We start from the raw sequence: 69,105 nt of genomic DNA, 5'->3' as shown, positions 1-69,105 counted from the left end.
GGTTAGGGAGTCGGGCTAGAAATCTGAAGGTTGCCAGTTCGATTCCCAGCCGTGCCAAATGACGTTGTGTCCTTGGGCAAGGCACTTCACCCTACTTGCCTCGGGGGGAATGTCCCTGTACTTACTGCAAGTCGCTCTGGATAAGAGCGTCTGCTAAATGACTAAATGTAAATGTAAGGGTTATGGACAAAAAGGGGAACTGGGGACAGTCAATGCAGGGCTTTGTTCAGGAGACCTGGATAACAAATTGAGTTCTAACAGGAGTCAACCGTAAACAGGGATGCAAAAGGAAAGAAGGGACAATGAAACACATTCAGACACAAAATCACAGAGGGCATTCTAGTCTTGTGTGTGTTGCATCTATGGGATATAATTATCCAAATGGCTGACATTGTGTCCAATTGAAAAGGTTTTCAATCCACAGTCTCCAAATTATTTTGCGGTTGTTCCAACACTAACACACCTGAATCCACCCATGTCTGATTAAAGACATGCAAAGCTCATTAGCTGATTAGAATCAGGTACGTGTGTATGTAGGAGTAGCACAAAAATGTGATTTGGAAAATCAGTTCCAAGTTTATATGGCAGTGCCTATACAAGTAGGGCACTGCTACTTAGTTATAACTGGCTTTTATGATATTATTAATGCTTCATTAACAGTGTAGGTCTAAGCTTTGGCTTGTTCGTTTAGTATTAAGCCTTTCAGGATATAGGCTGTAGACCTCATCTCTCTGCATTTTTGTGTCTCTAACTTCATTCCCGACAGAGAGGTCAATCCAGTGCATCTTGGCAGGATCACCCACTCAGCCAAGTTAACTGTGTGCGTGTGTGTGTGCGCGTGTGTGTGTGTGTGTGTGTGTGTGTGTGTGTGTGTGTGTGTGTGTGTGTGTGTGTGTGTGTGTGAGATAAAGAGACAGGGACAGAAATTGTGATTGCCAACAATACCTTGCATGGACTCCGTATTGCACCCTTATGGCCAGAGAGGGGAACACACTGACACTTTACGACAGTTCAGCAGGTTCTCTCTTCCTTAACACTAAACACATGACAAGCTGGTGCCCACACTGTTTCATGTAGATTGTAGTATGTGTAAAGCAGCATGGTAAGATAATGCTCGGTGGCAACACATAAAAAAAGCTGCCTAATTGGAAAATAACTAATGTGCAGGCGTAGGCAAACACACACACACACACACACACACACTCACACACACACATTACCATGCCAACCATGATACACACCATGCCTGTTCCATTTTCAGAAGCATATCCCTAGCGCATTAAAACAGCTTGACTTCTAGCTACTGAGAAGCCTATGTGCTTATAGGCAGCACATAAAAAAAAGAAACCAGTTTTCCTAGCTTGCCAGGTCAAGGGTAGAAGGGTAGGGTGCACATAAGAACGGAATGAGCTTTGAAAGAGCTGTTACCTGCTGCCGAGATGCGATGCGTTCCAGCCAGCCCCGAGTGCCTTGGAACACCGGGGGAGACGTTAGTTCCTGGGGCTCGCTGGTTCTCTGAATGGTTGCCCTGAGACCCGAGCGGCGCGCACCCCGCGTTGTGCTGCTGCTGCTGTTGCTGCTGCTGCTGTTGGTGTTGGTGGTGGGTAGGTCCCGTCCCCCCGCTGGTGTTAATTCCATTACCGATCCCACCTCCACCGCTCACGCCGTACTGCTGGTAGTATCCAGACCGAGAACGCGATCGAGTCCTAGGAGGCTCCATGTTAATTGGTTGAGGTTGTTGGTAGAGGTGGGGATAGAAGATAGAGGCGGCAAGTGGGGAGGACGTGGGAGGGGATTGCGGCGGACAAACGTTGGCGGATCCGGGCGGTAGAAAGCCCCTAGCGCCGCTCTGGCTGAAACTGTAGCTCCCGAGTCCTATAGCCCCCTCCGCGCCCCCGTATTCTGTTCGCTCCGGCGACTCTGCCCCCGCCTCGTCACATAAATTACCCCCTTTAGGCACGGGCTCGGGGGTGGCGGGTAGCCGGGAGTAAATTCGGGGCTCCTGAGTCGTTGGTTGACCAGCGGCTGCGATTGGCATTTCCTTTCGGGGATTTCCTTTCTTTCTGTATCTTTTTTCGCTTTCCGCTACAGAAAAGCTCTTTCAAAACTGTTTAAAAACAAAAGAATGAGCTGTAGACACAATGCCCAAATTAATACAATAACAACGCGATATATAGTGATAAACTAACAATGTAAAGCACCCCTTTGTAAGTGGCAATTCGAATTATTGTTATTTTTAAACAAACGCCTAACGTTTATCTCTTAGGAATTCAACTCGGTCAGAATATTGTTTTGAATGCAAATCCCACTGAAAGTTCAACAAACAAGCAACATTGCTAGTTTCTCCCCGATTTCCAAAAGTGATGCGTTGATGGTTACAGAAACTGAGCTCATCCTTTTCCGTCAGTCTCGTGTCGGGCGAGATAAGTCCTTTCAGAAAATAAAAAGTCGTTCAATATACCTTTGGAGGTAAAAGAACAAGTTACAGCAACTTTAAAGAAGTTGAACTTATCTACTAAGTACGGATAGTCAACTTCCGTAAATCATTGTTAAATCTCGGGTTTGGCTACAACTAAACTAGACTAGCAGTCTAGCATGCTAAAACACATTGGAACTCGATAGCCCACAAACGAGTTTTAAAGAGTTAAAATTACGTAGCATTACGTTGTGTATGTATAATGCGCCCACTGTATCTGCGTAGAGCTATATTTTTACGTTCAGTTTAAAAGTTACTTTAGCTAATTCGATCGCCAAGGAAACTTATTTTAACCAGCCTGCGTAACGACGTTAGCTTGTTGGCTAGCTGGCTGGTTAGCTAGCTGAAGAAGTCAAGGCAAGAAAGCCATCTACTGCTGTCAACCCCTCCTCCCCCGAACTACACTAGTCTACAGAGAAAGATCCCATAGCTTTCTAACCACCAACGCCTAGAATTATTATTCTTTGTGAGACAATAGCTGTCGAAAACTTACTGTCACTTGCGATGTGTACTGAACCAAGATTTGGTATGCTGTCCCATTGAAAATAGTACCACTTAGCCCGGCCAGAGAGGCAGACAGAACGCAAGCAGGATGGTAAAGTGGTCAACCTCAAATTACAAAGAAAGAACACGGCTAAAATTAATGCGAGCTAAAAGTAGGACCCCGCCTATTCGTCTGGATTGCAAGTGTCTCATTTTTTTTTACTTGTTCTGGTTTCTGGAGTGACTTACCTTCAATGTGTATTCCCCTACAGTACTCCCTGCTCCGACCTCTCGATAATATTCGGAGCCTTGTGTATGTATGCTCCCCGTGTTCGCTTGGTGTCAGCGTGAAATGTGACAGACGATCAACGCTCAATTCAGGTTTCGACCAGACCTAATGAGTAGAAAACAGACTATGTGAAGTGTTCGCAGCTGTTTTCACACGTCCTTCCTACATTCTAACGTGGATTAGAAGGTTACAAAACTCGCCCGATAAACATCGAGGGTGGAGAATTATAACTGTTATCAGCTATTATTACTACAATCTGGTATTTCTAAATGCATATTTACAAACTGTATCAAACAAGGGAACTCCTCCTTGTAAGGTATCAACGCTCGATTCGTTTTGTCTAGTAAATCAACCGCTATGGTGAGACGCAGAAACAAGGCTGAAAGGGGATTTAAATTATTTATTTACAAGAATTGCCTATTGCAGCCTAGAACCCTAAGATAAAAAATAAAAATACTTGATTACGTCAAGTAATCAAGTAACAAATATCAAATACATGGTGTGAAAATAACATGCAATATCTGATCTTGTCTTGTGTTTTAAGAATTTCTGAAATAAACTAAACAATTCAACCAAAATACCAAATCTTTCACAAACTAAATAACATTAAATATGTTTCTCTGTTCTTACAGAGAATCGTAAATGATCATAATTCACAGACATGCTTCCAAAATGGAGGCCTTTAAGAAAGCTTTTTGGCCATAAGCGTACAAGATTTCAGAGTACCAGATAACTAATGTGTATGTACAGCAAGACCACATCCCTTTTCTTTAGGAACGACACTCATCTTATTCTTGTCTTATTTATTGTAGGTGTCTTATTAAAACTTGCTTTCACATTTTATTGCTATAGTTTACATAATGAATTAATGAATGAAAAGGTGTGGAACAACACACACACCACCACCAACATGCAAACACACACGCACACACACACACACACACACATAGTCAGACACACACACACTAAAGCACCCAACCCATCTCACCTTCTAAACCCTATTCCTTTTTGGTTTTGTTCTCTCATTTTACACACACTCGACCCTCCCACCTCAATGCACACACACCCCCACCCCCCATCCTCATCTCATTACTCCCTCTTTCCTTACTTTGATGATATGCAAATATCCCTCCTCCCCTCCCTCCCTCTCTCCCGCAAGCAAGCAGCGAGCCTCCACACCCCCCCATACACACACACACACACACATACACAAGCACACACACGCATACACACACACTGGCTAATGCACTGTGGCAGCCTGCGTCCGTCGACAGGCAGGGAGGATCAATTTTTCACCCAGTGTGCTACCGATATTCATAAGATAAGGCCGCAAAGAGAGATGGGGGAGGGAGGTTGAGGCTGGGTGAGGGTGGGACAGAGAGACAGTGGGGCAGATTGGAAGGAAGCGATGTGATGGAGATATGGAGAAGGGTAGAAGGATAAAGATCGGCCAGGGGGAGACAGAAAGGGGGAGAGCAGGGGAGACAAGCGAGGCAAGGGGTGAGGAAGCATGGTCGTCTCTGGGGTGTTTGTGGTGGAACCGGCAGGGGGTGGAGGAAAGAGGGTGTACGTAAGTGGGTTAGGGGCAGAGGGATAGGGGGATGGGGTGGTGGAGAGAGAGTCAGAGGCCTCTGGGGGGTGGGGTTAGGGATAGATCGGGTTGAAATTAGGGGGGGTGGGGGTTCTGCTGACGTGCATGCTCATTGGTTTGTTCAAACAGCGCGGGGGAGGGGCAGCCACGACCATGCACTTGCCAGCTGTATGGAGGGAGGGGAGAGAAACAAAGAGAGAAAGAGAGAGAGGGGGGGATGAGAAAGGAGGGTGGCAGAGACAGATATGTGTTTTAATATTGATATTCTGCCCTAATTAAATCCCAGCCTGGGTGACGGAATGAGAGCTAGGTTCCATGATCAGAGATGAGGCTACACCTCTAATACAATAGCGCACTGCTTTGTTGAATGGGAGTGTGTGCGATGTGGCTGTTTTACCTAGGGGTCAGGAACCACAATTCAATCCCACTTGAGATGCAATCAAGATAAATTTACCTCCCCTGTTAACGTCCTTAAGATGGCATAACCAGTACAACAATAGGGTTAGAGTGTTCTCTATTATATCATAATTCAGTTTCGGTTTTTTATTAGGCTCAGGGAAAGGCCATTATCTCTATACCTTTTATTTAAATTTCATACATGAATATATCATTTTACTATAAAATAAAACATTGAGGATATTTTTAAATGTATCTTTTTGGAAGCCTCTCTGTGAGCCTGTGGAGAATGTGTGGTGGGTCGGTGGAGAAAGAATAGACATGCCAACACAGATACTAGAGCATGTGTTCAGCCTTGCCACAAGCTTGCTCAACCAGTCTGTACAAAGAAGAGAGAGAGAGAGAGAGAGAGAGAGGGGGGGGGGGGGTCGAGGGGGGATAGAGAGAGAGAGATAAAGAGAGAAGGAGAGGGTGAAAGAGGGAAAGAGAATTAGGGGGAACTGTCACAAAAGACATAGACATACAAAGAAATCCACACCATCAGTTACGAGCAATAAGAGAGAAATAAAGTAAAATAATTAGGGAGTTACAGAGAAGAAACAGACAGATAAAGGGAGTCAGACTAACTCAGACAAGACAGGCAGAGAGAAGAAGGCAGGGAGAGAGAGAAAGAGAGAAAGTAAGAGATGAAGAAGGGGAGTTGAAGAAAATCAATTTACAGCCAACGAGTGTGAAGCTCAGCCATAATGGAGCAGTGGGACTTGGCTGTGGCGTGGACCCTTGGCTTGGGGGGGGTGGCGGGGGGGATCTGAGGCACAAAAAAAAAGAAAAACAACTGAAAAGGGCAATGAGCTATGCCAAGAATGCATGGACAAGAACCAACACATTAGAACCCTTCCTTCGTTCTATCCTTCTCTCTCATGTTAGTAAATTCACAACAATAGACAGTGTTCCCCCTCTAAAACCGTATTGACGCATATATCAACACATCACTGTACACAGAAAACCAACAAAAAACGTATTAGAAGAAACACTTCTAATACGGGGTTTGAATTTTTTATTTATTTTTATGCAACTTTCTTTGTTTCTAAGTTCTCTCCATCTTGGATCAATTGTGTAGCATGATGACTGTAAGCATAACAGAAGTTTCAGAAAATGTGGCAGCCATGTTGTTTTTGTGTCACATCCTGTGGGTGTATGGTATTAGACCCTGTGTCAGTATGTGATACTTCCCTGCCAATGTCACACAGGGTATGTGTGTATGCATGTGTGTGTGAAAGAGACACGTCATATGCCCTGTTTTGGGTTAGCTTGGCACCCCACCTCAGCCGTATGGAGACTTGAAAGTTGCAACTGATTCAGCATCTGCTTAATTTATGCTGTTGGCTGTCACACACACATCCAGTGGTCTACACATAAACAAAGATTTGGCTGTCAATGCTATCAGAAGGACCAGGCCGTTCACATTAACTAATCGTGGACTAATAGTTCCTGTAATCATATCACTATGTGATGCCATGAGGGGATTTGAGGCTTTGGCAGATTAATGGTGAAAAACAAGGCCTTGTTGCTCAGTCTTTTTCATCTGTTGATATTCTAAGTCTGGGATTAGTAGTCATCAGATAGCTTTGTTCCACACTGGAAGCAACAAAGGGGACGTTTCTGGGAAACCTCCCCCAAAATGGCTTCTAACAGTGAGCCTATATCCCACAAAATGGCCTACAAACCTCCACCAAGACATCTTTGTAGGTCATGTAAGTTTTCCTTGCTTACCATCAGATGTGATTTTAACATAGCACATAGTGACACAACAAAAACCTTCAAAATTTGATTTTTGACAGCATTTTCCAACTGCTGTATTACATTAAACCTGGTCTTAGCTTTATAATACTGGTCAGATATACCAGTACTGCTTAGCTAGCGCTGCAGGACTAAAGGCTCGGGTTGTAGCCCCACTAACCCAAATCCAGGCTCTGTGTCCTACCCTGGCCCATTAGGGGAACTATGCAGGCCAGCAGCTGAAACGTGATGAGTGGGTGAGTGGGAAGAAAGGGAATCCGTCCAGACCTCTGGAGGAGTGTGTGTGTGAATGCGTGTATGTCTCTCTGTGTGTGTGTGTGTGTGTGTGAAGGAGAGAAAAGGGAAGCCTTCCAATCGTCTTTTCCTGAGCCTCTTCCTGTGTCTCTTCCCCACAATCCAGTGCGACGACAGCGTCAGTGTTTGGCTGCAGCCTGATCCAGCCCAACCAGGCGAGAGGACGGAGAGAAGCCAACCCTCATCCCCCTCTCTCTCCCTCTCTCTCCCTCTCTCTCTCTAATTTTCTCTTACCTGTCTCACTCCCGCTCTCTCCACTTTTTCTCTCACCACTCCTCTCTCTCTCTCTCTCTCTCTCTCTCTCTCTCTCTCTCTCTCTCTCTCTCTCTCTCTCTCTCTCTGTGTGTCTCTCTATTGCTCAGACACACATGTCTGTATTGGTTTCACACACACACACACACAGAAAGAGTGGGCCCTGTTTTCATCCTCTCTGGTAGCTTGGCAGAGAAGAGCTGAGCATGTGCTGAGACTTTTGGCAGTTTACTCGATGCAGCCCAGGAAGTGAGATCCTCTGGGATATGTGGTTTCTTAGCTCACTCTCCTTCTTCCTGCATCTTCTTTCTGTTTTTGGCTCTATTTTTTTCTCACTCTCTCACCATTCTTTTTGCACGGAATATACTGCTCGTCAACTGTCCCACTCTCTCTTTCTCCCTCTTCTGTTTTTCTTTACTCTTTCTTTTCAGTCTGTGTGTGTGTCTAAGAGAGAGAGGTCAATGAGATAGAGAGGAGATGGAGGTAAGGAGATCGAGAGAGAAAGGAGACAGAGAGAGACACAGACAAATCGATGGACACAGATAGATGGAGGGAAAAAGAGAGACAAAGAAAGGGATAGAGAGAAAGAGAGTTTGTCAACAGTTACATTTACATCCCCTAACCTTTTTTATTAATAAACACTCTGTTCATAACACAATCAAAACTAGATTACCTTTTTTTATAAACCAAACAGATTTATTTTGAAATGTCATTCACCACATCCTGGTTTTTAGTTTGAAAGACAGCGCATGTACAGATAACTGTATTTCCTGGCAAGTTTGGTCTGTTTCAAAACTCACTCTCTGTCTTCTACTCGTACAGGCACACACACACACACATACTTAGTTGTGTTCGACAAGCAGCTTAAATTACTTTTTGCATCATGGTCGGCTACTGTCCAATCTGTGGGAAGCCAGTCTACTTTGGTGAGTATTGTGTGTGAATAGTATGTGTGGACAGAATATTTGAGCATGCAAATCTTTGTGTATTGGGGTACCCATTCATGTGAATGTACACACATGCTCAAATATGTGTGGAATCAACATTGTTTTCCAATATAATTTTTTAACTCTTTCTGCAAAGTAAAGGTTTATTTGTGAATTGTATTTGTCATTGACCTGAACTAGAGCTTTTGTTTGTTTCGAGAAAGAAGCAATACACGGGATGTTGTCCCACTCTCAACTGCCATATGAGACACACACACACTGGGGAGGAAGTGGTTGTGTCTTAAAGAACCAAACATGATGTACTTTCATACACAGGCCACGCTCCAGAACTCGACCTCAGTCTCCTCCTTATTCTCTTCTCCTTTTCTTCCTCTCACCTCCGCTTCTTTGTGCATGACTTTGTTTCTTCATGTTGCTTCTTTGTCACTCAACAGCAATTGCGTAGAAAGAAACAGACACATTTGTAAAAAAAAATTGCAGGTGTCTTAACCAAAGGTTTTGGCCAGTTTGACTCACAAAACAAACTACCTAAAATCCTGACTGGATCATTTTGTCCTCTCATCCTATTGGTCCAGGTGAGAGAAAGAGGTCTATGGGGCGAGACTACCATCCTCTGTGTTTGAAGTGCCAGACGTGCAACAGACAGTTGACAGCTGGACAACATGCTGAGGTGCAGACACGCAGACACACACACTTGGACTTAGGATCACAAAACAAACACATACACACCGACTCGCTTTACAATAGATTTGATGTCTATTGATGCCACATTTTCATGCATATTTCATGAACTATTTTTCTATTCCGTGTGTTTCAGCATGATGAAAAGCCATACTGCACCAACTGTTATATGAAAATGTTTGGTCCAAGAGGTATGCCTTCTGATGTCTCTGTTTACCAATAATAATTTCAACATTGATCAGATGATATGCTACTGTATGTGTCTGCATGCCCAAACAGTGTCTTCCGATCTCTCTCACTAATTCCTTGTTCTCTCTCCCTCCCCCGTACCCCCTACCAGGCAACAGGAAGTTGGTAACATATTGCCATGCAGGTGCCTTCTTTTAGATACCCAGGCAAACCTAGGACTCACAGGAGAAAGCCCATGTAGTATGTTGAAGTAACCTCTGGCCTTTACATGTGTTATAGTATCCTTATCTTTATCAAATAGTCATAAATGTATGTACAGTTATGTATGTTTTGAATAATAAAATACCAGTTTCATAGCCTGAGGCACATTTTAAATTTGTGAAAACCATTTGACAGTACACACCCTGTATGCGTGTGTGGTTACGTGGGAGGCAGGCTGGGGGAGTGGGCTCGTGTGCTTGCACATTTGCACGTTTCATCACACAGCGATTGTCTTCTCAGTTGCACAACTCCTAGAAAATATTCAAAATACCACTGAACACACACACACATGCGTCACAGGTGCACATACTCACACCTGCAGCCTCACTATGAACGTTGTCATCTTTCTGTCATCAATCAAAGCCAGAGTGACAAAAAAAGAGTTGAGAGTGTGAGAAAGAGTTGGAAAGATTAAATGAGTAATATGAAGAGATAAAGAGAGAGAACGTGAGAGAGAAAGAGAGAAGAAAAGAGGTAGAGAGACAGAGAGTGAAGGAGATGGGGTAGGGGTAAAAGGATGGAACACAGGGAGGGGGTGGTGGTTGTTGGCAAGCTAGCCCCTGTCTCATGCCAGCGGAGTCTGCTGGAATGGGCGCTAGAATGAGACAGAGGCAGAGTTGGCAATGCACGCACACACACACACACGGCTGGGTGCCTTGAACTGCTGCAGGGGCCTGTCACCCTACAGAGGGTTAGGCACACGGATTATACACACAAACACACACACAGTACATACACAGAATGTTACCGTTGCTGTTGCTTGTGTAGTCTGTGTTGGTGTAGTGCTATACCAGTAGCACCTTCTCTCAGATATTTGTCCTTGAGATTGGACAAAAAAAGCTGAAAGAAAATGTTTTAAGGGCTCTGGAGAGGATGTGGAAGTAAGAACGGGGAGGAGGTGGGGAACAGAAGGATGGAGAAAGTAACAGTGAAAGACAGAGGGGGAGAGGGAGAGAGGGGCTGGAAAAGGGATTATTTAAGAAGGCTGGATGGTGTCTCTGCTCTTCCTCCTTGTCTATTTGAACCCACCTCCTTCTCATCCTTCACTCCCAATCCCACCTTCATCCTCCCTCCTTCCCTCTTTCATGCCTTCCTTCATCCCCCTTTCAATTCTCCAACCCCCACTTTGACAGATCACATGACTCATGTGATACCAGCTGTCTGGCAGCTCATTTGCATGTGTTTTAACTACCGTCCACCATTAGAGAGAGAGAAAGAAAGAGAGTGGAGAGAGACAGCGTGGAGAGAGACAGAGGAGAGAGAGAAAGTGAGAGAAGAGAGGAGGGAGAAAGCCATATCTGAGAAAAGAAGATGATGAGAGGGAGACAGAGATGGCAGAGGGAGTGAAAGGAGAGTCAAAAGAATGGCGAGGGGGGGGGGGGTGAATGAAAGACAAAGACAGAAGGTGCTGGGTGTGATTGATAGAGGAGAGTAAAAGGAGGCTTCCTCAGTCTCCACAATCCCCCAATGAGAAGAGAGAATGAGAAAAAATGATGAAAGAAAGAGAATTAAAAGAGAGACAGCAATAGGGAGATTAATTGTTTTCGTGTAGACATGTATTTGTGTGATTGTGTGTGTCTGTGTGTGTCTTACACACATACAAGCATATGTTTATAACTAGTGTGTCCTCCAGGGCACTGGCTCATCCAAGGGGTGGCAAAGGGTGGCGGCTACCACCCCAGCCAAAAAGACTTGCCCCCCCAATAATGGTTTACATTAGAGTACATTGCATTCAATAATATGAATATTATAGGGTTATACTACAATGCTATAATAATTTATGGTGGCATTGCATCACACCGTCCCTCCATGCCTCCATGCCACCCTACTACTATCTCCTGCCACCCCCTTATCCACCCCAGGTGAAAATGTCTACATCCACCCCTGGTCCTGGGCAAACCATTAAGCTCACATACACTGCATGCATGATGCATGATAAGGCATCACATGGTTCTATCCCACCAAGGTCTTATCAGTAGGCAAGAGTATATAGCTACAACACGTGAGCTTCAGTAAACATGTTAAGTGGAAGAAGCATCATGGAGGGGACATGCGAGAAAAAGCGGAACATGTCGGAAAAAAAATCTAAACCTACATAACATATTTACGTTAATTAATTTTTTCAACCTTTCAAAACTTTTTTTCTTCACACGGGAAGTGAAAGGAGAGGATAGGAGAGTGGAGGAGAGGGTAGAGGAGAACAAGAAGCCTAGAGCAGAATACAATAGAGTACAGTTGAGTATTATAGAGTCCTCATCAAGTACTCAATCAATGAGTGTGTGAATGTGTTTCACATGCACCTGTGCCAGTGCAAGGATTTCATATGTAGGCCTATGTATATGTAAGTTTTCAGTAGTATGAATGCGTGTGTGAACATTTCACATGTGAATGCGTTTCATATGTGTCGATGCGAGCATTTCAGATAGCCTATGTGGATATGACTTTTCAGTAGTAGTATGGAGGAGTGTGAACGTGTGGATGTGTTTCCTATGTGTTTGTGTAAGGACAGTCTGAATTTTTTCCTAAACGGACCCTAATATAGAACCTCCCCTGAGTTTAAAAAAAGATAACAAAACTTGTATTCACGGTCAGACAATACATCAGAGCAGACTAGGGAAATGGGATCTAGAAGGCCTGTGAATTATTGACAGAATCGTATGTGTCGATAACCCCATCTAGTGGTTGAATGGACTGTAACGGTAGTGCAAGTTCGTGCTGTTATTTCCGAAGTCTTATAACAAAAAGTACACTTTACTCTTATGTTTTCATAGAAATAATCTTACCATTCTCCACACGAAAGTCTAAGTCGCTTCGAATGAGGAAGTCTAAAATGTTCCTCAGTATCTTTGCAATGTCGTGTTTCAAAATATAAAATGAATGCTTGTATCTTTAAAATTGGTCAGCTGGGTTGATTGCATGCGCAGTGGCAGAGAAGGAAGCCAGTGAGCATTGTCGGATGATGTGGACATTCAACGGGTGAAAGCTCTCTTTAGTGTCAAAGCTGTTAGCAGCCAGCATCAAAAGAAAGAGGGACATCGGAAGCTATGGAACGGTGAAAGACAATATATAGCGCTTGTTGCAAACAATTATTTGTACTCTTATAATCGAAAACCCGACAATGATGTCAGAATGCGACCCAAACGAGACCGAGGGCGAGCCGGTGGTGATAACGTTAGATATCACACCTTCGGTGGCGGTTTCCAAGCAGAACTTATGCTCGCTTCAGCCCCCTTCGGTGTTGTTCGACAAGAACCGGGCTGGGCTCGGAACAAACCCGGGAATCGCTGTCCGGATATCGGGCTCTATGGAAAGTGTCTTGACCGAGTTAGAGACAGACGGTTCCGGGGAAGAGACGTTGTTGTTGCCTTGTCTGACAGGAAGCACATCGTCTCCTCGAGGCGCAAGAGAGAAGAGGTCGAGGCGGAACAGAAACAGCTCTTCCTCGGATAAGGACAACTTGGCCTCGCCAGGTAAGCCGGTGACAAAGGGAACGCAACAGCTTGTCATGCATAAAATGGCACAACAAATCTAAGATTGGTTTGCTGGCTATCTTGCAAGCTAACCAAGAACCCAGTTCCTAAGAATGTCTGATTGTCGAAGGAGTAACATTGTGGTCGGTGGGCAGTGACAGATTAAATTCTATTCGGGTCTTCATGGTTGCAAGTATTGCTGACATGGCAAATGGGCCAAAGGTCAGAGCTTGCTGGCAGTTGATGTGTGTGTATATATGTATATGTATATATATATTTATATATTTTTTACCCAGTATCATTTTTTCTTCAGCGCAAACACACAAGTAGCTTAAAGATTTTCAGAGAAGTTTTGAAATAACTTCAGAACTCTGACAGGTATATCTTGCCTTACTTGCTGCTTATCAGAGAGGCTGTTTTGCGTGAACATCAATTTCAGCTGATCGCATGTGAGCAACTATAAAAAGGTTTAGGTAGGGAAGGAGAATAGTGGATCTCGTTGTCTCCATGGAAACTGTCCCTGTTCTGATTTTATTGCTAATTGGAAATCAGCACTCCTCAGTCCCCCCCCTCCTCCTCCCCCTTCTCTGTCGCTTTTTCTTTCTTTCTCCCTCTGTCACACACTCCTAGCAGTCTCTCTTGGGAGCACAGTGTGTGACATGGTCATATCCTGTCAAAAGTTACCCTCTCTTCTATCTTCCTTTTGCTTTCTCTCTCCTCTCTTTCTCTCTCCCCCTCTCTTTCTCTGTATGTCTCACACACAGCCGGAACCAAAGAGAGAAGGAAGGCAGTGAGGCTTTTGTTTTCTGCCCTTACAAGGTCAATGATCTGGGCTACAGATAGGCTAGGCTGTGGAGAACCTCAGGTGTGGGTTTCCTCTAACAAACGGCTGTATTCTCTGCGAGGGAAAAAAAAACCTGAACGAGAGAGAGAAGGGGGTGGAGTCTGCACCTGCTTGTTCTGTCTGCCTACGTACAGGATTTGCAGTGGGTTGACTGGAGTCCTGTGTGTGAGAGCTGGCCTTATGCATATTTAACACCCATCTTCCTGGGTTAAAGGCCCCAACACAAAGTACACCTTCACATTGACACACACACACACACACACTATCCAATGCGCACTGCCCACACACGGTGTACCTACACACAGTCTGCCCACACAGTCCACAGACTGTTGTGCATCCACACAGTGAAAGAGTGGCCATGCTGGTCCAGTATGCAGGCTATCAGCTAACATGGCCTCTGGTCTGGAAGCCTGATGTAACTGAATTAGCCTGTATAAGAAACACACATGGCCTTGGCGCATTCGTGTTGCAGCCTGACCTAGGCTACAGTTTGCCGCTTTGAATAGACACACACCTACATACTGAGCCCAGTAAATCAGTATTAAGAACCAGTATTATTCGATCATGCCAATGGACTCCCTTTTCCTAGGCCTTACTCCACCTCAGACCCAAGGCGACGTGTTTATTATACAGCTGAGTGGGGTCATTACTCTATCTCTCTTTCTCTCTGTCTATCCCTCCATCTGACTATCTCTATCTTTCTTCATCTCTCTCTCCCTCTCTATGTCTCTGTGAGTCAGCGTCTGATTAGTAACATATGGGGCTGTGTTGTCATCACCTGACTGTTCTGCTCACTGGAGGAAGCGTCATCTGATCAGAGCATATGCTGTCTGTGTATACGTGTGTTTGTGTATTTGGTGTGCACCTGTATATCAATTTCAGCTTGTTAACCATCCTTTTCGCCGCCCTCCCTTCTCTCTCTGCCTCCGTCTTTCTCCTCCCTGCAGGTAACAACGGCGGAGACTTCAACCATTTCCCAGAGGACCCTGAGTTTGCTGACATCATCCAGCGGTCGGAGCAAGCCATCGAGACCGGGGTCTTCCCTGAGAGGATCTCCCAAGGTTCCAGCGGGAGCTACTTTGTCAAAGACCCCAAAGGGGTGAGGGGAGAGGACAGAGATGTTGTAGTCTTCTTAAAGGCCTCTTTGTCATGAACTCTATTCATAAGCTCTAGGCTTGTATCCCATGTCTCTCTCTCTCTCTCTCTCTCTCTCTCTCTCTCTCTCTCTCTCTCTCTCTCTCTCTCTCTCTCTCTCTCTCTCTCTCTCTCTCTCTCTCTCTCTCTCTCTCTCTCTCTCTCTCTCTCTCTCTCTCTCTCTCTCTCTCTCTCTCTCTCTCTCTCAGTTCAAAGGGCTTTATTGCCATGAAAACAACAATTGTTCATATTGCCAAAGCAACGGTAGAATTACAGAAATATTAATCAATGTAAATCATGGCCTTATATATACTTATATTTCACACTCTCACATACAGAGACACACACGGCAGTTTAACATATACAGTGTATCTACACCACACAGGTGTACAACTTGTATCCATGTTATTATTATTTAAGTTGGTATATCTCTCTCTCTCTCTCTCTCTCTCTCTCTCGACTCCCTAGAAAATCATCGGTGTTTTCAAACCAAAGTCCGAAGAGCCTTACGGACACCTGAACCCCAAATGGACCAAATACTTCCACAAGGTACCATACTCAGTCTATCTATATTTATCTATATTATATATTAATCCTTATTGCCTCTCTGAATTGCAAATGCTAAATTTCAAGGCTAAGTGGCCCCCTCGCACCTGACCCAATCTGGGTGAATATGATTAGCATTTAAGACAAGACGGCAGTCCTTAAACGTGATGTCGACTTATTTCCCTCTCGCTCGCTTTCCTCGTCCCCTCTCTCTCTTTGTCTGTCTCTCTCCGTCTCTCTCTCTTTGTCTCTGTAGCTTTGCTGCCCGTGTTGTTTTGGCCGGGGCTGTCTGATTCCCAACCAGGGCTACCTCTCAGAGGCAGCTGCCTCCCTGGTGGACACCAAGCTGGGCCTGGGAGTCGTGCCCAAAACCAAGGTGTGTGAGTCTAAGTGTATGTGTGTATTTGTGTGTGTGTGTGTGTGTGTCTGTGTAGGTATTTTTCAGGACATGCATTTTGATAAAGTCGTTAGATCAATAGGATCAAATGTATAGTGTGTGTGTGTGTCAGGTGGTGTTCCTAGCCAGCGAGACGTTCCACTACAATGCCATCGACAGAGCCAAGTCCCGGGGGAAGAAGTACGCCCTGGAGAAGGTTCCTAAAGTGGGCCGGCGCTTCCACAGGGTTGGCCTGCCCCCCAAGGTACACACACACACACACATGTATGTATGTGCACTATCACAGCAAGCTCTCACAGTCCATACCATGTGGTAATGTTTCATATCATCATTAATACATATAATTGAATGCCATTCATTTACCCACCTGTGTTTAAATATTTACAGTCTCTGTATCTGAAAGCCATTAAAAATGAAAGCCGCTGGTTTATATTTAGGTGGGCTCGTTCCAGTTGTTTGTGGAGGGCTATCACGAAGCAGACTATTGGCTGAGGCGGTTTGAGGCGGAGCCTCTGGCGGAGAACATGAGGAAGCAGCTGCAGTCTCAGTTTGAAAGGCTGGTGGTGCTGGACTACGTCATCAGAAACACAGGTGTGTGTCTGTGTGTGTTTGTTTGGGGTAGTGGTGTGCCAGAGGATTTGTGTTTGGTGTTAAATAGGGTGCTGTGTGTGTGTTTGAGGCAAATGTGTGTGCGAAAGGATTTGTGTGGTTGACAGCAGTGTGGTGTGTGTGTGTGTGTGTGTTTGGACTTGTGGTGTACGAGAATATTTGTGTGCGGTGTACAGTTGGGGTGTGTGTCTGCACACAGGGGGTGCGTCACTGTGTTTGCTGCCACAAGGATAAGAATATCCGACTGTGCCCCCCTGTTACATAACTTCTGGAGTGTTGCGTTTCTAAAAGGCTCCAAAACAATGTCAAGCTCTTGACGTTGTCTGTCCTTCCGCGGTTGTCTCGCCTCGCCTGTTCTCTGTAGGACTAAATGTCAGGGAGAGTTTCTCAGTCTCCATTCTCTCCTCTGAGGCGCGTCCTGCGGCACGGTTCCTGCCATCTCCCTCCTCCCTAGTGTAATGGACGCTCTCTTTTCTTTCCGTCTCTCTCTTTGTCTCTCTCTTTCCTGGCGTCAGACCGAGGAAACGACAACTGGTTGATCAAGTATGAGAAGGCGGGGGCCGGAGAGGGGGAGAAGGTGAGGGGCTGTTTACTGTAGCTGGGTCGTGTGGGACGCTGGCTGCCTGACAGAGGACACTGTACACGTGGACTCCACAGTGCACATTGTGTACCCTGAATGAGTAATACATACACACACACACACACACACTTGGCTAGTATTGAACTTTATCTCAACACGCATACATGGACTTTATATATACACACACACACACACACACCTCAAGAGACTAACCCACCCAGACAATCAATGCAGTTGTTGATGATTGCCTTAGACTGGAACTGATAACTAGCTGAATAAACATAGACAATCTATGTTCAGTCATTCATTTCTTCTTTAAGTGAAATCCCTTTAAAATAAAATAGGGATGCGTGTGTGTTTATATGTAATGTGTCCCCCCCCCCCTGCAGGACACAGAGTGGACAGGGTCTCCAGACTCGGCCATCAGAATAGCAGCCATAGACAACGGCCTGGCATTCCCCTTCAAGCACCCAGATGAGTGGAGAGCCTGTAAGAAACAACACACACGCGCGCAAACACACACACTGTTGTGAACACCGAAGACGGTAAACACTGTTTCGAGTGACGAAGGCAAACTTGAGGACCCTATTAGCATCTCTCTCCCTCCCTCTCTCTGCCCTTCCCATGGACATAATGTTCCTCTTTCCCTCCACCCCAGACCCCTTCCACTGGGCCTGGCTTCCCCAGGCCAAGGTGGTGTTCTCCCAGGAGACCAGGGAGCTGGTGCTGTCCCGCATCTCCGACATGAACTTTGTCCAGGACCTCTGTGAGGACCTCTACGAGATGTTCAAGGTGAGCCGTGTTCCTCTCTTCCCCTTTGTCCACCTTTTTTTTGTTTCCATTTGTTCCTGCTCCTTCATCGCACCTCTCCGTGACTCCTAACGTTCCTCTCTCCTTTCGTCTCCTCCCCCGTTTAGTCGCTTTCTCCTTCTGTAGCTCCGTCGTTTCCCCTCTTATCACACAGCCTCCATGTCCGCCAGCTATTTCTTCTCCGTTATAAAGAACGTAGCAGGAATGTCCCATCCGTTCGCGGGCAGCATCTGTCGCTGCCTCGTCATGTTTCCATACACGCGCGAAAGAGAACGGCTAATGCCCCTCTAACCTGCCCTGCCCGTCTCTGTGTTCCAGACTGATAAAGGCTTCGACAAAACCATGTTTGAGAGGCAGATGTCTGTCATGCGAGGACAGGTGGGTCTCGGCTTAATCATGTCTATGTTCTTGTGTGCGTACTTGTTTTTGAATACATTTGAACAGTTCTATGTCTACTACTTCAGCTGTTGCCATTGTATTGTTGGCTGAAGATTGCTTGTCTTTTCTCTCTCTCCCTCTACCTGTCTCTCTCTCTCTCTCTCTCTCTCTCTCTCTCCCTCCCTGTCTCTCCCTCCCTGCCTCTCGCCTCATCTCTTACTCTTCTATTCAGTTTTTCCCCTCCCTCCTCCTTCCTTTAACCTTTGCCTCTCTCCCTCCTCACCTCTCTCCCTCCCCCCTTCCCCTCCAGATCCTGAACCTGAGCCAGGCCCTGAAGGATGGTAAGAGCCCCATCCAGCTGGTCCAGATGCCCCGGGTGGTGGTGGAGAGGAGCCGCTCCGGGGGCCACGGCCGCGTGGTCACCCTGGGCAACGCCTTCACCCAGACCTTCCACTGCAAACGGCCCTTCTTCACCTCCTGGTAGGGAGGGAGGGAGGGAGGGTGGAGGAAGGGGTGGAAATGAGGATCTTTTAATCCGGACCCTCCAAGGCCCTTCCCATCTGGATGTGAGGGAGGGCGGGGGGGTGGGAGGGGGGAAGTGTGTGTGTGATGGGAAGAAAGGAGGAGACAGAGAGGCCAGGGACGTGACACGGGGAGCAATGCATCTTGGGAAGAGGGAGCTGCAGGGGACGGGCACATCTCTGGAGAGACCTTGAGGGCATGTGCGGTTGCCATGGTGACTCACCTGAGAGAAAAACAGATTCGCACTCTATTCAGAAGAGAACGGTGTGGGGTTTTTTTGGTTTCGTTTTTTTATCTTTTACAATACCCACTCAAGTCTTCTACATCATCCCAGAATCAATAGTCTGGAGTGGTTTCCTTGACTCCTGCCACTCACAACAGAAGACATTCACTTAGAGTGTATGATTCTAATAGTATTTGTATACTGGTGTCTGAATGAAGGAAGCTAATCTCTGCACACAACAGCTGCAACTGCTGGCATGGAGCCATTTTTACCGATACACCCACGTGCACACACACACCTTGACCTGCACATACCAATTAACCAACCACGTCACATCAGGAATGGACAAAGAGGAGCCCTCTGTGTCTTCAGCTCTCACTACTGCCAAAATTGCTCCAAACCGAAAAAGCGGTTTACCAAACGGAGAAAAAATCGGGAAGACAAAAAAACTTGAATCTATAAACTGGAAGAGGAGAGGGAGGAGGAGTGTGTTTGAATGTAACTGTCGATTTGTACCTGCAATGTATATAGAGTTTGTGCTCCGAGACATTTCCCAACGCAGGGGACATGGCCGTCAGCGACACACAGCGTTTCATCAAAGCTAAGGATGAATGTATTCGTTCACTGATTTGTATTTTACAGCTGGGAGAGGAGGGCGTTGGCTGTGGGGGGGTGGATTTACCTTCCCCCCCTCCAACCGCTCCTTCACTGGATGGATGAGAAAGACAGGAAAATTACTTTGGGAATGTTTGCGCCCTCGCTCTCAGTGCTGTTTAGAGTTTTCTTATGTATGCATCTTGGAAGCTTTTTACTCTTGCTGAATGATTGTAGAAGAATTGTATATTTAATAATGTGTTGGGCAAAATTTCATGAATAAATTTGGGATTGGTAAAATATTAAAAGGTTCATTCTTTTATTCCTTTGTCAAAATTTTTCATATCATTCACCCTCTGGGTTTATCCTAGACCTTATGGGCTGAGCCTCAACTTTGCCACATCAAACTCCATTAAATAAACCCTAGGTTCCAGACCAGAACTCCATGTTACATTACATTAGCGACATCCCATCAGAAAACTAACCAGTATCCAGGGAACATGCAAACAGGTTGAATGAGCGCAAGCCTTAATGATTAACTAGATAGATGACCTAATAGCCCCAGGCTAAGGTGTGCTATTTATAGTCCTTTTAGGACCCTGTCTATAATTTACATAGACAGGTCAGTACACTACAGACTGTTAATGGTATGTTTGTGTGCATCCTGTACATGTGTGTACATTAGAAGGTTTTCTTCATTCCCATGAAGCATATAAAATATGGATATAACACAAACTGGGGGTGGAGAAAAAAAAAAGGGGAAATAGAAAAAGTGTAAGATAACACAAAGAGTAAGATCTCAGTAAAAGGAACAACTTGGATTGGAGGCACAATCAAAAGGGTGGAGAACCGAGTCTCCGAGGACAGAGGGAATGTCAAAAACACGAAGCGACACAAAGCTCCCATCTGATGGCGTTTAATAGTGTACGCATTGTCACGTGGTGCAGCAGGAAGAGTTGTTAGTGAACCTTGGGTTAGGAGAATTCCTCCGTTCACGTAGAGAAGAGCAGGAAGCCAGTGAAGTTGCTGTGGTTGTCGATGCTATCAGAAATGGTAAGACCTGAAGGCAGAACAGTGTACACTACATCTCCCGTCTCCAGCTCCACAGTAAGGCCGTTGGCTAGATAACTGTGATTACCATGTTCTTTCCATTCAATATTATACAGTATGCTTCTGCCATTCTTCATCAACTTGATCCCATAGTATTTCTTGGATATGTGATCCAAGATGGTGAATCTAAAGTAGTAGACTCCTCTCATTGGTGCTGTGAAGATACCTGCAGGAAGAAAACACAGAAAGGATATGATAAACATATCATGAAACCATGTAAGTCAAGCCGTGTGTGTGTGTTTAAAGTGGAGGGTCAGTTGTGCATGAGGGGTCATTATTTCTTTACCGGTAATTGGGTTGTAGGCCTTGCCAACGTTGACGAGGACTCTGCTGAACTTCAGTGTGATGTCTGTATTAACCCTTGTGTTATCTTAGGGTCGTTCTGACCCATCAGTCATTGTGACCCACCGTCGTATTGCGACAACTTTACCGCATACAAAAACAAAGTGAAGCATTTTCTTTTAACCGTTGGGCTGTCTCAGACCCCCCACATTGCGAAGGTTAAAAGAAAATTATTTTTATTTGTTTTTGTATTGGGTAAAATTGGGTAAACACAACGATGGTTCGTTATGAACCTTTAGGTCATGTGACCCGAAGGCAGCACGAGGGTTAAACGGTCCTACTTCTCCTCCAAGTCCCACAGAAAAGGCCACCTTGGCTATAAACCAACAAAGAGAGGAATTAAACAAACATAACCTCTACAGGATTCTGATTCCTTTAAACTGACTTTAAAAGTATGCTAAAAAGCCATTTTGAAATTATGTTTTGCCATCCCAGGCTTAACAGGCTGTTAAGATAAAACATTCTTAGACACACATTTTCCCTCAGATTATCCATATAATTGTGTGTAATTATTCACAGATTTCCCAAAGGTTTTCATTATAATAACATTACAAGGAACAAATTGCCCAACTAGAGTATTCTGTGACTACAATTGTATCGGTTCTCCTGTTCGTCTGCTTTCATCTTTGTAGCATTCAGGTCAACTAGCAGAGCAGAGATCTGGTTCTCCTGTTGTTGAACCTTGACCTCACTGGCCACCAGTCTGGACTCCAAAGCTATTTAGATGCAGAAATGAATAGGATTTAGTCCGCAAACATCTTTAGATACAAAAAACACACTCAAACTCAGGATACACATGGACTCAAATACTAACACACACCCTTCACACACACACACACACACCTGCAGTACGTTGTTCGCTGTCTGTCAGCCTGGCCTCCATGATCCTCAGCTCAGTGGTAGAGGTCATCTTCTCTGACTCCGTCTGACAGAACACCAACCATTTATTTAAACAAGAATAAACCTCAATATGTATGTTTCCTTTGTAAGCTTTTATTATTCTCAAAGAAGTACGTACCATATAGAATACATTAAACTGTTGACACAACTAACAAAAACACTATATAATACACAACAACCCCCCTGGATAGGAGTGTGTAGTCTCAAAGATCAGTTTGGGTCAATGAATGTTCAACACCTCACCAAATCCACCACTGTTCAATGTTGTAAGAAAGTCAGTATCTACAAAAAGTATACAACTTATAGCATTAAGATATGGGAAATGTCACCTAGCAATAAAGTCCATTAACTTACACATATGGGTTGAGAGTATGTAATTTGTAAGCTATTACAAGATTTGATTCATTGCTCTAACCTGTATGTAACACTATCTGATTAATTTATAGTTCGGAGTTCTTGGTAGACTGTTACCAAGACAAAAGTAGATGAACTGGAAATAACTGTTTGCTTGTTTTTCGAATGAAATCTTAACAAAACTCACCTCTTCATTCTCCCTTTGAGCCTGAGGCCCAGACAGACTGAGCAGCAATATGACAGTAGAAACATAACTTTCATTCTGAGAACGATGAAATGATCAGAAACACACCTCAGTGCAAACACGTTTCATGCCCACCTTTATATGGCTTGGTTATCAGCTGAAACTGCGCAAGATAAGGTGTGAGAAATCCAGGTGTTATAACATCCAAGGTTTCACCTGTCTGAACACGAAGGGAACATTCTGAGGTTTTATTTTTTTAGGTCACTCTTTCCAGTGTAGAAAACAGCTTTACTTATTGTAGCGTCATGAGAAGAGCTGACTAGGGCAGGCAAGAGTGAGGCAGTGCAACAGGGTGGGAAGGACCACGCAAAAACAGGTTCCACAAGAAGAGGGCACTTTATTTTCCAGGAGCAGACCAAAAACCAAACTCAGGCAGGTTCCTTCTTCAAACTTCCACAGTCCAACAAAAATCCACAAAAGTTAAACAAAAATGACTTTCCCCTTCAAAGCCATCCTTCACTCACCCAACAGGGCTTAGTAGGGAGTCAGATGGCTGAGTGGTTAGGGAATCGGGATAGTAATCAGAAGGTTGCTAGTTTGGAATAGATTTCGATACATTTTTATGACAAGTCAAAATTAAAATCAAATCAAATTGTATTTTTGTAACTGTTTTTACAATCAATGTCACAGAGGGCTTCACATACACCCATAGAACTGCACCAACCTAAAACCTCAAGGGGAAACAAGGAAACACACCCAGGAAAACTCAGAGAAAACATTGAAGAAACCTTGGGAGGGGCATTTCAGTGGGGGATCCACTCCTCCAGAGATGGTCGGTGATACAAAAAGGTGTAGACCATAGGCTGAACATAGTCATGCATCAAGAATAGCTCTATAATTGATCATTCAAATGTGCAAATGGATATTGAAACACAGATACCCAGAGTTCCAAATCAGTGCTCCAAGTTGGTTTCATGTCAAGGATATGATCAGCACAACACCACAGATAATGTTTGATAGTGCGGTATAATAATTATGTTACACGGAAAGACATTATAATTTCTCGTCATATTCCACTAGATGGCGAAAATAGACAATTCCGATCCGATGTGCGCTTCTCTCCTCGGAACTGTGCGTGTGGGCGCGAGAAGGTCCTGCAAGCCCGACATTGAATCTACATTCTTCCAAAAGCTGTAGAGGGAAGGGAGCGAGTAGCCTAGCCTGTCGCACAATTCGCGTCCTGCACATGTATGGTACAGGAAATCTAGCTTTTAGACGGTTGGATGCTCCAAGTGGTTTGACCATTGATTGGACAATTTTAGCAGTGGGCAACAGCTTTATATATTTATTTGCTATACAGATGTAGCACTAGACAATATCGTTTTGTTTACTTTTTAATTTAACTTTTTTTAAGCATTGTTTTTGTTGCTATTCGACGGGTGATGACAAGTTCCCGGCGCTTCTTTTTACGCATGACTGACCTCGGACATTACGATATTGATGTGTGAGAAAAAAAGGCTTGACATATGTCTAAACTATAATTTCGGAAGGCTTACGACCGGTGTGCCACTTCTATTAAGTCTTTAGAAAAATAATCACAATGCGGATAATTCTGTTTGCCATCACATTCCTTCTTTCGCTCAAGCTTACCGGGGCCGAAATACGGCCTAAGTGCTCACCTAGGTGCGATGTAAACAAGTGCCCCAGCCCAAGCTGCCCAAGTGGGTACGTCCCGGACAGGTGTAACTGCTGTCTGGTTTGCTCCCGGGGTGAAGGCGAGACCTGTGGCCGTAAAAATGACCTCCCTTGTGGGGACGGATTGGAGTGCAAGGTGGCGGCGGGTAAACGGCGTACTTCCAAGGGAATGTGCAAATGTAAAATGGGTTACAAAGTGTGTGGCAGTGACGGGAAAACGTACGGGAACGTGTGTTTAATGAAGGTGGCCAGCCGGAAAGCTATGCAAAAAGGAAGATCCGCAGTAACTCAGGCTGTCAGAGGAGTTTGTCCTTCTTCAAGCACAGGTATGTCACTGTGTCTGGGATAAACCTCATCATCAGTTTGATAGATTAATGTAACACAAATATATTTTAATGTAGTTTATGCCCAAGCCGTGAAGAACTGCTTTGTTCATCTTTTATTTAGATTTTAAAGTCACTGTGCTTATGAAGTAGCCTTGGTTATTTAACCAAGGTTAAAGAATTCCCTGGGTATTCAATATCAGTGTATAGCTGGGATGCAACAAAAGAAGTGGTCTTTCCCTCTTTCCTTCCACCCTCCACTGCCCCATCCTCCTTTTCCTTTTCCCTGGATTTCACGGGGATCTTTATTGAGATGCTAAACCAGCCCACTAACACATTGCTGTAGAGATCAGAGATCTAGACACTGTCAAAGACCAGGAAGTGCTTTGGTGCCCCTCCTAACACCATGGGGATACCCCTCCAGACAGGAAGCACTGTTGTTCTTTTGTGGTTGAACCATGAACGGACCGCCTTTGATCCTGCCCTGATAGTAGCGGACCCTGTTTGTGTGTGTTCGCTCCCTGCCTCCGGAAGGGAAAAGATGGACTGATTTCAATCTTCTGCAATTTGATAATTGCTGTTAAGCTGCCTTACTGAACCCAGTGTAATCATTGTTGTAGTGTATGTGTGTGTGTATTGATGGAGTGGGTTCTTCTTGCCAGTATAGGTCATGCTCCTGTCCACCCCAACAGTCCTCGCTACAGGTTCAACTTCATTGCTGATGTGGTGGAGAAGATAGCCCCTGCAGTCGTCCACATCGAGCTGTTCCTCAGGTCTGTGTGTGTGTGTACATGTCTGTTTGCATTCTACCTAATCAAAGACCGATCAAGATGAACTTCTTTAAACCTTAAAAATGTCCCTCTCTCCCCTTCTCTGCCCACCCCAACTATCTGTCCCTTTCTACCCCTCTGTTCCTCTCTCTCTCTCTCTCTCTCTCTCTCTCTCTCTCTCTCTCTCTCTCTCTCTCTCTCTCTCTCTCTCTCTCTCTCTCTCTCTCTCTCTCTCTCTCTCTCTCTCTCTCCCTCTCTCTCTCTCTCTCTCTCTCTCTCTCTCTCTCTCTCTCTCTCTCTCTCTCTCTCTCTCTCTTCCAGACACCCTCTATTCGGCCGCCATGTCCCTCTGTCGAGTGGGTCAGGGTTCATCGCAGCCGACTCAGGTCTGATCGTAACCAACGCCCACGTGGTGACCAGCACCGCCGCGGTAACGGGCCGTCCCCAGCTGCGCGTGCAGCTCCACGACGGCAACGCGTACGAGGCCGCCATCCGACACGTGGACCACAAGTCTGACATCGCCACCATCAAAGTCAACGCTCAGGTAACGATGGTGGAAGACACACGCACACATTTATACAAACAAATTCCCCTTTCTACTCTCTGAAATAATTAACCCCCTCACTTTCTCCCTCAAGCTCTCTCTCTTTCTCTCTTTCTCTCTTTCTTTCTTTCTTTCTTTCTTTCTCTCTCTCTCTCTCTCTCTCTCTCTCTCTCTCTCTCTCTCTCTCTCTCTCTCTCTCTCACACACACAGATTTACTCTCGCTTTCCCTGTGTGTGTGTGTGTGTGTGTGTGTGTGTGTGTGTGTATTTGAGCAGAAGAAGCTCCCTGTGCTGGCCCTGGGTCGGTCAGCTGACCTCAGGCCGGGGGAGTTCGTGGTTGCCATCGGCAGCCCGTTTGCTCTCCAGAACACGGTTACCACGGGGATAGTGAGCACAGCCCAGAGAGACGGGAAGGAGCTAGGCATCAGAGACTCTGACATAGACTACATCCAGACTGATGCTATCATCAACGTGAGACCTCTCACACACACTCACACACACGTAATGCACACACAGACATGTATATAATACATGGAATACATCCCTGTTCTCACACCCATATGTAGAGCACTAACACATATACTCTCACTGTCAGTCACTCACAAACATAGACACAAATAACACCCACACACTGAGTTAAAAAGAATTGATTCGAAAATATTCCTTTGTTTCTATGTTTATGCGAAGTATGGGAATTCTGGAGGGCCTCTGGTTAACTTGGTGAGTATCCATTAGTCACTCTGCCTGACTGTGTCACCAATACAACGTATAGTTGTTTGTTTGGTATGTGGAGGTTTGATATCACGTGTGTTCTTTGTGTGTGTGTGTGCGTGTGTGTGTACGTGTGGTTTGTGTGTGTGTGTGTGTAGGACGGGGAGGTGATCGGCATCAACACTCTGAAGGTAACCGCGGGAATCTCCTTCGCCATTCCCTCCGACAGGATTCAGCGCTTCCTCTCCGAGTCTCAATACAAGCCACACAGAGGTTAGGGGTCATCGGCATCCAAAATAACACAAATTTATTAGTGCCTGTTACAATGCACAATGTGTCACAATAGACACCCACCATTTGGACTTCTATGAATGAACCTCTCTAATGGTTTAAAGTTTGTTATGTGTTTTCTTGCTGTTTCAGACAAAGCCAGACTGCTGAGTGGACACTATCGTATACCAGAACCACAGTCTGATGCTGGTGAGACACCAACACACATACTGAATAGGGCTGTGTCCATGATATGATGATCTGATGTAATGGGTGTGTGTGTGCGTGTGTGTGTGTATGTGCAGCAGATGGGACGACAGGAGTGAAGCGGCGTGTCATCGGAATCAAGATGCTAACCATCACTGAGGCGTGAGTGACGTTTGACTGACTGAATGACTGACTGACTTATTTACTAGTCATCTTTAACTGACTGGTGATATTTGGTGCTATTTGGTATTTGATGACTGGTGTAATGTGTCTGTGGCTGATTGTGTGTTTATGTGGGTGTCAGTCTGGTAGCAGAGTTGAAAAAGGAGAATCCAGACTTCCCTGATGTCAGCGGCGGAGTCCTGGTCCACCAGGTCATCCCAGACTCTCCCGCTCACAAGTAGGTGATTACCCCCCCCCCCCCTCCCCCCCCCCCCCCACACACACACACACACTCATAACGATTATAACATTTCAGTTGGTTCCTAGATTATATCTTAACCCATCAGTGTGCTGTTACTTATATGCTTTAAGGTGCGGGATCAAGGCCGGTGATGTAATTGTCAACCTCAATGGCCATGTGCTCAGGACCATTGACAACCTCCAAGAGGCGTTGCTAGGAGATGCGCCCCTCCTGCTGGAGATACGCCGTGGCAACGACGACCTGCTGTTCAACCTCGAGCCTCATGTGATTAGGCAATGAGCGAGCAGTGCAACATGGGATCTGTAGTTTTACAATATATAATATTGGCACCTTTTGGGCTGGACTCAATGGATGATATCAAAGCTAGAGAGAATCTTTCTAAGAGAGAATGTAACACACAGTTGCTGTTGTGAACATAACTAAACCATGACACAGGGAAAAAGCTTACTTTTCTGTAGATTAAACCAGTCCCTAACATGTTGTTTGTGAATTTTTACTTACATTTTTGTCATGAATTAATACAATTTTCAAACAAACCGAGTTTTGGACATCTGTTCTTTTTCCGTATGACATGAACTAGTTACTTTTCAAGGACAGAAGAAAAAAAGAGTGTGTGTGTGTGTGTGTGTGTGTGTGTGTGTGTGTGTGTGTGTAGGAACCATGCCAGCCATCTGAGAGAGTATTAGCTGTCCAAAGCCTATTTGCTGGGTAACACAGTAAATGGCGTTACTGTGAGTAGGGTCTTTGGGCAGCCTGTGTGTTTGCGTGTGTTTGTGTGTGTGAGGTTTGTTTAGCTTCAGGGAAGGTTTGTCAGAGGCTAAGAGGAGTGTGACTAAAGAATTGTAAACTCAGCAAACGACCTTCTGTGCAGATGTACACCAGCTGTTGGACTCACACACACACACACACACACACATATTTGGAAAGTTCAACAAGGTTGGAAAGATTCATGTTCAAGTCCAAGTCAACTGGTGTGAAAGGTCCAGATGACTGAGACGGAACTCTCAAGCTGCCAGAAAACACCAGATATTGCTCATAAGCAACAGCTAGCCTATTTTTTTTTTTTGTGAGCATGTGTGAATTATGTATGTAGGGTGTGAGGTGTGTATATTGTGTGTGAGTGCATGTGTGCCTGTGTGTGTTTTGGGTGTATGTGTGTGTGTTTGGGTGATGGTAAGATATAAATGGGTATGATGTATGACGCCCAGTCGTGGCCGGCTGGCCTTGGTCTGCCATGCCAGGAGTGTCCCCTGGTACCGGTGACCCCCTGGCGCTAAGCAGTCTTGTTGACTCAACATTTTTGGATTTAAGATGTTTGGGTAGGAATGCGGGTGTGTGTATTTATATGTGTAAGAAAGAGAGAGAAAGTGTGTGTGTTTGTGTGTGTGTGTTCGCATAGTGGGCCGTTTGTGACTGGATGTGGTATTCTCTGGTCCTGCCAAGGCACATTCTCACTGCGCTGCTGCAGTTTACTTTAGTCGGGTAGGAATTATGGCCTTATATAGTGCCGTCTCTCTAGTCTTGTCTATTTCTATGCTGGTGACCATGAATGACCCGTCAATCTGTCAGTCATTTTGTCAAACCAGCATCATACTATTGTATGACTGTTAGACAGACTCATGATTGAGGTACAGTCTTATCGTGTTATATGCAAATTATATAATCATCAACCAAAAACAATGTATGATTTGTTTTTTACTCGGCACTTCGAAATTTAACAGAGGTTTTGCCCTTAGCAACGGCGAAAGTTTTGTATTTTGCGCCATCTAGCGTGCCTATTTTTCCGCAGTACCTTCCAATTACCACTAGATGGTAGTGTTAGCCATGGTTTACGGTCGTCCTTTCCTGACGTGGCAATGTGCAGTCACTGTACTTCTCTGAGGATGTAACCCATAATTATGCCTGGGAGGGTGTGCTTTTACCCTTTGGGTGGTCATGATCTCACATACACAAAAGATATAAAAGAGAGAGAAGGAAACAGCGGCGACTGTGAATGCTCCCTCTTTCTCGTCCTACCTCTGTCTCTCTACTTCTCCTTCACTCTCACACACACACCAACTTCAGTTCCCTCCCCTCCTCCTTAACTCGAAATGAGGTTGTCAAGGAGACAGGGAGCCTCCCACGCTGCTCTCCCCGCCTCACAGTGCTCTGTGTCTGGGTAAAGGTTGAGACAAGAGGGGGGCAAGGACTCACAAACCTCCAAGGCGATTCGTCACTCGGGAGTCATCTTTAATCACATGCTACATTGACACCGTAAAGGTACCAATATCTCTATCACACATGTATGTAGAATTGTGATTTAGTGATTAGTTATAATTGTGATACATTGCATTACATCAGCAGTGTTGAGCTTGTTAACATTCAAATATGTCTTCATTTGCTTGGCTGACAATGGTAATTTATCTCAGTCATGGAAGATGGAATGTGAAGAGCAACAAAAGAACATGAACAGACCTAATCAGTAGCTCAAACCCCAGACTTTAACAAGACTGGGTTGAGGAGATGAGAATAGTCTTTTGTGTCTTTCCCCATGTGGACTTTCATTGTAGGTGTGATGGCAGCAGTGTCACTCTGACACAGACGCACACAACAGCAGATGAATCTCATGTGCTTATTTGTGTCCACACTCACATACAGATTTGATGGGATTCAGGGCTAGTGGATCTGTGTGTGTGTGTGTGTCTGGAAAAAGGGGACATCATTAAGTCTTAATTTCATCTTTTTGGAGGTGTAAATCTGTGAATCAGTGATTGAAGTTTTGAAACAGTAACCAACAAGGACCAGGCCTTGGGGACATTTTGTACAGGTCTAGTCTTTTTTTTTTCTTTTTTCTTTCTTCTCATATTTCTCTTTTTGTGTATTTATCCCTTTCTTTCTTTCTCTCTCTCTCTTACTCTTTGTTATGCTTCAAATCATGCCCCCATGTATCAACCCCCCCTCTCTCACACCTTTGATTGGAAGGAAGCTGAAGTGTCTGTCTTCCTGGCTGTGTGTGTGTGATAGAGATTGGTTTTAATTAGAAAGGCTTGTTAAAGTATCTAAGTTATCCTGCTTAAGCTCTACCATGTGTGGGAGAAAAGTCAACAGCAAATTTCTTTGTGCTAATGTGTTTATTTTGCAGGCTGATTTACCATAGTGGTGAGGCGGCGCGAGGGAAAAAGGGGGAGAAGAGAGGAGGAGAGAGGAGGAGAGAGGGAAAGAGGGGGAGAAGAGAGGAGGAGAGAGGGAAAGAGGGGGAGAAGAGAGGAGGAGAGAGGGAAAGAGGGGGAGAAGAGAGGAGGAGAGAGGGAAAGAGGGGGAGAAGAGAGGAGGAGAGAGGGAAAGAGGGGGAGAAGAGAGGAGGAGAGAGGGAAAGAGGGGGAGGAGAGGAGGAGAGAAGGAAAGAGGGGGAGAAGAGAGGAGGAGAGAGGGAAAGAGGGGGAGAAGAGAAGAGGAGAGAGGGAAAGAGGGGGAGAAGAGAGGAGGAGAGAGGGAAAGGAGAGGAAGCACAGCTCATGATAAACGTGTTGTTGAGGGAGTCTGAGTTACAGTATTAAAAATAATAAATCTATACATCACATATGTATATTCTACGTGTTACCTGTGTTCATCACGCACACCTGAGCACCAGAATTTGTCTGAGATTAATAAAGTCAATTGGGTTGAACTGTTTGAGTTGGGGGGTATAATTCCTGGCATTCTTTGGGTAGTTTCAAGTTGCATGTGGTTTTCGAAAGAGGTCTTTCCTATAGGAAAAATAGTCTGCCTTCCAGCCAATCATACATGTGGACCCAGAACACCAATAAAGTTGTTTTTCACCAGTGGATTCTTTTCTGTTTCTTATCTCTCTCTCTCTCTCTCTCTCTCTCTCTCTCTCTCTCTCTCTCTCTCTCTCTCTCTCTCTCTCTCTCTCTCTCTCTCTCTCTCTCTTTCTCTGTGTCTCTCGCTCTCTCTCGCTCTCTCTCTCCTTCATCTCCTTCAACTCTCCATGCTTATCTTTCTCTCTCTGTTTTCTTTACCTCTTGGCAGATATATAGCAGATTGTCTTCAGCAGATAGTGGAGGAGATCGGCAAAATGAGAAAGAAAGGGGGGGAGGTAAAACAGGAGGGAGTTGGGTAGAACGGTGAGGCTGCCAGAGAAGAGGGTGAAGAAAGGAAAACTGGAGTGGGAAGAAGAAGAGTGTCCTGTGGGAGTCTCACCCTGGGACCCTGCTGGTGGGAGATAAGGACTTCCTGCTCTCTCTCTCTCTCTCTCTCTCTCTCTCTCTCTCTCTTCTCTCTCTCTCTCTCTCTCTCTCTCTCTCTCTCTCTTTCCAGTTAAATTTTTTCTCCCTGCTCTCACTGGTCTTTTGACTCTCAGACCATAGTTTTCATGTAGCTCCATGCTAAATTAATGACACAAATTAAACTAGTCAGTCAAAAGAGAAAAGATTTGGTTTGAGATATAATGATCTGGTCCAAGAGTTTTCATGTATGTGTTGGACGGAGAAAGGTTGTAAAGTGAAGCCTGAAGAGTTCTGAGTTCTGCCCCTTTCTGCCCCTTTCTCTTCTTTTCTGTTCAGCAGATGACTCATGCTTTCTGTCTGCCTTACTCTGGGTTTCGCATCTCTGTCTCTCTCTTTTTCTCCACATATTTCCTTATCTCCCTCTCTCTCTCTCTCTCTCTCTCTCTCTCTCTCTCTCTCTCTCTCTCTCTCTCTCTCTCTCTCTCTCTCTCTCTCTCTCTCTCTCTCTCTGGAATTCTGAATAATTTAACACTTTCTCCTTGTGTGTGGGAGTTTATTCAGTGTTTCACAAACCCCAAAGCTTTTCTCGAAAGCCTAAAATCTTTATTTGTCTGGAGTTTCGGTTGTGCCAAAAAACAGGTCATTTGCATGGTCAGTACTTCTCTTGTGAAAACAAAGTTTGCGTTTGTTTTCCAGACAGTAATCCCACTTTAGACTGAGAGCTAAGAAAAGACAAACAAGCAGAAAAAGGAGCTGTACTGAATTTACTGTACTGTATTTCCCCACTTAGTGACAAGCCATTCAGAGGCTTAACCATGTACCTGGGAAGAGGTGCTCGAAAAGATGGTTTGTGTTTTTGGTCTGTGAGGGTAGAAGAGTGAAGAGAAAAGTAGAAAATGGATGAAGGAAATATCAAAATTCAGGTTATGTCCTGTCACGTAACTTCCTGCCCTGTTTTTGTTTCGGCTGATATTGATAATTCCATCACACTGTCATAACCATACACTCATCAATTTGGGTCTCCATTAGATAACAACAATGCATCAGCATTGGCAATAACACGTGCGTGCACATCAAGACACGTATACTGTATGCTGGTTTTATTGTTTTGCTGGTCGCTTCCAGTAGCTTTTATTCTGGTATCTACATCAGTCATAAAACAACAGTGTGCTGCTCTTTCCCATGTTTTTCTACTCCTCTCTCACCTCTCTCGTTTCTCCTCCCTGCTCTGTCACCAGTTTCCTTCATCCATCCCTTCCTCTGTCTGTGCCCAGTCTTCTGGTGTTAAGGTGAGTGTGTTGTTTTTTTGAATACAGGTGAACTGTTCCTTTACAATGCGTGATCTCATGAGGAAGTAAAGCCTGGAACCAGTATAACTCACTGATGACAGATTTACAGTAAAATACCCCTCTATGTTCTTATAATAAATTAACGGCTCGTACGATGCCTATTCCAAGCAACCCTTAGACTGGTCAAGGCTTAGTGTGTTGATACAGCCAAGGTTATCACTTCATATCACCATCGGCCACTTCCTGGAACTGTAAACTTTACTGCATAGGACCAACTTAACGCTGTCAGGAGACGCTTGTGTATGTGTGTGTATTATTGATAGTAGGCAATAAAAATATGCCACCTTTGTGAAGCGTTGAGCTAGATCGAACTAATTAACTTGAAACTGAGGCAGATAAGGAGCAGATTGCAGTGACAACACAACATGGACGGGATTACTGGCTCTTCTGTACATGTTGCTGAAAGAAAATGATGGATAGGGATTGAGAGAGCGGAGAGAGCGATAGAGAGAGAGAGATGGAGGGGAAGGGAAGGGAAGAGGGGTTGAGTGTTTGTGTGATCCCATGGCAAAAGAACAAGATGAAAAGTAGTCTCTCTCACACACTTTCTCTTTCACACGCTCTTCATCTCTCTTATCCCTTTCTGGACACGCCATTTATTGTTTCTTTCTTTTTCAACATTCTTTTTTCTTTCCCCTCCTTTTTTGTATTTTCATTTTTAACTGCGTCTCTAGTCCATCCTCTCTCTCTCTCTCTCTCTCTCTCTCTTTGTGTGTGAGTGAATGTGTGTGTGAATGTGTGTGTGAGTGTGTGAGGCAGGAGAGCGTGGGTGGTGGTGTGTATAAATAGTCCTCTGGCCTCATGGGTGAGAGGGCGCCGCATCTGTAATGCCACGCCAAGCAGGCACTCACATGCCAAGACACACTCACCCACTCACACACACACCCTCCGCCCCCCACAACACACACTTCCTATAGCAATGACTCACATGATTGGGGAGACAGACTGACAAAAAAAAGCACTAGCACATTATTTATCTCCATATCGCATCAGCCATGTGGATGATGATGGTGATGATGATGACACAATAACCATGCGCTAAGTGATTCCATATTTTTTTTATGTAAAATGGAAGAGTTTATTGCATTTGATGCACTGCATGCATGCCTACATGGCCACACACACGTATCAGCGTGTGAAATGAACATAACATTTCTGTGGTGCCCTCTCTGTGTAGCTAAGATGGTAAAGATGACTTTATGTTCAAAGAGGACTGAAATAAATTATAGTCATGGTAGCCCCACGGTGCTACCCATGGATAATTGGTGTTGCCATGGGGATTATGTATTTTCTTTTCTTCTTTCATAGACTCACCTGGTGGATGCATGTGTGTGTTGTGTGTGTGTGTGTGTGTTTGTGGGTGAGTGAGTGAGTGAGTGAGAGAGAGAGAGAGAGAGAGAGAGAGAGAGAGAGAGAGAGAGAGAGAGAGAGAGAGAGAGAGGGGGGGGGGGGGGGAGAGAGAGAGAATTCACGTATACCTTGTCAAGCTCCACAAACTGCATTCATAGCCATTGAATTGAGAAAATAAATGGTGGAATTCTGTACCAACAGCATATCTGTCAGATTTTCCCTTTGGAATTATGTGCGTGCATATGGTTCAAAACGTCACATGCGAACTACGGGTCGCACGTGCTCTGCCATTGAGTTCAAAGCGCGAGGAACGGGGCTCACTGCGCATGACCATAGGAAACCAACGCTCTGAGAAGTCGTCTTCGGCTTTTCATTCTGGAGTGAACATTAGTGGTATGTGGCCAGATTACGTGTAAACAAGAGACCGTTGGCAATGATGCTCGTCAAAGTAGCAAGTCAGTTCGCCTGGAATCTGTAGAGTGACGCGTGCGTAATGGTCCACAAGAGGCAAGCGCGCGACTCATTTCAGCACACTGGACAGCTCTCTGTTTTCTTGCCCATCCATAAGTCATCAACTCGACCTCCAGGAATTGTTTAATTACGAACTAGTTTGCCTCCAAAATGGCTGTTGGTTCTCACCCTTGTGAACTGCTCCAGTACGAACAAGGAGAACTCCTCCAATTAACCGTTGATAACTTCGTTTGAAAGAGATGAACCTCACGGACATCCTACTTGAAGCTTTCATTGTCGTGATCGGAGTTGTGTCGTTGTTTTCGAACTTGTTGGTGCTGCTATGTTTCTCCCAGAGTGCAGAGGTTCGAGCTCAAGTGCCAGGAATCTTTATCCTCAACCTTTCCTTTTCCAACATCCTCACATCCATTATAAACATGCCAGCTACGTTTCTGGGACTTGCCACAAAGGAGAGTCCGTTTGGACACTACTTTTGTTGGGCTGTAAGCTTCGTGGACACTTTTCTCACCACGAATACGATGTTGAGCATGGCTGCGCTCAGCATCGACAGGTGGATAGCGGTGGTTTTTCCGCTCACTTACTCCAGCAAAATGCGCTTCAGGGACGCGTTAGTGATAGTGGTATATTCCTGGCTACAGTCCCTCGCCTTCTCCCTCTCGGCTCTGTTGATGTCATGGGGAGGCTACAGCGACACTTACGCTTCGTGCACCATATACCTTAGCGGAGGTCAGAGCGGCGAGGCGGAGTTTGCCGCGTTTGCCGTTTTCACCGTGGTTTTCCACGGTACCAGTTTTGCACTCTGTCTCTGCGTTCTCTGCTTTACGTACCTAAAGGTTTTGAGAGTGGCGCGGTTCCACTGCAAGAGGATAGACGTGATTACCGTGCAAACCCTCTTATTAATGGTTGACATTCATCCAAGGTAAAATAAATAAATAAATACATAAAAACCCTATCCATCAATAGGGTATCACCCCCTGTCTCACTTACAAGCGCAGTCTAATACATGTATTGCTGTGTGTTACAGTGTGAAACAGAGGTGCCTTTTGGAACAGAAGAGGAGAAAACAGCGAGCCACCAAGAAAATCAGCATTTTCATCGGGTCTTATGTTCTTTGCTACGCACCCTATGTCATAACAAGGTGAAATGGTTGTCTTTTTACATTTATTCCAATATATATATATATTGGATATATATATCAATTTACATGTATTAATGTAGATCAATACGTACATAGCCTATGTTTTGGTTACACGCTCAGCCTTAGACTTGTGTTCATATAGAAATTGGATGACATAGATGTCCTATAGAAAATGATAACATCGTTTTTAAAGTTTATTAGACTCTTTATTTCAACATGCAGGTTGACGGAGCTGTTGCCTCACGTACGCATCGACCGCCGGTGGGGCATCGCGACCAAGTGCCTGTTCTACGGCAAAGGCGCGTGCGACCCATTTGTCTACTCGCTCCTGAGGCAGCAATACAGGAAAGTCCTCGCTAACGTCACCCACCTGGTACTAAGGAGGGACCAGTATACGTCTCCCGGGCAGAGCACAAGCAGCACCTTCGACACGGACCACGAGGGCAACATACCCCAACCCATACAATTAGGCTACATGAAGCAGGTTCAGAACTTCAGACCCACAAATGACAAATAACAATGTAGCACCGCGAAATGTACAGTAGGCCCTTACTACAGGTTCCCAAAGGGTGTGCATTGGGAATTACCTTTTTGTTTACAAGATTTTACAAGGGCTTTTTTTTAATGTTGTGTGAGATTTAATCTGGTTATGTGGACTTTAAACAGGACCATTTCCCCTTGGATTAAAGGGATGCCAATGGCCTATGATTTGTAAAGTCGTCACTTGTCGTATGTAATAAAGAGTGTGCATACACGTATTGTGCTATTGTCGCTAATGTATCGCTTAATTTTTTTAAATACCTAAACGCAACCCATATGAATCACGCAAAGGAAAGAAAAGGTAGGCTAAGCAGAATTTGCAGACAAACGACATGGACTTCCTGGGAGCCACGTTCCAAAAACGTGCTCCCCCACTCGCGACAAGAGTGAAATATGATAGCTGCTGTGTATTCGCGGTAGGCTATCCCACATTTGTGCGGACTGCACTTATTTGGTTTAGGGATGCAACATACCCACAAAGAGAGGGAAGATTAGCCTACTTAGGAGGAAGGAGCCTCACTACATCTGAGTGAATCGTTTCTCCGAAGGCAACTTAACTGCCACATCACTATGGACAAGGATAACACAAAGAGTTTGGCAGTTTTCATACTCTTGCAGATTTGGGCAACAAGTTGGTGCGCCCCTCCAAGATTTTGTGAGCCAGGAGACGAGATTTTGGGTAAAATTGTGTTCAGTAGACCAATCTGAAATGTTTAATGTTGCAACATAACCAACAATACTGCCATTATGAAATTGACTACCTAGGCTCTAGATGTACTAGGATTGAACTGTTTCTTATGCTAGTAGTATGCTAATGTTCTTTGTTAAAACGACCAGCCTTCAAAAAAAGAACAAATTGCAGAAACACTGTTGTTAAGAGTTAGCTATTTCGTTATGCACAGTTATGTCAGTAACTAAATAGATTCTGTATCGATGTGGTCTCAATATCATCGACTCTGCTGCCCTCTTGTGGTATATTGATTGTTAATATTAACCATGTGCGGTAGTTCTTTGATGGAGGCTTTTCATTTCTCTGTTTCTTACAGGAAGATGCAGCAACAGTCCACCCGAAGAAGAACAACGTAGGTACACCAAAATGACAAATACACTCTGAATAATATTTTTGCAATCTAGCACAAGTATTGTTTGTATACAATTTATCTATGAGGTTTACTCTTGGCTGTTGTCTTGGCCTGTTGTCATGAAAAACTGCCAAGGTCATGACCCCTGCCCCAGGCCACTAGTTCAGTTAGGATTTACAATTCCAAGTTACAACAAGATGGAACTGGCCTTTGCTTAGTCTATGTTTGAGAAAGAGAGAAAGAGAAGTAAAAGGTTAGAGAGTTCAACATGTACTCTCAGATACCCAAGCTAAAATCTCCCCCTTCTATGTTTGGCCTGAGGCTTGTTCTTCTTGCTGTGACTCGGTACAGAGATTTATTAGGCTCTCTGTCGTATAACCTATAACACTGTTTTCCTCACAGCCAAATGCACAGAGATGAACCTGGGATACTGTAATGACATGGAATACTCCAGGTGGGTGACTCTAAAGAACCAGCCATTTTAATCCTTTATCATCACTATCTTCCTTTCTCTCCTCTCAAAAATAAATCTAATGTCCCTTACACACACTATATTTAGCCTGAGAAGCATTCTCCACGAAATATATCATCAAATTGACATTCAATAACGATGTCAATCATATCTGACCTATTGAAAAAAATCAAATGAATCCAATGTTCCAGCACCATGTACCCCAACATCCTGGGTCACCGTACACGCCTGGAGGCGGAGTCAGGCGCAGAGTACCTCCTCCTCAGTGTCATCCACGGCCTCCTGAACGGCGAGTGCTCTCCAGATATTCGCCTCCTCGGCTGCTCGGTGCTCGCCCCCCGTTGCCAAGGCGACCGGCTGATCAAGCCCTGCCGCAGCACATGCGAGGCCGTCCGGAAGGGGTGTAACCACGCCTTCGAGGGCATCGACATGGCCTGGCCCTACTTCCTGGATTGTGACCGCTTCTTTGCCAGCGACCAGGAGGGGTGCCACGACCCGCTGGCGGGGCTGAGAGGTAGGTGTCATGGTTGATCTTGTCTTGTCTGTGGCGGTGAGTCATGAAGTGTCGGATGTCTGTTGTTTTAGTTTTGTGTCTGGTCATGTCGGTTGTCATGATGTATCTGGTGTCTGTTATCTTCTGATCAATGACCTCTCTTCTCTCTCTTGCTTGTTCTGTCTTCTCTCCGTCCCCCCCCCACCCCCCCTCCAGCTAGACAAGACCTGGCTCTCTCCAACATCTCCCCAGAGGAGCCATCCACCATCATCCAGTTCACCTACCACTCCAACGCCCAGCTGTACAGTGTGCTAAAGAAGACGGCCGCCAAGTGCAGCCAGATCTCGCATGTCTACAGCATCGGACGCAGCACGGAGGGCAAAGACCTGCTGGTCATCGAGTTTACCGACAACCCCGGACAACACAAGCTACGTGAGTAGACGTCAAAGAAATGTGTGACCTTTTGTTGAAGGTAGGATTCTTTCTTTTTTTTCCCTTTTTTTCTTTCTTGCCCTTCCCCTCTACTTCTCTTCACCCAATCACCCTCGCCTCACCCCCTCCCCCTTTTCTTGTTCTTTTCTTATTCTCCCCACCTCTTCTATCTCCCTCCCTCCCTCCCTCCCTCCCTCCCTCCCCCGCTCCTTCCTAACCTTACCAGTGAAGCCTGAGATCAAGCTGGTGGGGAACATGCATGGGAACGAGGTCCTGGGTCGTCAGCTGCTCTTATATCTGGCCCAGTACCTGTGTTCAGAGTACCTTCTGGGAAACCAGAGGATCCAGACCCTCATCAACTCCACCCGGATCCACATCCTGGCATCCATGAACCCAGACGGGTACGAGCTGGCTGCCTCTGAGGTAGAGGATAACAGGGACCCGGACAGCACAGGAAACAGCAACCAGGAAGTAAATACTGTCGCTACGGTTGGCTGTCGCTCACCACTAACACTGGGGTTAAACGCCGTCGCCGACGGGTTTGTTGCTAATATAATAATACAGGCTTGGGACAGTGAACACAGTATATAGTAACAATGTCAAATGCTATAGCTACTTTGGAGGCATTTCATACATTTTTGCTTGTACACTGAAACCAATGGGAAAATGTTTGAAGTGACACACCAGATCAAAATCAAGCATACCTCATACTTGATTACTTGATATGGTCGCGAATGCAAAGAGAAAGTTTCACACTATTCAGGAAACTACTTCTATCTATGCTATGTTTATACAGTATTTGGCCCAGGCCTGGTTTTGAAGCTGATTTCTTAACAGCTGGTCCAGGATCAGATCCCTAAGGTTGGTTGAGCTGTGGTGGATTGTAAGGGAGACAGGAGATCTGACACTGGATTAGCCATTAGGAAGCAAAACATCTGTCTGACTTTTTCCTTGGTGTTTAGTGTCCTTGATGACTGCTCTGGGATCAAGTGGTTTAGGTACATTAACTCTGTTAATGTTGTTTAGAGTGTTCAAGTGGAGTGGACGTTTTTGTTGTTGGCGTAATGTTTGTTTTATATTCAACTATAGTACTTAGTCTAAGGGAGAGCTATAAATTAATACATTTGGGTAACTTGACCAGTCGGAACTCAAAATTAAGGAACAGGGCAATATAGAGGGTTTTTTCTTTGAGCTTTTCTTTTGAGTTTTGAGTTATGCCAACTAAATACATGGAAAATTTGAAGCTGAGCTTATCCTAGTTCAGTCATTAAGGGCAAGAAGTAACCAACTAGTGCACTGAGTTTCCAGACCCTTCCTATTTTCACCTGTCCATCACCTTTCTGAGATTTCTCATTGCTCCAGGCGAGTAGTCTGGGATAACATCTGATCAAGCATCGATTAACAGAATGATTGCATCAGCAAGGTTGTGCCGTCTTCCTATGGTCAAACTCCTATTATTTTCCTCTCCTATCTCTTAACTTGGGAAGCACGTGGGGTTTAAGCCTGTCTAAACGAGCAGCGAACAGTATTTACTGGATTCATTCTACACATTTTTCCTGTCTCTTTTTTAGACCTTGATCTCTCTTGATCTAAATGATAGTTTGTTGATACACAGATAAATAAGTGTTAACAAAGACCCCATGTGGTTCCTCGTGTACATTTATGTGAGCACTTAATACTTCATATATATCAGATATTTTCTGCAACATAACTGCATCTCCATCACCATTATACCTCTATCCTAACCATCACACTGTAAAATCATGATAACGTAAGCCCTTCCGTTACCCGTGATGTCAACGCACTCAGGGTCATCTACTTAATGGGTGGACCAATGGTCGAACTAACGCCCAGAACATCGACCTGAATCGGAACTTTCCAGACCTTACCTCGGGACTGTATCGCAACCGCCGCAGCAGGCACTTCCGCACGGACCACATCCCCATCCCTGACTCCTACTGGTTTGGAAAGGCAAGACTCTCATCTTTTTTGTTTAATTTATTTACACAAGAAGAAAAGATCCAACCTTTTCATTACGGCTTAAGTGACCCTCTAGACCCTAGGATTATTATCAGATATTTAGTATCTATAAATTATTATATTTGCTACAAATATTGATGGCATCATATGGGGTCAGATGGCTGAGCAGTTAGGCAATCGGGCTATTAATCGGAAGGTTGTAAAATACATTTTACTTTCGAATTGAAAGAAAATCTTTCTTTGACCCTAGGTGGCGCCAGAGACCTATGCTGTTATGAAGTGGATCAGGTCCCTTCCTTTTGTCCAGTCAGCCAGCCTCCATGGGGGGGAGCTGGTGGTCTCCTACCCCTTCGACTTCTCTCGACATCCTCTGGAAGAGCGCATGTTTTCCCCAACTGCTGACGAACAGGTCAAAAGGGGATAGATTTAGTCATGGAAATAGACAAAAGAGAGATTGAACCCAAACACATTGTTTCACTCTTTTCCTCCTCTCCCCTCTCATTTGTCACTCTTTCCCAACTTTTCTTCTTTCTTGTCCAGTCCTTTAAGCAGCTTGCCCGTACCTATGCCGACGCCCACACCAGCATGGCCGACAACAACACAGAGAGGTGCGGGGCCTCCTTCTACCGAACCGGAGGCATAATCAACGGAGCCATGTGGTACAGCTTTGCTGGCGGTGAGTTACCGCACACTACAAGGGCCCAACTATGAAGTAAATCTATCACACCCCAATTACTTTCGTCTCTGTTTTACTCACTTATGGATTTATCCAACCTCTCCAGGTATGTCAGATTTCAATTACCTTCACACCAACTGTTTAGAGATCACAGTGGAGCTGGGCTGTGACAAGTTTCCCTCAGAGGAAGAGTTGTACCCAGAATGGCTTCGCAACAAGGAAGCCCTGCTCAGTTTCATGGAGTCGGTGGGTCTGCCCTGAGAAACCACACTGGGATTGGTGGCCATTTTGGGTCCTTTGACCATTGTGTAGATATGATGGCAGGCATAGTACTCAACTCCATATTTTCTTCTATGTACTGTTTTTTGCTTTCTTGTCGATCTATAATCAACAACATTTGACTATTAGTATTAGTACTCTTGATTTATTTATTCATTTATTGTATGCTCATTCCTTTTTTCTTGTCTCCCTCTTCCTTTCTTTGCGTACAGGTGCACAGAGGGATAAAAGGAGTGGTGAGGGATGAGGATGGAAATGGAATAAAGGGGGCCTCCATCTCTGTAAAGGGAATCAGGCATGACATCACAACAGGTATTATCATCATAAATCAGTAGTCATGAGTAGCACGAGGATTAGCATGGGGATGAAAATGATCTCACGTTCTTTCTGTGATTCCTCTCTGCTCCCGTCTTCCTCACTTTCTCCTGCATCCCCCTTGTCTGCTTCCCTCCTCTCACCCACACCCCTTCGTCCCTCTTCCCTGTCTTTTTCATCCTGATCCCTCTCTTGCTCTTTCTCCCCATCCATCCCTTCATCCCTCCTGTCTTCCTTTCCAGCGGAGGATGGGGATTACTGGAGATTGCTTAGCTCAGGGACGTACATCCTGTCTGCCACGGCCAAGGGCTTCTCCAAGGTCAGCAAGCGGATCCACCTGCCCCATCACATGATCAGGGCAGGACAAGTGAACTTCGTGCTTAAGAAGGTGCACATTAAATCCAATAGTATTTTGCTTTGTTTATTTCTATTTTCAAGTCAAAGACTTTGTTGAGTGTGCAATGTACTGTGGATAATTTCATATTTTTCTTGATACTAACTATATTTAATTTATGTTGACTAATTTTATTTATTCTATTCTACTCAAAACCATTCATCCTTTGGGTCACACGCACGCATGCACGCACACACCCACACAAACACACATCCTCGCAGGTCCCAGTCGAGCCTGATTTGGACGACCACTTCTTCCCCACCACCGACACATGGGAGCGCTTTGATCCCTACAACCAGTTTGAACGCTACACCCAGACAGAGCTGGGCGAGGGTGGGGTGGAGAGGCAGGAGAAGCCCTGGTGGTGGAACTACTTCACCCAGCCAGGCATGCCCACCCCTACCTGGCTCCTACGCAACTTCTAACAATCTCCAAACCCTCCATCTTCCTAACTACATCATAGCCCTAGATTGCCAACCCAACTATCCACATGAATTATATCCAAATGTAAGAATAAACCTATTTGAAACTAGACATTTTTTCAAGAATCTAGTTCTAGATTTGGATGAATGTTCTGGATCCATTAGAACAGCAGTGGTTCATGCTAGCCCAACCAAGTCTTTTGCAATATTTTGAATGTATGAACATTGGTGCGATTGCTAATTGGATGCAGATCAACTGAAGGATCAGTCATGTTTAGTGCAATTTGTGTGCCTGTCCCCAATGTGTTTTAGTTTTTTTTACGTTTTCAAATTGAGTGTAGCTGCATTGGAAACTTGTCATGGTGAGGATTTTTTGTTCTTTTTATTTCACATACTCAGGCAGCTGTTGACTATAGATTTTTGGCACATTCTTTCAACGTGTATTAAAGGACATCAGTAGTGAGAGTTGAGTAGTGTGTGTCTGCCCATATTACCTATTGCGTATAATGAAATGTGCTAATTTTGAACTGAGTTTTAGTGATGGCGTGACTACGCTGAAAAACACTAAGCTATCTCGCTGTTAACCCCCCAAAATTCTAAATTAGAAGACGGTAGGGCATGTTTTTCCCCGGAGTCGCCAAATTAAGTGTTTCTCCGCCAGATAGCGCCAGAGTACACTAAAACTGAACAAAAACGATTAAGATTAATTTAACACCACTACTACGGATACTTGACACTGGTCAGGGCCAAAATCCCAATATGTACTTAACTGAAGTGCGTTATGGAGGAAACCAGGTGTGTCCGAAGTAATTAGTCACAATTGAATTCCATCAGGGTTGTTGTTGAATTAGGCTGCTATGGAAACGTTTTCTAGAACATTTAGTTTTTATTTACCAACAATCTTTATGTGGTGAAGGTGAAGAATGTTTTTTTTTATTTTTTATAAGTGATGAGTTTCCTTGTTTTTGAACATATGCATACGAGTTTTTTGTCCTCCAATACAATCTGAAATGGACACATCCAACCATTTAACAGACTCGGCAGAGAAGGTAAGTTTGTTTTATTTTTAAGCCGCGGGCTATCAGAATTGACCAGGGCCTACAGTAGACTAGCTTTAAACTATTAGTTTATATCTCGTCGTAGCCAACTATTTAAACACCTGCAATATTGTTATAATATTATAGCGTTCTGTACAAAAGCAAGTAACAGATCGCATTTGATCTGCCACAGTCCACCTAGCACCTACAAGTAGCACACGTGACCATTGAACTAATACGTGGACTATGTCACTGTGTATCCATAACCTTTTTCATAATTACAACGATGTAGGTTAGTTCTCATGTAACTCCATTATTGTGGGAGGGGGGTATACATAAGAGTTTATAGCCTACCATAAGCCCTTAATAATGCACCATAATCACAGATGTTGTATTGTTAAATAGGATTAATATTCACGGATGCCCTTTTGTCCTGTTCTGCTGTATTAAAACCTCGATCTCTCTGAAGGCCCTTCAGAGAGATCGAGGTGAGGCCCACCCCCTAACCCTTCAGTGAAGGGTTGAGGGCTGGGCTTATATTGAAAGTAAATCAATACCAACCTGTCATTATTAGGCTATATCTAGCACATAGTTATTCTAGTTTAGTATTGCGGTCACACCCTCCTTGCATACTAGTTCAGTGTCTAGGCCATGAAAGTACAAGGGCACTCTAGTATGCATCACCAACAATACACAGTGAAAGTGCAGCGTCTAAATCTCTGTCAAGCTGAAAGACCGTTTGACCTTTAATCTCTTGTTGGTCGTAGAGGCCCATATCACTGCCAATGGATCTGCTTTATTCTCTTCAGTCAGCCCTCAAACAGGCTGAAAAGGGTCAGTCGTGTGTTCTCGTGGAAGCTGTCGGCTTTGTGGGGTTACTTGCACCCAGACCATAACAAATGGCTGTTATTGAACTAACTTGTTAAATTGATGGCTTGATTTATGTTTAGTTGAATAAGATGGGAGAGTGGGCTACATGTCAGCAATGCTCACTGGTGCCATGGATATAGCCATGGGTTGTTTAGGTTTCTGTTAGTAGGCCTAATAATACGAACATTTAGACAAAGGAAAAGTATGATGGAAAAGTATTGATAAGAGCAACTTGTCATTCTACAAACTATTTATTTTCCCTCCTTTTAACTTCTTTCCTGTCTCAGTCTATTGGATATCCAAGACAGAGTTCCCAGTTGTCTCTGTCTCATCTCCTCATCTTGTTCCTGGAGTTAGTTTCTTCTTCGTGTGACCCCCCCCCCCACACACACACACACACACACACACGCACACACTCCATTTTCAGTGTAGTCACTTTCAATCTGAGTGTGTCAGTTTCTCTAACGTAACACTTTTTAACACTCTGCATATATAATGCAAATGAAAGCCATTTTAGTCTGAGTCTTACTCAGCTCTTCTGCCCGCCTCTCCTGCGCTCAGTGCCTCCTGCCATCCCAGTCCCCTAGCTACCATCACACTCTCTCTCGCCTCATCTCTCTCTTCGTCTCTCTCTCTTTCTGTCAGTCTCTCTTCCTTTCTGTTTATCTCTCTCTAGTGTCTGGGAATGCATGAAATCCCTCATTTCTTTCTGTACAGTGCAAGCTGCTAGCTCTCCTCCGATCCTCTCTCTCTCCCTCTCTTTCTCTCATTCTGTGTTGCAGTTGTGTGTTGTAGCCGCCATGCCCCGGGAGGAGAGGCCTGCTCAATGTGGCAGAGATAATTTGTTTGCTTTGCAATTATTTTACGTCAGTGGAGACAAATTGATTCATACGGCACAGGGGAAAAAAATACACGGTGTCACAGAGAAGAGGGACAAGCAGAGAGAGAGAGAGAGAGAGAGAGAGAGAGAGAGAGAGAGAGAGGGAGAGAGGGAGAGCAGAGCTAGGGAGAGGTGGAACATCAAGAAATAGAGCATAGAACAAAAGGTTCACAATGCTGCTAATAAGTTGAGGAAAGCTTCCTTTTGGTTTACAGTTTGTAGTATTGGACATTCTTTCACATACTTTTCCATGTTTACCTGTGTGGCAAACATGGTATCAGGGTGGGGCTTGATTTGTTATACTAGCCTTCTGGTTGTGTTGTGCTTGAATAGATCAAAACCCACAAGTATTTGCAAATGTCTCAAACAGTATTTCTTTGCCCATGTCAGCACTAGGTTGAAATGGTGTCTCGTTCCCACATTCAGAATACTTTTCTGAATTTAAACGTCTCGGTTCTCCCTCAAGGGATTAGGCCTGACTGTTGTAACTGACATTAATGCGATTTGACACTACATACATGCTTGAGTATTTATTAATATAATTTTTTTGCTTTTCCAGATAAGCTGTGCGATACAAAAAATGATGTTGACTAGCTCAGCAACAAACACAAATATTTTACCCAATCAGAACTTTGGGCTCCAGGTAGTGCACACACTTTGGATTTGGATATACCTAACCTACAGACAAGGCAGTAGAGGACAACAGTGGAAAAAGGCATCAAGAAATGAACTCAATGTAATGTGAAAATGTAAAAGGGAAGGTTGATTGGGGTTGGGGACTGACATACAGGCCTACACCACACAGACACACACACACACACACACACACACACACACACACACACACACACACACACACACACACACACACACACACACACACACACACACACACATAGACAGACAGGGGGAGACAGGGTTAGGGCCTGGGGGCTCCCAGTTTGCTCCCAAGGTGTTACTGACACAGCGATGTAGAGAGGTCAGTCTCCTTCCCCCCCCCCTCACTCCCTCACTCAGTAGAACTCCACAGGTTGACCTGTCTCTCTCGCTCTCTGGGTCCCCGCATCGCCCCCACTCTTGTGAGTTGGTTCAAAGGTCACCAATTACTCTGAGCGTGGCTGAGAAGGTTGGTCCAGGCCCTGCCCTGTGGGCTGCCAAGCTGAATTAGTGTCAGGGGGAGATGGCAGGTAGGTGAGCCGGGGCCGGTCAGACGGAGACTCCATGCTGGACTACCTCTCCCTCACACACTCAAAAACCACCAGCCAGAAGTAAGGCATTAATGACCTGTCTTGGCGAGACTAGGATTAGATAGGCTAGGCTTGGCTTGGATTAGGCATACTAATACCTGTTCTAGGTGTAAATGACCTTAAAGGTTATCAAAATGAATCAAAATGTGTATTGTAACTTTAATATTCTTTGTATGGATTAAATGTATTTGTTGCATCAATTACCTTTACTTTGAAGGTGGAGCTTTTTGTCTAAACATTGATTGGGGGTTCTATGGGAAATCAGTAAATTAGATCTAAGATCTAATCGATCCTGCTCTTGGGCTACCCAGGTAACACTAATGGCAGTTACTGCATGGTTTACAAATGGCAGGGCTTGTGGCACTGCTTAAACTGTTGGGACTTTGAACTTTTCAGTTTTTACGATGTGTCGGTGGTAGGGAAGTCTTACGAGATGCCTAACCCATAATAAGGGCTCATCAAAAGAGACTTGTGTAGGTTACTCACTGCAAATATCATATCAAATATCTAAAGTAAATAGAAAATCAAAGGTTATGGATTCAGGGCCAACAAGTCTGCTCATCCCTACACACCATCCAGACCCAGCCTCAGCACTGAACAGAGACAGGCCGCTGATGGCTGCTGGCTATTTCGGGTTTGGCCAGCACCTGAATAGGCAAATCCCAGTGTTTGTGATTGAGCATGCCTAGCCAGAGCGTGTGGTAATTAGAAAATCAGCACTTGTTCCTGTCTGATAATGGGTGCGTGTCATCTCCAATCCTGTAGTTCTGGACAGAGAGGCAGCAATTACCCAGAGCCTTCCTCCCAGGACATGTGCAGACAGCTGCTGGAGCTGAGTGTGTGTGTGTATTGGCCTAGCATGGCTCCATAGCACAAGAAGAATAGGATAGCTGTGAGATTAGGAATTCTTTGGACTGAAACAAAACTGGTTAGGCGAGGTTAATTCTATGTTTATTTTTTTGTCTATAGATAACGAAAGGAAATATTGTTGTCAAATACAAAAGAAGCTTAGAGGGTTTTTTTCAAGGGTCATCTTGAGAAGTCACTTCCTTGGCCAACACATACACACATACTAGTTACCCATCCGTTTCCCATAATGGCCATCACAAGGGCTTACTGAAACACCTACTGATTTCTCTCGTTACAATGGCATTGTTTTATTTGATTTGCTCTGTAGAGGCGTAACGATCCCGGGTCGCATTAGACAATGACAACTAGTTGTGTCGTGACCTCAAAACTAATTTGCTGGCTTAAGTCCATATAATAAGCGACAGTTTCAATGGGTCGAGTTTGTTGACACTTCCTTATGCTCTGTCTGTTTGTTATCAACAAACTCTACCCTGAGAAAGACAAAAGAGAGAACATGTTTTATTTCCTTTTTTTTACCCCTTTCCTTTCTTTTGTTCGAGAGCTTTGAGGCTGAATATTTCCTTGACATTTTCCCAGTCAAGCTCGCCTGCGTTGAGCTCAGGCGGAAAACTCTCTACCAGACTGCAAAGAGACAGAGGGGGAGGGACAGAAAAAGAGAGACAAGCAATTTGTTTAATTAAGTGGTTCTTGCTGAAACTGTGGTCCAGAAGAGAGGACTTCTTCTTTGCTTCCTTAAAATATATATATTTTTGGCGTTCTTCTGGCTTTATTGGACAGATATGGTCATAGAGAGACAGGAAATGAATGGGAAAGAGAGTGGAGAAGACACGCAGAAATAGTCTGAGCCAAAATGGAACCCAGGCCGCTGAGTTAGGGCCTCAACCCGTATGGTACGGCCCCTCTCTGCCTCCTCAACCCCCCCCCCCCCCATCTCCTGCCTGCACCCCAATCTTTAACCCCATCCCATGCCTCTAGCTCCTCTCTAACTTCCCATCTGACACCCCCCAAATTTCACTAGTACTAAAATAGTCATTGATTTCACAACTTTCAGAAACAATACACAAATGAACAATACAGTTAGCGATTGACATCTTATCTAATTGAAATGTTACCCAACAGGTCATACATTATGCATTACTTTGTATTTTAAAATGTGAATGTTCCTTTTATTAAAAGTTAAATATGAATTTGTTTCAGCTTAATTCACTCTTACATGCCGTGAGTATAGTTTTCCAGCGCCGAGGGCCTGTGGTAGAAGGGTTGATATCACTGTTGCCTCTGCAAGTCGACCTCGGCCCTCTCTGGTTGCCGCCAGGGGTCAGAGGTCAGAACAGAATAGCCCTGAGCATTGGCGGTGCGTGTGAAATTGGACACAACCAGCCACCATTTGTGTGTAATTACGTCAATTTCCTAGGGCAACTCTTGTCATTGCCTTTTTCTCACAAGCTTATAGAAAAAATGGGAAATGGAGAATAAATGATCAATATTAAGTCTACAGTTTGTAAGTTCTGGGTTTGTAAAAACATTAGACACGTTTTCAGTGGATTCAGTGGGCAGACAAATATATATTTTGATTTGGTCATAATAATAGGACATAACCAGCTTTAGAGAACAAATGAGTTGATGCATGATGCAATGAGTTCTGCTCATTGATGCAAATGAGCAGAATATTTACCAGATTTATTTTAACCAGATATTAATGAGATAAAAAAGTTGTCTGGGCCCTGTTCAAACCTGATATCTTTGATGAAATTAATATTGGTATAAGTCAAATTACAAATTACACACATTTAGTATTGCCTGTAGCTTTTTACCTCCTTCGTAGTGAATCAGAATCTTTGGTGTGTGCTCTACTTGTCACTATTTGGCTTCAACGTATAAAGAGAACACACGCTAGCAATAAAAACCAAACCCATGACAATCCCATAATAATTGTATCTTTTGCAGCAATTCTGTACTGAGTGCTCCCTAATGGATTGCACAATTTTTTACTTTATTATTCAGTCTATTTTCTCCCTCCCTGGCAGCATATGGTTCTTTTAGTCGTTTCTTCTAGAACGTACTGAAGTAAAATGCAATTCAATTAGGTAGCAGCTTCCCTCAGGCCCAGAGTGTTCCTGACCGCATTCAGCTACGGCCGTGGCTGCTTCCCCGACTCCTGTCTTCGCTACCTTACGTAAGGAGTGGGAGAACTCGTAGACCGTTATTTATATTGCACGCACGTTTACCGTATGCACACTTGAGTGGTCTCTGGGGGAAGTAGCCTAGCTGTGACTGTTGACATGTTCCTTGTATTCCGAGGCTTTAAAAAGCGGTGCCAAACAACTATAAAGTATAAAGTGTAGCATACAGCATTCAAACGTATCATAAATTCAGTTTTACTTGTGAGATTCTGGATAATCTGATTAAAATGTTCTTGACAAAACTGAATGCATTCATTCAGTAGTAATAAAAAGAACTTTGAGATCGACCGTAGTGAATGTATAAGTACAACTTCTACCCTGGTTAACTGGGGCCTGAAATCATGGGTATGGAACCTTAGAACCTTGAACCTGATCTTAACCCTCCTGTTATCCTCAAATTTACTAAGATATTTTGTCCTTGGGGTCAATTTGACCCCAGGTATTTTAAGTGTGTGTGTGGTCTTTTTATAACTACCCTTGTGAGTACCAGCAGTCACCACATTTTCTTAGACTCCACAACTTCCAAGTGCTATTTCTAGAAAGTTTTAGGGGGGTTAGGGGCAGAAAATTACATTTAAGGGTTAAGGTTAGGGGTTAGAGATTGTAACATTTTAAAATGGAAGTGAATTGTCGGTCCTCATTAGGATAGTAAAACAAACCTGTGTGTGTGTCAGGGCACCACACAGATGCCCGTTGTGGTGAGCCCTCTAATTGTCCTGGGACAGTCCTGTCCTGGTTACTCACAGTCAGATGTTTGTCAGCATGGTTGAAAATCAAGGACTTCAGATTCCAGGTACCCACAGAGGTCCTAGATGAAGCTGGGATTGGCTGTAGGGAGACTAGGGTGAGAGATGTCTGCTTGGCTTATATCTTACTTTGGATAGGATGGATGCATGCAGGAGTGCTCTTACCAAAGATCTGAACCATGCCTACATCTTTCCCCCACTATTAGTCTGTCTCATCCCAGCCCAGGCTCTCCCTTAGAACGAGGAGTGAGTCATTAGGCAATAGCAAAACACAACACATTACAGCGGATGCTAAGATACATGGCCATGTCCATCTTTTTTACAGCTTTTTTTTATCTGCCTGGAGAAAAGGAAAGGAAGAAAGAAATGGGGAGAGAGTGTGTGTGAGAGAAACACTTTACAAGTGAACACTGAAGAGTGCAAGAGCGAACCCACCCTGAGGACTAAGGCTAGGGAACATCAGTGCGTTAGCTAACACAGCAACTTCACTTGTCATGTGTGTATATGTGAACGCACCGTTGCACGCGACACACTAGAGTCAGCGATGAGGATGATGGTGCAATGGCTGTAAGTTGTTTCTTTAATCGCCCTGGAGTCACCACAGTGAGAGAATCAGATGGAATCCAGCTTTATATTAGATCACATGATCTCATGATGGCAGCTTTAAAGCTAATGTTTACCAACGCTCAGCTGAGCTGGCAGGAGGCTTGTGTTATTTTTGTGTATGATGTCTTACTGTAGTGCTACATAATATTCTACTCTGTTAGTCACTTTGAAGTCCCATAAAAAAATCTTAGATATTTGATTAATTGAGGAAATGAGTTATTGTAAAAAGACCAAATTTATTATGCCAGTATTAAATTTTTTCTTCCAAAATAAACTTATAGGGTTGTCATCACAAATATGGTGCAATTATATCAAATGGAAAATCATATTTTGGGTTTTAAAATTGTGCTAACCAAATCAAACTAAATTGAACTCTAAAGATATATTTACACTTGAACTACACTAGCCCAGACTAGAGAGGCACTTTAACTCTTTTGAACTAGACGAGCCCAGAATAGAGATGCAGTTGACCTCGACCCCGCACAATCTGTTGTGTCGAGCTGACGATTCGGGAGGGAGTCAGTTGCTGACGGGGTAGTCGAGTGGAGTCAACTCTCTGGAGATGTTCAGTTTGTCGCATCTAATTTGATTCTTGAGAGCTTCTAGGAGACGGGCGCTGCATATTGCTCAGTGGCGTCAAAGCGCTTTGTGCCCTTCAGTATGTATACAAGGAGATGGGTAGAGACAGACGGAGAAGATGAAACCAAGCATCTAAATCCAACTCATGGAGACTCTAGCCGATGTTCATTTTCCTTCCGTCTGTCTGTCTCTCTCCTATCCATCTCTCCTAGCATGCCTCTTTTCCTCATGTACCTCTTTGTCTCTGTCTGTATCTCTATCAAATGAGTACATTTTTGCTCAAGCATAATATCTCAGACAAAACCATAGACTGCATCAAATGTGTGTGTGGAGGATATGCTCATTGTCAGAGTGTATCACACTGCAGTAGAATGCTTAACCTGATGTGACATGACACAGTGCAGCTCAGCAAGTGGCGTCATGATTATAATTGATACCAAAAGCACCCAAACGCCCTGAGCGGAGAGAGGAATATCTATCTGTACTGAGAAGAAGAAAGGGAGAGAGGATGGAGAGAGTCGGATTGATGAAGGAAGTGTGAATGAGCCAGAGAGAGAACGAGAGAGGCTGAGGACAAGAGGCATAGGAATTGCTAGAGAGACATGCTACAGACAGTGGAGGTTTAACAATTTATGGAGGCTGTGGTAGGGTGGAGGGTCAATTGCTTACCCTTTGATAATGATATTAAACTCACGTGGGTGTGGAGTTTCCCACCACCCTCTGTTCCAATACAAACATCTAAAGGATCAACCCATTGGATCTTGCTCTTGCAACATAACCCCCTAAGTGGTTAAACCCAAATCCCCTGCATATGACCCATAAGCTTGTATTAGGCAGAGGCTACAGTGATTTGCTGCTAGTTCAGTGCAGTGAGCTAATTAGGTGATAAAGTTCCTATCGCAGAGTTAAGTCACTCAGAAAGATGCTCCCTGGAGATAGGCCATGCAAGCTAATAGTTAGTGGAGTATTAGCCTAGCCTGGCTGGCTAATACTCGTGGCTAATACTTGTGGCTAATGATGATGCTAACACTAGCGATATCAGGACAGGGGGGCTTAGTCAAACTACAGACCTGTCACGGTGCATCACGACACGCTTCCCAGGGTCCCTTTGGTGTCGTAATCCAGGGTCTCCATGATTGGTGACCTCATGGTCCGGACTGGCGCTAGTATTTCTTGTCCCAAGTGTTTTTCTTTTTCTTTCATTCCCCCTCTTTCTCCACTCCTATTTCCCCTCCCCCTACCTTTGATGGGTAAAAACACTTCTGAACATGTAAGGGATGAGATAAAGGGGCATTATCAGAGAACACCAGAGGACTTTGAGACCGCATCAGAGATTTGCGAATGCACAATGTGCGTTTGGCATTGTGAATGCTAAACTGACCAATTTGGTATTTTTTTCCCTTAGCAAGCAATTAGCAAAAGAAATCTTATACTATTAGGATAAAGTTATTTTTTGACAAAGAAACCATTTTGCTACTGCATTTACCACTTAGCAACAGTAAAGGATTTGCATACGTTTGCATTGTATAGACAGCCTGTTGCCTAAACAGCATGCTTCATATGCTTCAAACTTCCTTGATAGTGAACAGATACTAAGGCTGGAAAGGTTAGCATTGTCTGTATGATCTCATGGTCAAAACAAATGTAAGATAAGGTGTGAGGAAATGTTGTCCACATATATATCTCACGCACACATACACAGCCTTTACCCACTTCATCATTCTTCACCATGCAATTCTTCATAGGACCACCTTCTTTAGCCATAGCTACCACCAAAACACAGGCAGGTCAACAACAACCTGGATACTGTACAGACCACCCTGTTGAACCGCTCCAAAGCGGTAGGACCTCGGGGTTACGATAACTCGACCCTTCCAGCCTTCTCACGTAGAGGGCTTTGGGGTTTTAGCGGGCTTTCACACACTGGGGGCTCCGGGTGCAGTTTGCCCGGCTGTCAGACACGGCCATCATCACAGCTCCAGCCAGCCGTGGACACCCGGGCCCATGGAGACCCAGGACTCACCGGCACCACCGAGGCCCAGTGAAGGCTCACTCGGCCTGGGGGAGGGGAGGACACAGGCTAGGGAGGGGGAGAGGAGGCATGGTAGAATAGGAAGAATGAGAATCTTCTGATTTGTTGACACCCACATAGGATAACTGTTGTAGCAGGGAAAGTCACGGGAAAGACATTGACATACTGTAGTGCACTAATGTTTCTATATCCGTGTGTTGGATATCAGGTACAATGGTGGGTTTATGCCAGTATTTTAATTAGTGTTAACAAAATGCAGAACTCTGGACTCAGGTGTCCTTATTCAAGGGTTGTCCTACATTAACTAATGTTGTTTATGTGACCTGTTGTGTGTGTGAGTGAGTTGTGTGTGTTTACTCTTGTGTTCCATGAATGCAGAGCGTGTGTGTGCATCTTTGCTTGCCTGCATGTGCATGTCTGCATGTGTGTGTCTGAGAACCAACCCTGCGGCCTTCCATCTGAGTTCACAGAGCCAATGTAGCGCTAGTCTAGCTTTACCTTCGTCCCAAAAACAACAAGGCCTAATCCAGGAATGGGCTGTAATCAGCCATGAAATCGCTGAATGTGACCAGATAGAATAGGTACTGGGAGGACAAACCTGCAGTGACTCTGGCCCTTACTGACCCCGGCTTTGGTTTGCGGTTCCTAGAAGGCATCCCGGTCGGCTCTGCAATGGTACAGTCTCCTTTGAAATAAGAAGGATGGGTTGAAGAGAAAGAAAGAGGAAGAATTGTGATCTAGGTTTTTCTGAGAGAGGTGTGCTGTATCTTTAGCACAGCAGTGAGGTGCTCGGCTTTGAATGACCTGTGGCCCTTCTTCTGTCTAACCTTCAATAATGGAGAACACAGGAAGAGATGGATTGAGATGGAAAGATAAGAGAGAAGAAGATGGAGTGCACAAACAGATATATAAATGATATGTTCTGAGTTCTCTCGCTCTCTTTCTCTCTCTCGCTCTCTCTCGCTCTCTCTCTCTCATTCCCTCTCTTTTTCTCTGTCTCCCACCCCTCTTTCCTCATGCCTCGTTGCCTCCTCCCCAGCAGTAGAAAAGTTTAACCTGGCATTAAATATATAAAATTTGCATGAACTAGAACACATTTCTTTCTCCCTGCCTCCCCGGTTCTGTTCAGAGCGTCCGACAGCACAGATTCATGCATGCATATGATATGCATTTGGTCATCTCCATGGTAACGTGTGGGAGGGAGTTGGATGGAAAGGTGTAGCCGGTGAATGTGGATCAGGCTGTATGTATTTTTTATTTAGTGAGTTGATTCAGGAAGTAAGCCATACCAACGCTTAGCTAATGTGACGAGGAGGATCTCTGTACCCTGTAGCAGCCAATGCAGGCAGAGCAGTGAATTTTCAGACACCAGTTTTCTCTCTGGAAAGATGCCAGTGGGTGTTGTTTACATATCCATCTGTGTCATTTTGTGGACGATTGCGTAGGTGTTGTGGTAAAGTCATTTCAAGTCACCAAACTTCAATTTACACTTTGGCGTACAACTCTGTTGCGTCAGTAAAAGGTATTGAGGCATCTATCTAAGTGAGTTGAAACTCAAACTGGTACATGAAGCACACACCATGTCGGTGACCCGCATTTCCAAGTAGAAACACACATACACACACACACACACAAACATACAGACACGACTTTTCAATGCTCCGATATTACACGTCCTCACAATTCCATGTCAGGAGGCCTTGGAAGTGAAATGGCAAATACAACGCATTCAGACAGCTGCCCCTTGCTCCCCGACACCTAGCCCTGCTCTTCATACCCCGGCGTCCAACCCCCCCCTTCCCTGACACCTGGCCTTACCGTGCTGTAGATGCTTTCACAGAGTCGTAGAGGGACAGTAACATGGTCCCACCTGGTTCCATTAGTGTGTCCCGGCACTCTGGGGCCCCCAGCTGCTATTCTTTATCCTCGTGTTTTTTCCCCTCCTTTTCCCCCCAACATTGAATTCTTTGTTGTCATAGATGAGCAGGGCCATGTTGGATGTGTCGGACATGGGGAGATACTCCTCAAGTCACCCGCAGCAAACCGGCAAAAAGGTTCCTGGGAAAGAGAGGCGTAGTGGAGGGTGTTCACCTTTTCAGTGAAGTGCATTGTCAACACACACACACACACACACACACACACACACATGAGCACGCACACAAACACATTAGGATGTTTTGAAATTTCAAATGAAGAGGGATTCTCTCCTGTGTTTCTTAATCAATACTGGGTTCAGAAATTGTGTTTTGCTGCTGTAGAACAGACATCCGCCGTCATAGCTATTGTTGAGGACACAGGTGTGTGTGTGTGCATTTGGAATAACCTGAAGGGTGCCACTAATGTTTGGGAAAAGTTGTAAAAAGTGTGTTTGCACATGGTTGTGTTTGTGCTGTTAAAAGCTCCATGTTTCTATTTTCTCCACTGGCAAGTGAGAAAAAAAACAAGCCCCCACCCCCCACCCCATCGCTAGGCCTCAGCCACCAAACTCTGGGAACCAGGCTGGGGTTATTACTGGCCTATTCATTAGGGTAATCATTTAGCATAGGATCTGCCCTGTGTCCACCCCCTTCCATGCCGCTACACTTCCCTTACTTTGAAAACGCCATCTGGTTCTGTGAGAGTTTCACATTGTAGTTGACTTGTACACTGTCAGCTCCTTCCTCCCCCCTGCTTCCTATTCTTTTCCCTTCTCATCTCAAACATTCCCTTTCTTCTAAAAACTTTCTCTGTCCCTCGTTTACTTATGTTCTCCTTACATGTGCATTTCTGCTTTCTATATTTGTCCCTGTAGAATTTGTCTCGATACACTCATCCTTTCTTTTCATTTCTGCCTTTTTTCCATCTTTTTGTCACTTTTTTTCTCCCTTCATTCCTCCTACCCTCCGAAGACAAATGAAGGATAGCACTTCAGCCCTGGCTCGTCTCCGTTCTGATTCCAGGGTTGCCCTTTCCCTCCCCAGGCCCAAAGCTTAATCAATCATAACCACACACCACAAATTCATCCTTCCCCATCCACCTTGGATCCATTTGGGGGTGTCGGTTCAAGATCAGAAGGAGGCCGTGTCCAATAGGAAGTCCAGCTATGAGGGGTTGGCTAATTTATCTAACATGGGAGAAATTTGCCCCCTCTGTGGTGGGCAACGTGGTTTTTCTCTGTCAAGTCTGGTATCCGCAACAACGAGCTGGCTTGAGGGCAAGTCTGGCTCCGCTCCCTCCACAGTCCTGTGGGCTTCCCCCGTCGCCCGCGAGTCCATTGATCAGTTTCTCGATGTTGACCTGTGCTTTACTGGCATTAGTGTGAAAAAGGAGCGTTGCATACAAGCAGTTTGTGTTACATCTCTTAACCAAAAACCCACAACACACTGTTTACATGTAATGTTAGATGACCATCATTTTTTATCATTGTGATTTTTTTCAATATACTAGCTGTTTTTGAATAAAGACCTCGAACCACTGTGGAATGTCCTTAACTCCTTTAAGAATGCAGTTGGTCCAATAATGCTTTTTCTCCATAGAATTATCTGCTTAATAGGTCCTTGCTATGGTTATATGGCTCATGACACTTTTAAAGAGAGCCAAGCCATCATCACAGTCACAGCCCGAGTCTGGATTGTCTCTGCTCTCCTAAGGGCTGGGTAGTTTGGGAGGTGGGCAGTCACCTCTGTGGCAGTCAACACAAATACCCACACACATCTCGCATATCACACACGTACACACCTCAGACCTGGGGCTGGGGGGGCCTCCATCCGGAAGTGGCGGTTCTTTGAAGATGGCAATTCCGAGTGCGGACCACTTATTCTAGGTCAGACCGAGGGTCCATTGGGGCTCTTGTATTCGTTATGGGGAGAGAGAGGGGAGGTGAGAAAGGAAAGGAGAGGGAACAACTCTACCCTCCAGTCACCCGACCTTTGACCCTAGGATGTTATTCTGTTGGTTTTGGGTATTTAAGTGTTGGTCCCCCAAACAGTGTCAGATGATTATACATGCCTTGTGCATGTTGTGATTACTGCAATTTAACCTAATTGAATTTCCTAATTTCAAACCGTTTTTGAAGTTCCAAGTTCCTTCTACACCCAGCTAAAGACAAAGGTCTGGGAATTAACCCGGCGAGAAAATGATCTTGCATTTATGGTTATTCAGAAGAAGAAAAAAGATTATTCACTGGCGCCTCCAGGGGAAGGACTTTTGATTTTTCACACTTATGTTGGCTTAGCTTACTATTGGCGCACTGGGGTACCTAGTTGTCATCGTACGCATAGCTGTAACACACACATCCTGTTCATTCTCAGTTTACACCTGGGCAGTGCGTGGGAGCACGCAACACTCAGTCTCACCACTGTCACGATTGCTTAGAAACACAACACACCAGATCAAACGCACACACACACATGCGCACACACACATGCGCACACACACACACGCATGCCAAATCCCCCCAAGGAGGATACTTAATAGCGTGAGGGGCAATGCGAATCATCCCAGCAAACAGCACCCTCATCCAAACTCTTGTCATGACCCAGTTTGCTGTTTAGTCTTAGCGTCCGAGCTGGCGGTGTGCGTTTCAGCCGGCGGTGTGAGTTTCCGCCAGCAGGGGCCCCTAAACACACTCTGAGGTGAATGGAGGTGTCAGTTTAGACTAAGGTGATCGGCCCCCTTCGACCCGCCGGCCCCCGTTGTGGATCGGCGGTTGTTGGATGCCGTATCCCATAGCGTCTGTCTCCCGGCAACAGACGGGTAAATCAGTCACAGATTGGCACGAGGAGGAGTAGGGCGGGTCTGGCTGGCACCAGGAGAGAGAGAGCACGGGTAATCAAGGCCATGTATGTATAGGTTACACATGCAAACACACTTTCAAATACTGAAACCCACACACACACGTATGGCTATAAGCACATGAATAGCTACTAGTAGTATGGCTACGCTCATACCTCTTGGCTTGAATACCAAGTTAAGTCTAAGCTTTGATCAGTTTGTAAAATCGTGATATTATTGTACTATCGGGGGAACACCTCCATCTCTCTCCCCCTTTCCTCTATCCTTCACTTTCTTTATCTCTCTGTTTCTCGCTCTCTCTTTCTCTTTGCTGTTAGTGCCCTAAAGCCAGGGTCGGACTGGCCTTCGGGAGAGTCGGGAGATTTCCTGAACGGCCGGTCAAACGGCCGTGGCATAATGCAAAATAAAATAAAATATATATATATATATAATAATACACGACCGTGGGCCGGTCTGCGTTTCAAAGTCCGCCGTTTTTCAGTCCCAGTCCAGACCTGCCTAAAGCCCACAGGTTATGGACTCACTTTCAAAGTTTTGATCCTCATCTGAAATCTATTGCAATCAGAAAGGAAGTGGGCACGGAGTCTGTGATATGATACAGTTTGGCTATGTGAGCCAGCTATCACATGGCATTCAGTTTCAGTCTTGGGGGAATTAATTGAAAATCTGCTTGCAGGTGTGTGTTTTTCAAAATATAGCCTGCATATTTGTGATGAACATTTTTCAAATATCCATTTGGCCACAAAATACATCATTATGGTTCTAAAATCAGCCCTATCCACTACCTAAAAGTTAAATTGGTAGTTTACATGTCTGTTTCGAAATAACAGACATGTCCTTTGTCTAAATACAACCATAACCTTTTTTTCCAGAGCGTTGAAAGATGAAGAAGCAAGTATCTGTTGTTTAGCATTTCCCTCCAAACAGAAAGGCTCTGGACATTAGAGAAACAGACCTGCCCTTTGTCGGGCTAAGTCTCTCAGGGGCTATTTCAACTGTCATCCCCTTCTGCTGTCCTTGTTAGCTCATTAGCTAGATTATGGCCATTTAGTTTGTTTGTGTGTGTGTGTGTGTGTACTGTGTATGGTGTGTGTGTGTGTGTGTGTGTTATTCCCCTCCCTGCTGGGTTTTAAGTATCCGCCCTGATCAGAGAGAACTGATAACATGAATATTGTTGTCGTCCCTCATCACCTTCTATGAGACATTCCTTGGTAATAGTGAAGGGGCCACAGTGGCTCCTATCCAGGGTTAGACTCAGACTAGGATTATCTGTCAATGATGATCCTGTTTAATAAAAGAAACACACAAGAAAACTTCTGTTTGTAGAAAGGAAAAAATGGCCACGGTGCGACGAGCAGAATTCTCCTGGTGACTTTTACCTGGGTGTACGTTTGAGGTGAGACACAGTGAGACTTTTTGGATGTACAACGTGAACTTTTGAAAAGATTGTTTCTTTGTTGAATGTGTGAGTGGTTTGTAGGTTACCCATGTGCTTCTCGTGGCTTGGTGATTGGGGTCTTTGTACTCCACTATGTGTGTGTGTGTTGGGGGAAGGAGGGGGTGTGCGGGCTACACATTTCCACAGTTGTTAACAACATTTAATCAAAGCCCAATCAAAATGGCCACTTTTATTCTATCTGTCCCGGAGGTAGAGTATGTCTGTCGTTGCTGTCCGAGGTGAAATCTGTTGACAGACAAGCAAAGAGAAGTTTCTGGACCCTCTTATCTGAGATCTAACCTCAGATCTCCGCGTTTGAAGAGTAGGAGCGAGTTCTGCAAGGGGCCTCTCGAATACAAATAGGCTGTCCGTAGTTTTTAGGACAGAACCCCCAGCACATTGGAGCTTTGGGCTGCCTCTCTTTCTATATCATTTGTCGCCATTGTGTCGCCAAAAATGTCATAATGTTTTACACTTTCATCAGGTAATTCATTGGCACAAATACTAAATGCCTTCATGTGAGCCCAGCTAATGGTTTGCATGTGGGAATAATCAGTTGCAGGATAAACTTACAGATCCATATGCACACAACTCCAAAGTATCAATCATGACACCTAAAAGAGCTATATTGATTACCAATACCCATCCATAAATCACTATCCATACACACGCACACACACCAATACTGTATTTCTCAGATCTATTGCATTTCCAAAACAAGATGAATCTTTCTAATAAATCTAGTGGACATGACATGAGGAGGGATGAGAAAATGAAGTCACCCTTTTGCCTGTCTGAAACCTGATACGCATGTAGGACAGATTGATAGTGATGTAGCCACTGAAATAGTGTACAACCAATAGAAGGCACACTCACTGAAGCCAATGGCATTTTTTTTCTGTTTCTATTATGCCATAAAAGTCTGTATAGATGTTTGTTTTATTTGATTTAGTATATGATTGTAATTGTTTGAATCAGTTAATGGTCATGATGGTGATTATTATTATTATTTTTGGCATTTTCCTCTGATGGTGATAGTTTGAGTGTCTTAAACAGAGGGGATAACATGCAGCAAATGACCCGGGCTGGAATCAATCCCAGGTTGCACTGTTAAGTCCTGAGCCCATGTGATACTCTTTCTTACCCGGTTTGCAACCGGAATGCCCCAGATTATTTTATTTTAAGCTTGCAAATAAACAGATACTTATCTAAAGATCAACACCCAGCACCTACCCGATTTTCACTGATTCCCTTTAATGCATTTTCTGTCTTTTGGAGACGCTGGTTCTACATTTCAGTAAATGGACACCGTGAGCAGGGGCCATGGCCAGAGGGCAGATATGAAAACAGTGTACCAATAAGTGCATTTTGGGGTATATGTCTTCTTTATTTTATTTATTCATTTATTTCCGAACTTCTTCTGCAATATTGATTAATCCGACAGGATGGGATAAAAAAAAAAAAAAAAAGCTTTTTACAATCGCAAAGGCGAGAGAAACACCTTGTGGTTCCTTCAGGTGAAATACGAAAAGGCTTTAGAGAGGGATCTCTCTTGCACACATACACATTTACTCTCTCACTCTTTAACCTTTTCTTTTTGCCTCTCGATTCCTCTCCCTCTCTCTTTACTTTTCCTACCCTCTCTCTCTCTCTCTCTCTCTCTCTCTCTCTCTCTCTCTCTCTCTCTCTCTCTCTCTCTCTCTCTCTCTCTCTCTCTCTCTCTCTCTCTCTTTTTCTCTCATATATATCTAAAAACCCCTTGAGGCATGTCTGTACACACCGACAACACTGTTCTCAAACCATCAACACAACAAGGTCCGCACAATAAATGTATCACATCTAATATTTATCTGTCCCTCTCGACTCCAAAACTCCAGACTGCCAAATTCAACTGAGTACCTCAATTTACTTTATTCAGATGGAGAATGTGTCCATCAACCATGATATTCCTATTGATTTACAGTAAAACTTGGTCTTGACTGCACGAGTGTTAGGTAAATGTCCAACCTCATTTATTTTTGAATGGGGTTTTTCATTACAGATATCTAAACTTCCATTCACGATATCCACAGCTAATTTATGACAGGTTTCAGATATCTACAATTTAATTTGGACAATTCATAATTCTAGTTCAAGATCAATTGAATTACCCTAAATTCAATATATCCACATTGTCCATTTTAGATATCTTAAATTAAGTTTGAACTTGTCCCTTGAACTAGAATGACATTGTAGATATCTTGTGAACTGGAATTTTGACCTGTTAATTGTACAGATATCATTAATTAGAGTTTTGACTCTGTGAAATGACGTTACAGATATATGTAGTGCCATACTCACCTATGTAAGTGGTTTTTGAATAAATATAAACAAAAACTCTGTGAAAGTGTTTTTGCTCTTTCTGTTTCTCACTGTCTTTCTTTCTGTCTCTTTCAGTGTTTCACTTTCTCTTTCTACCTCTGCCCCCCCCCCACCCCCCACATATGCGCTCTGCCCTGCATTGCTGCCTGATAATCACTCTTTAATAAGCAATAATTCATAGCTCACTCCTCGCCCTGTCACCACAGATGAAGGAAGCTTGGCAGAGCCCTTCCCCAGGCATGGAGGCCTAGTCTCATTAAATGTGCATTAAGACATAAAAAGACACATACAGACACACTGGCACTCACATTCAGAAAGACACATTGACACAAGGAGTCAAAGACATACAGCAATATATACACACACTCACACACAAACACGAAGGCTGTTAGCTCCTTTGAATATAGTTCTCTTAGCGTTTAATATGACTCACAGACTATAACACACTGAAACTCGCCTGGTTTCATTACTGAGGGTAGCTGAGGCTCTGAGTGTATGAAAGTATGGAGCGCCACAACCTGGTTCACTCTCTCTCTCTCTCTCTCTCTCTCTCTCTCTGTCTCTTTTTCTCTCTTTCTCCTTCAGACAGATCAGGTCCTTCACCACCTCGCTGTATGACTGCTTGTGGCTCTTTTGTGTGCAAACATGTCAGACTGACTGTACCCTCCTGCTCTGTCTAGACCAGAGTGAAGTGCTAATATATTGTACTACTATACTACAGCTATCCTATAGTGCTACTATGCTTTGCGGCTATATCTGTTCTATGAAGTCTCGTAATCTTAGAGTTTCGTGTTATCTTATCGTGTAATTGTCCCACAGCGGAAATGAAAGTGAGTGTGTTAAATGTGCCAAGAGTAAAGTGTGTAGAGTAGGGTAGTTTGCCATTACATTAAGTGTTACACAAGTACTGTCTTTTTTGTTGGCATTTGCCAAAGCTGTGTTGTCTAAACATGCCACAAACTGAAACATCAGGGCACGAGACTGGGGATCAAAGTCTTTATTCTAAGTGGGACCATTTGAAATAGACTGTCACCTTCTGTACTGCATGAAAGTTTAATCTCACTTTACAAAAGAGAAAAATCATGAATAGTTAACAGGCATCAGGCCATAGATAATCCAGAGGTTGTAGAGAGCGTGGGAGAGGGGGTGAGATGGGGGTAGGGAGGAGACAAATAGAGAAAGGAGGAGGAGAAGGGTGGTATAAAAACATGGTCAAGGCAGACAGAACTGTTGCTCTGTAATGTAATGTCAACAAAAGCACAGATGGAGAGAGACACCACCGAGGCCTACTACTGTATGCAAAATCTTCAGTACAATATAGATTAATATGGTTTCTAAAAGTTATCTCCTGCTATGTGAAATAGTGCTAATATCATAATTGCACGCACTTGTACGTACGCACTGACACGTATGTACGCACGCACTTACACATACATTTACGTATGCACGCTGAAACCAAACCTGTCACACACACACACAGTGTGCCGCAAAGCCAGTGGTGGTGGAGACTTGCTGCCGTCTCCCTGTTCTGGCTGGAGTCTCTGATCTGAACGGAGTGGACAGGCGAGGGCGACCGGCCCCAGAGTCATGTAAAATGCAGAAGAATAGAGAGGCAGAGAGAGGGAACACACACAGCATACTCAGACACACACTCGGCAACGCACAGCATACTCCCAAAGTCCCACATCTCTATCTGCATTTACAAGGAGAATCATTGCGAAGCCTAGAAATGCGTTCAAGTTGGTACGTACAGCCGCTTGATTGTAGTGTAGTATTTTGGACTGATTTCCGAAGAGCTCACTGAAGTCTGTCCGTCAAAAGTTGATCACTTTCTATCGCTGCACCATTATATTGTGGAACCCCCCCAACACACAAGTACACAGTACGCACGCACACATCTACATGCACGCAGACACACGCCCCTCCATTCAGACTGGAGCACTTAAAGTAAAAGCTGCCCAACAAACTCTTACTCTTACTAAATATTTTCTTGGAGGCAGGTATTGTGTGTGCGGCCAGAGCGCCTTTCCTCCTCTCTAAGTAGGGAAAGCGCCAGCAGTGCAGCGGTGCAGCGGTGCAGCGGTGCGGAGGTGCAGAGGCCACAGAGAACGCTTAAGTAAGGAGCATTCTTCTCTCCCTGCTGGCGGGCGGAGAGGGATTGGGGTTAGGGAGGGGGGTGTGTGTGTTGGGGGGGGGGGACGGACTAGCAGACTGTGTTCATGTCAGTAGAGCTATGTTCATGTCAGTTCTGTAGTCTGTTTTGTCTACATTTAATTTGTGCCTCCTGCTCATTGGTCAGTTTAACAGATGTGTAGCTGCAGCGGTGGTTCTTAAACTCAAGATGATTCTCTGTGGATGCAGCATACTCCAGGGTTGTGGTGGAGGAATATATATTGTATTTATTCTTTTGTTTGTACCTTTTTTCTACTGTGTTTTCGTTAGCACACTATAAAAAGATGTTCAGATCAATGCATCGCACACAATAATTCATATAGCCTACACCATCACAGAATTGTGCATGGTTCTTTTCGCATACTTGCAACACAAACACAGAGTATTGTATCTGATTTCTGGTAATGATCCCCCCCCCCCAAAAAGGCAACTTTCAGAGCTCTCCTCAGGCCATTTTACCACTCCTGGGAACACACTTGTTTGCTGTTCTTTTTTTACCTCCCCTCTCCTCCGCCTGCACTAAAATGCTTGTTCACCTAAAGCGCCTTGTTTATTGGTCGATTGTTTTGTTTCTTCAGGAACAATGTGTTCTCTCTCTCTGTGGTTGTGTGGTTTTATCTTTGCCCTCTATGAGACCACAACTGACTCGAATGGAAAATTCCTTCCATGACATCCCAATAGACCCTACTGAAGTGTACCAATGTGACATCACATTAGCTGCAGCTCAGACATGAAGAGACAACAAAATATCTGTTTTTATTATTTCTCCTTTGATTCTGAGAAAAAAAGTTCAGCTTTGGATTGCGGAATGTTCTATGCACTAAGCGGTTCTCAACCCTGTTCCTCAGACCTCCCCCCCCCCCCCCCCCCCCTGAACCTTTAGAGCAATGACACAATGACAATTCCGTGTTTTTGGGTTGACATTTTTTGGAGGATATCAGAAAATTCTTCTGTACGGTGGCCTCCCACCCTTCATTTCTCCAATGGGAATGTTGCTCAGAGCGTATCATAACACCGTGGCCAGTTATTTTTGTGTCAATGGACAGCCGGAGCAGCTGTTCTGAGGGTCCAATATTGCCGCGGATGGGTTTACATTGGAGTTAGTTGAAGGCCCAATACGTCTCATACTGACGCCAAAGGTTACCTTGTGCGCCTGCATCAGACACACAGGGCCGTGACAAAGCGCTCGGTACTTGACGACTTGGGAATGAGAACGGGTTGAAACTGTTCCTTTTTTAGAGTTTCTGAATGACATCACAATAAAGAACTTGGCTTTCATTTATGACCTCACAATCCATTTGAAAACCACTTCAAAATGTCCCCCCAAATGAAGCATTTCCTTAACACTATTTGAAGTCCATTGGGGGTTCTACTTGCGTTGTAGTTCTGTTTGTCAGACCTCAGGAGACATGGAATTTACCATGCAGTATTTAGCCTCGCCCACTCCCCCCCCCCACCCCACCACCATGGACCTTGCACCATAAATATTTCACCGCCTCAATCTATATTCATTATAAAACACATGCCACGATGCTTGGAGCGCGTAGCCGCGCGGATCCCGTGCCCGCCGTTATTTATTCATCTGATTTATTGATGCTTTCTTCTCTTTCCTGAGGGCGAGCGTCGGGGTCGCGCCGCAGCCCGGCCTGATTGCGAGGGCTATTAGTGAGCACTTAGAGGCTCCTCTGGCCCGGGGCCGGAGGGGAGCAGGGGCCTCCAGAGATCAGCCTGCTCCGGGGCTACACACACACACACACACACACACACACACACACACACACAGCAGCGGCAAGAGAGCGAGATGGAGGGAAGAGGAGAGACGGAAGAGAAGTGGGTAAGTGATAGACAAAGAGGAAGGACAGAGAGGTGGAACGAAAGGGGAACGAGATATAAGAAAGAGGGGGAGATGAGGCAGACAGAAGAAGTTGATGGGAAAAGAGAAGGGAAAGAGCAGATAACGGAATGAGAGAGGAGAGAACGATGATGAGAGGATGTTAGCAGGTGGCTTCTCCTTTCAAGGTATTAAGTGGGTTGCGTTTGAGAGAGATTGCTCATGTCTCTTCTAACCCTCTTACCAGCCTACGGCCAGGTGGCATTGACAGTTTAAACCGTGCCAGCGTAGTGTCCCAGGCCTCCCTAGGGTTCATATGTCTGCAGGTCACCTCCTCTCTGCCCACACAAGCTTCTCACGGTGTATATGTCTGGTCGTTCGCATCCTCTAACAGAAGACCATGGTGTGTGTATGTGTGTCTGATGTGTGTTTGTGTGTGTCTGATATGAGTTCATCTTTGTTTGCTTGCTTGAGTGGTGTAGAGCATAAGGCCTTCATTTGGCTAGACACAGTTGATATCCTTTGGTTTGTTCATTGTACTCTGCGTGTGTGTGTACTGTGAAGTATGATAGACAAGAGAAAATCAATGGAGGCCAAAAAGGACAGTAACATAAGACTAATGGGTAGAGAAACTGTGGACTAGAGACACACACACACACACACACACACACATAACAGTGCCCCAGAATACACACATCTTGAGAGAACAGGAGGAAAGGAAGGACGAATAGAGAGCAGAGAAAGGATGGAAGAGGAGAGAGAGGAGATAAAAGGGGGAGTATTTCTGACAACTTATCTATCGTTAATGGACGTGTATCGACGTGTCTGTGTGAAACCGCAGTGAATATTCCATGTCTGCCCCCCTCCCTTGCCACACACACACACTTTCCCAGTGTGTGTGTGGCATTGAGTCTGTGGTGTTACAGATAAGTGTTGCTGTCCCCTAGGCCATGATACTCTCACCCAAGTCCCTCTCTCTCTCCCTCTCTCTTTCCCTTCCACTCCCTATCCGTCCATCCCTAACCATTGGTTGATCAATAATGTGTTTTCAGCCTGACATTAATGGCACATTATCTTGACGTGTGTAAGAGGGACAGGATGTATGGGACAAGCTGGAGAGGCAAGCCGTTTAATTGATACACACCTATTGGTGTGTGCCTGCTCGTGTGTATGTGTGTGTGTGGGGGGGGGGGGGGGGGGGGGGGGTGCGGGTGCCTGTGCAGTGGTTTGTCATACACATCCAAAATCCCTGAAAAGCAGTCCACTTCTAGATATTTGATCAGGTAGATGTGTCTGACGAATTCTCTCAGACCCTTTTTACTTGGAACATTCCCCTCATCCAAAAAAGCTATGTAGTTGCTAGTGTTACAATCAATGTAACAATAGTACCTGATCAATTATGTATGACAAGAACTGTGTTTACAAAGGGTTTCAGTGTGTTGCGTTCTAAAATGTGTGTCACTGTTGGTCATTTTTCAGTCCCATATTAATGGAATGGGTGAGGTCATGTTGATTTTGACAGCTCTGGCCAGACTGGATGAATTAATCAGACACTTACACCGCACACACACACACACACACACACACACACACACACACACACACACACACACACACACACACATGCTGACACTCACACGCAGCCTTGAAATACACTCAACTCATTCTACACCTCCAAGTGCTATCTCATTCTCTCTCTCCAGCTTTCTCTCCTGTGACTCATGTCAAACACCACTTTAGCATATTCTTGTCCCGCTCCCTCCATCACTTCTCCATCCATCCTCGTTGTCTCTCACTCTGGTTTTTCAGAGGGGAGGGGTTATCCCCCCTGGCCTCCTTTCAATTTCCTCAAGCACCATGCATTATAGAGGGATGCACAGGTCCACTAAATGAGACAATCAATAGCCCATCAGCCTCTCTTTGGGGGTGTATCGGACACACACACACACACACATCGGTACCTTTTGTCGGTCTCTCTCGTATTTCAGCTCTAACTAATAGCCAAGTTGTTTACCTTGTAATGTGCTCTGTCATGTAGTTCTGGTTTCAAATGTCCCTCAGGATAGGGTAGTTCTTCTGGATATACACACTCCCACACAGACACACAGGTAGGTACACAGGGACACACACACCACAAGGACAACCCCTCTTTTTTTTTTCTCCAATTCATAATAATTTTGAATTCAGACTTGAAAACTTTCTATGCCTCAGACTCACCTAAATATCAGAGGTGACTGTATATTCCATTGTTAGGGATGATGACCTCTGTCAAGGGACTCATT

The 69,105-nt window shown here is 44.6% G+C and overlaps 7 protein-coding genes across 12 annotated transcripts in view; 5 read left to right on the top strand and 2 right to left on the bottom strand.

Moving 5' to 3' along the window:
- The window catches only part of rnf38 (ring finger protein 38), a 15,693-nt gene extending 12,371 nt beyond the window's left edge, over nt 1–3,322 (bottom strand). The window contains exons 1-3 of one of the 3 annotated variants that reach the window (XM_062478143.1): nt 3,209–3,322; nt 2,970–3,085; nt 1,429–2,107 (exon numbers count right to left, since the gene is read on the bottom strand). In XM_062478143.1, coding sequence (XP_062334127.1) covers nt 1,429–2,038 — 610 coding nt within the window. In that variant the 5' untranslated portion in view covers nt 2,039–2,107; nt 2,970–3,085; nt 3,209–3,322. Of the gene's footprint in view, nt 1–1,428; nt 2,131–2,969; nt 3,086–3,208 lie in introns of all 3 variants that reach the window. The other 2 variants (XM_062478144.1, XM_062478145.1) reach the window with 2 other exon arrangements.
- A 5,052-nt stretch (nt 3,323–8,374) lies between these two features.
- Nucleotides 8,375–9,749, top strand: zgc:195282 (uncharacterized protein LOC100192223 homolog). Its single transcript, XM_062478146.1, has 4 exons — nt 8,375–8,507; nt 9,104–9,198; nt 9,346–9,400; nt 9,550–9,749. The coding sequence occupies exons 1-4, from the start codon at nt 8,465–8,467 to the stop codon at nt 9,594–9,596; spliced, it is 240 nt and encodes a 79-aa protein (XP_062334130.1). The 5' UTR covers nt 8,375–8,464; the 3' UTR covers nt 9,597–9,749.
- A 2,842-nt stretch (nt 9,750–12,591) lies between these two features.
- Nucleotides 12,592–20,082, top strand: pi4k2b (phosphatidylinositol 4-kinase type 2 beta). The gene is made up of 11 exons (XM_062478055.1): nt 12,592–13,129; nt 14,921–15,072; nt 15,576–15,656; nt 15,910–16,029; nt 16,163–16,294; nt 16,488–16,641; nt 17,175–17,236; nt 17,629–17,728; nt 17,898–18,031; nt 18,368–18,427; nt 18,738–20,082. Exons 1-11 carry the CDS (start codon nt 12,778–12,780, stop codon nt 18,909–18,911), a joined length of 1,521 nt encoding a protein of 506 aa, XP_062334039.1. The 5' UTR covers nt 12,592–12,777; the 3' UTR covers nt 18,912–20,082.
- A 584-nt stretch (nt 20,083–20,666) lies between these two features.
- Nucleotides 20,667–22,807, bottom strand: LOC134033776 (complement C1q-like protein 2). 2 transcript variants are annotated; one of them, XM_062478056.1, is made up of 6 exons: nt 22,660–22,807; nt 22,062–22,143; nt 21,809–21,934; nt 21,492–21,534; nt 21,163–21,236; nt 20,667–21,042 (listed from the first exon to the last, which is right to left on the bottom strand). In XM_062478056.1, exons 2-6 carry the CDS (start codon nt 22,126–22,128, stop codon nt 20,759–20,761), a joined length of 594 nt encoding a protein of 197 aa, XP_062334040.1. In that variant the 5' UTR covers nt 22,129–22,143; nt 22,660–22,807; the 3' UTR covers nt 20,667–20,758. The 2 variants fall into 2 exon arrangements, with proteins under 2 accessions (XP_062334040.1, XP_062334041.1); XM_062478057.1 differs by lacking the exon at nt 22,660–22,807 and adding an exon at nt 22,357–22,623.
- Nucleotides 22,808–23,823: 1,016 nt separating this feature from the next.
- On the top strand, nt 23,824–28,154 carry LOC134034226 (serine protease HTRA3-like). Of its 3 annotated transcripts, none has more exons than XM_062478619.1 (10): nt 23,824–24,677; nt 25,342–25,447; nt 25,766–25,988; nt 26,265–26,459; nt 26,676–26,708; nt 26,858–26,972; nt 27,123–27,179; nt 27,278–27,338; nt 27,481–27,576; nt 27,711–28,154. In XM_062478619.1, exons 1-10 carry the CDS (start codon nt 24,257–24,259, stop codon nt 27,877–27,879), a joined length of 1,476 nt encoding a protein of 491 aa, XP_062334603.1. In that variant the 5' UTR covers nt 23,824–24,256; the 3' UTR covers nt 27,880–28,154. The 3 variants fall into 3 exon arrangements, with proteins under 3 accessions (XP_062334603.1, XP_062334602.1, XP_062334604.1); XM_062478618.1 differs by having other exon boundaries at nt 23,825–24,677; nt 27,275–27,338; nt 27,711–28,153; XM_062478620.1 differs by having other exon boundaries at nt 23,825–24,677; nt 27,275–27,338; nt 27,481–27,580; nt 27,711–27,850.
- Nucleotides 28,155–34,632: 6,478 nt separating this feature from the next.
- gpr78a (G protein-coupled receptor 78a) lies at nt 34,633–36,853 on the top strand. Its single transcript, XM_062478039.1, has 3 exons — nt 34,633–35,894; nt 36,000–36,113; nt 36,336–36,853. Exons 1-3 carry the CDS (start codon nt 35,215–35,217, stop codon nt 36,628–36,630), a joined length of 1,089 nt encoding a protein of 362 aa, XP_062334023.1. The 5' UTR covers nt 34,633–35,214; the 3' UTR covers nt 36,631–36,853.
- Nucleotides 36,854–37,045: 192 nt separating this feature from the next.
- Nucleotides 37,046–43,663, top strand: cpz (carboxypeptidase Z). The gene is made up of 13 exons (XM_062478505.1): nt 37,046–37,332; nt 37,700–37,735; nt 38,138–38,189; nt 38,399–38,721; nt 38,917–39,132; nt 39,359–39,603; nt 40,942–41,103; nt 41,363–41,521; nt 41,653–41,788; nt 41,895–42,034; nt 42,280–42,379; nt 42,625–42,770; nt 42,998–43,663. Exons 1-13 carry the CDS (start codon nt 37,224–37,226, stop codon nt 43,199–43,201), a joined length of 2,028 nt encoding a protein of 675 aa, XP_062334489.1. The 5' UTR covers nt 37,046–37,223; the 3' UTR covers nt 43,202–43,663.
- The last annotated feature ends 25,442 nt before the right edge of the window (nt 43,664–69,105 follow it).

The sequence above is a fragment of the Osmerus eperlanus genome, chromosome 14 (assembly GCF_963692335.1).
Source record: "Osmerus eperlanus chromosome 14, fOsmEpe2.1, whole genome shotgun sequence".
Lineage (NCBI taxonomy): Eukaryota > Metazoa > Chordata > Actinopteri > Osmeriformes > Osmeridae > Osmerus > Osmerus eperlanus.
Note: the sequence above shows the minus strand (reverse complement) of the source record. Positions and strands in the feature narration are given on the sequence as shown.

Coding starts and splice junctions, on each gene's coding strand:
- zgc:195282 (XM_062478146.1), top strand. CDS start 8,465: ATGGTCGGCTACTGTCCAATCTGTGGGAAGCCAGTCTACTTTG. Junction 8,508..9,103: donor TGGGAAGCCAGTCTACTTTG/GTGAGTATTGTG, acceptor CTATTGGTCCAG/GTGAGAGAAAGAGGTCTATG. Junction 9,199..9,345: donor CAGCTGGACAACATGCTGAG/GTGCAGACACGC, acceptor CGTGTGTTTCAG/CATGATGAAAAGCCATACTG.
- pi4k2b (XM_062478055.1), top strand. CDS start 12,778: ATGATGTCAGAATGCGACCCAAACGAGACCGAGGGCGAGCCGGTGGTG. Junction 15,073..15,575: donor TTGTCAAAGACCCCAAAGGG/GTGAGGGGAGAG, acceptor TCGACTCCCTAG/AAAATCATCGGTGTTTTCAA. Junction 16,295..16,487: donor GGGTTGGCCTGCCCCCCAAG/GTACACACACAC, acceptor GTTTATATTTAG/GTGGGCTCGTTCCAGTTGTT.
- LOC134033776 (XM_062478056.1), bottom strand. CDS start 22,128: ATGACCTCTACCACTGAGCTGAGGATCATGGAGGCCAGGCTGACAGAC. Junction 21,935..22,061: donor CAGCGAACAACGTACTGCAG/GTGTGTGTGTGT, acceptor GCATCTAAATAG/CTTTGGAGTCCAGACTGGTG. Junction 21,237..21,491: donor CTTGGAGGAGAAGTAGGACC/GTTTAACCCTCG, acceptor AGATAACACAAG/GGTTAATACAGACATCACAC.
- LOC134034226 (XM_062478618.1), top strand. CDS start 24,257: ATGCGGATAATTCTGTTTGCCATCACATTCCTTCTTTCGCTCAAGCTT. Junction 27,339..27,480: donor ATGCTAACCATCACTGAGGC/GTGAGTGACGTT, acceptor TGTGGGTGTCAG/TCTGGTAGCAGAGTTGAAAA. Junction 27,577..27,710: donor CCAGACTCTCCCGCTCACAA/GTAGGTGATTAC, acceptor ATATGCTTTAAG/GTGCGGGATCAAGGCCGGTG.
- gpr78a (XM_062478039.1), top strand. CDS start 35,215: ATGAACCTCACGGACATCCTACTTGAAGCTTTCATTGTCGTGATCGGA. Junction 35,895..35,999: donor ATGGTTGACATTCATCCAAG/GTAAAATAAATA, acceptor TGTGTGTTACAG/TGTGAAACAGAGGTGCCTTT. Junction 36,114..36,335: donor GCACCCTATGTCATAACAAG/GTGAAATGGTTG, acceptor TTCAACATGCAG/GTTGACGGAGCTGTTGCCTC.
- cpz (XM_062478505.1), top strand. CDS start 37,224: ATGGACAAGGATAACACAAAGAGTTTGGCAGTTTTCATACTCTTGCAG. Junction 37,333..37,699: donor GCCAGGAGACGAGATTTTGG/GTAAAATTGTGT, acceptor TGTTTCTTACAG/GAAGATGCAGCAACAGTCCA. Junction 42,380..42,624: donor CAGGCATGACATCACAACAG/GTATTATCATCA, acceptor CTTCCTTTCCAG/CGGAGGATGGGGATTACTGG.